Here is a 72,089-nt window from a genome sequence, read left to right as displayed (position 1 = left end):
CAATCGAGCCATGATGAATAATTTGCAATAGAAAAATATAACATATATACCTCTCCCTGCCATATATGAAAGGCGACATGGTCAACATACCATGTGAGCACGGATCAGTCAGTAGGTCCTCCTAGAAATGCCCCATCAGTGTGAGCTGATGGCTCTGTAGACGCACGTGTCGTGGCATCTGTATTAGTAGGCGGCACCACTTTAGCCTCCACAAGAACTTGCTCAACCACCACCTCCACAACCACCTCTACAACGGGTACCTGCTCCTCCACAGTGGGTACCTGATCCTCCACAACGGGTACAAGCACAAATGGCTCCTCAATAATAGGTACATGCATAAATGACACCTCCACATGTACCCGCTCAGCCACATGCACTGGTACATGTGCCTCCTCAGTAGTAGCAACTCTAGCAGTCTAACATCGGGGTGCGCTGAACTGCGCCTGCTTAACCAATCGTTTCTAGTGAGAACTGGTCGAAGGATGCATTCTAGCCCGTAATAGGGAAGCCTCTACCTCATCCCTCCGGGCCTGAGCTTCCTTTCAATCACTCCACCTTCCTGCAACGGTACTGTCTTTACCCCTGGTCCTTAATGAAACAAATAAAATAGGCAAAAAAAATAGTTAAAAAATGAACTACCAGAAATTCTAAAATTTCCTGAATTTTTCAAAAAAAAAAAATGAACTACAGAAAATTTTGAAATTTCCAGGATTTTTCAAAATAAAATTGAACTATTGAAAATTTCAAAATTTATGGTACAAATGCCTAAAAAAATCACCAAAAATTTTGAAATTTTCGGTAAGAAATTCCTGAAGTTTTCGTGAATTTCTACCAGAAATTTCTCAAAATCACCGAAAATTCTTACTATTTCGTGAAATTTCTGATAATCGCCTCCAAATTCTTGGTATTGCCCCTGGAATTTGAAAATTTTGGTATTCTCCTATAAATTTTGTGAAATGGTGAAATTTTTGGATTGAGCTATTTTGGTGTTTTCATACCCTTTGGGTGGGTGGATGCTAGGTTTAAGTGTGGGGGATGGCAGGTTAATTTCTCTCAATTTTATTACGGATTGAAAACACACCACTAAGCCACCTTCACGCTCGTGCCACTGTTTGTCGGACTTGTTTTTGGACATGGACCTTGACCATTTATTTTTTGGAACCCGAATTAGTGAAAAATTATTTAATATAAATTTAAGAGTTAAACATGTTTTTGGTCCCTATAAAAAAAGTGGCATGTTTTGATCCCTACAAAGTTATTATGGATGTACTTTTAGTTCGTGCCGTTAAATCAACTAGTATTTTTGAATGATTATTTTGTAGACATGTTTAGAAAGTTATAAGAAATTTCTTGAAAAAAAAAAACTCAAAATTTGATTTCTAACCCGAAATTTTTGTTACTTTTACCATTATCTTTTAAAATTTAAAAAATTCATATTTAATTCTTCTCATTTTAAAAAATTTTAAAATTTGGGAAATAAATATTTTACACATTCTAAACATGGATAATTTTTTTTTCAAAAATTTAAAAGTTTAAGGGTAATTAAATAATTTTCAAAATTTTAGAAAATAACAGGGACTAAAACTGCATGCATAAACATTTTGTAGGGAATAAAATATATCATTTTTTAATAGAAACGAAAAATAAAATTTAAGATATTTATAAAAACCAAAAATATATTTAACTCTAAATTTAATTAATTCAATAGAAATTAATTAATTAATTACAAAGCACAAAAAGGATTGGCTGCTATATTAGCTAAACTGCAAAATACATTAAGCAAAAACGTCAATGGATATGTTTGATGTCAAATAAGAAACCAATAAGACTTATTCCTTTTAACCAAATCTGATGCAGGTGAAGTTAAATAATTAGGGAAAGTGTTGTTATATAAATTTTCAAAAGCAATGGATATTCATGGTAGGCTAGTTAAATCATGTCAAGAAACATAAGAACAATTGAAAGTGAAACAAGGAAGAATAGTTGATGAACATATCGACTCGGGTAAGGTGGTGGAAGAGGAAGAAGATGTTTATGTTAAGTTCCACATTGTTTTGTTCATAAAAAAAATAGCGTTTATAAAGCAAACTCAAGCAAGTGCCATTGAATTTAAGGTTGCATTATAGTATGGACCTAAATGCAAAAATAAAATTAGAGATTAATTATTATGCAACTTCTCCCGATAGTCAGTTCAGTGCATCGTGTTTTGATTTATCTCCTTTAAAAAAAAAGTTTGTAATTTTTTTTTTTTATTTACCGTCCTGGTTTTTACACGCTTAGGGGGAACCCCAGAATTATAGGGATATTTAAATTTTTTTAAAAGGGGTAAATCGAAACACGTCTATATTGCAGGGAGGGAATCACTATTAACCCTAAAATTATTAATTGATTAATTAAAAAATTATTAATAAATAAATTATCTTAGTCAATATTTTCAACTCATTAAAAAAATATTTTTAACCTAAAAGTTTAACAAAATAGTAGGACCAAAAATACATTTAAGTAGTGTTTTAAAAATCGGACCAGACATCAAATCGGTGATGGTACTGGGTCACTGGTCGAACCGCATGACTAAACCGGATTAAACCAGATAACTCCGTTGAATAGACCGGTCGTTATAACAAAACTATATAGGTATAAAACATATCGAACATGATGATTCAGTCTCTACAATATATAACTGACACTTAAATTTTTTAAAAATATCATATCCTAAATAAATTCACAAGTTCATAATTTAAATTCAAAATTTAAACATAGGTATCACACATAATAAAATAGTACAAAATTAAAAAGTATATATTTGCAAACAAAATTTAATCGCAAAAAATAATCTAATTGAATAAATTATAATAAAGTAACTTCATTGTCTATTAAATTTAATTTCAAAGAAAAAATTATTTCAATGTTGATATCTCCTTATTCAATATCAAAATCATCTGCAACAAAATTAACCGCATCCGAAACATCTTTTTTTTATTTTTTTTTCATTAAAATAATTAAAATGATTTTGTTTTAAGTTTTTAAAATAAAAAAAATTTTAAAAATGCATTTAAACCACCGGTTCAGCTGGAAAATCACCGATTTTTCTGGTTTACACCGGTTTTGACCGGTTCATACCGGTTCAATGATATATCCGATCCAGCAATCGAATCAGACTGGTTATCTGACCAGTTCCCAGTTCAAACAGCCGGTCCGGTCCGTTTTTTAAAACACTGATTTAAGTCTTGAAAATAAAATTTAATATGAATATTTTTTTTTTCTAAAGTAAAATTAAAAGAAACAAAAATGAAATCATTGATCTTATTCTTTTGGGCTCTTTCCCCCATATCATTTTTATTTCTGATTAGTGTATTGTGTTGATTTGGGCGTTAATTAGAAGCGAGTTTTCGTCGCTTCTATTTATGCTAATACATCCTACATCTTTGTCGTAAGTTATGCTTTTGAGGACCTTGGCTATTTCAAGGTAATTTTAACGCAGTGTTAGGAGCTTATGAAAAGCGAGGCAGAAGACCTATGCAGGCTGTCTCATGTAATGAAATCTTTTCTTGGGTTAACACAAATATGCTAGCTCACTTGGATACATAAGGAGTTCAACCTACTTGGTATAATGGTAGAATGAGATCTGAAAATGTTTATCTTCGTCTTGATCGGGCTATTAGTAATGACTGTTAGTATAATTTTTGAAGGAATGTTTCGTGTTGTGCCCTCATTCGTCATTAGTCTGATCACCATCCCTTATTGGTGACTCTAGAATTTTCTTTAGTTTCGAGAGCATCCCCTTTCAAATTCTTCAAATCTTACACTTCTCATGAGGATTGTCGGCCTCTGGTTCTAGAATTTTGGACTAAGACCATTAGGGGCATCAATATGCAGAGATTACACAAAAACTCAAGCGTTTGAAACAAGATTTTATTGTTTGGAATAAATAAATTTTTTTGGTAATATTGATAGATATGTTTAGTTGGAAGTTGACGAGGTCAATAGAACTCAAAATATAATTGATGTGAGGGAATGAATTATGATTTACAGGCTATATATGGATTATCAATCCCAATTTTGTATACAGACAACATTCTCATTTTGTATATTGGTACTAAGAAGAATATTTGTTGTCTGGAGCAATTTTTTAATCTTTATTAAGGCTTTCGATCAGGTTATTAACTATGATAAGAGTAAGTTGTTTTATGGTTTCATCCCTCGCTATCGAGTTTAAGATATTGCTAACGTGTTAGGTTTTAGTGCAAGAGCCATTCCATTTAATTATTTAGGTTGTCCTATTTTCAAAGGGTAACCCAATTGCTCCCATTTTTGGGTACTTATAGATAGAAAGGTGAAGTTAGATTCTTGGAAGGGATGGTTGCTTATTATTATGGGTCATATTTAGATTATTAAATCCATTATTCATAATATGCTGGTGTATTCTTTCCATGTTTATAAATGACCTAATAAATTTTTGAAGACTCTAGATGGTTGGATAAAGATGCTTACAGATGAGAGTCTTCACATTTGAGGTTGTATTGTCGTATCCATTTGCGCTTTATGTATGGCTTCGTTTGAAACTTTGGTTCATATTTTTCTCGAGTGCCCATTTGGTGTGGATCTTTGGAAGTGGTTAGGCGATAGGCTTCATATTTCCATTGATTTGTCAATTTCTGCAACTACACTCTCTTGCATCCCTTAGAGGTGTAGCCTGCAGGTTAGAGACGTCATTGTTGCAGGTACCATTCATACTTTCCACACTATTTGGATGGATCACAATCTTATTTGCTTTCAAGATAAAAAAATTTCTATACACGTTCAGAACACTGTTTGATAGGGGTGTAATCAAATCAATTTGGACCGGTTTTTAATAAAAAAAGGTTAGAACCGATGATATTTCTATCGGTTTGGTTTGGTTCGGTTTTCGACATTTTTCAAAAATGGATTCGAACTAAACTAGCCGGTTTGGTTTAGTTTGGATGATCGGTTTACAATGTTTATTTTTTAAAAATTATATTCATTAGTATATTCTTCACTATCGCGTTTTTTGGTGTATTTTGTGCTATTATTTTTTAAAATAATACATTTCATGTCATTTATTTCATGGTCTATTTTTTCAAACAAATTAGAAACTGCTCTTAATCCATACGAAATAGTGACATGATTTTTATTGCATCATGAAATAAGTTCACTATCAAATATAAAAGTTAACACTTACATCAGAATGTTGGAAAGAGATTTCAAAGCTTAAAAAATAGAGCACAACAAAACACACATCAACTAACATATTTTACACCTCAAACACGCATAAAAACTATTTTGTAACAAGACTAGAAGGAATTTTATTAAAGAAGAAGGAATTTTATACTTTATATGTCTTAGAGTTTTGTTGGACCGATAAAAAAATTTGAGTTTAACGAATAAAATATTTAGAGCGTCATTATTTTCATTAGTTCGGTTCATCGATTTGGCAGTTCCTAAAAACAAAAATCGAAAACCCAACCAAACCATATCAATTTTCACTTCAATTTGGTTTGAATTGTCAATTTAATTGAATTTTTCTAATCCGCTTACACCCCTAACATTTGGTAGGAATCCTTTACCAGTTTCATTCGAGAAAATTTCTTTAGAGAACACTTCGATTTACCTAATTTTAATTCCCTTAATTTGTCTTTGTAATTTTGTTTTTCTTCTCTTTGAGAGTTTTGATTTGGTCACCCATCTTATACATATATTTTCCTTTTTTTCAATAATAATTTGAATGTTTTGATTATGATGGAGGTTTCCGAGAGGTACTGACCTAGTCTGAATATCTGCTTACCTTTTGATGTTTATATCACTCTTGCTTCACAAAATAAATATTATATAACCCACAATAAAGACTGCCATGATTAACCACAAAGAAAGTTGTAATTTACAACCTTATCATTGCAACCCATAAAAAAAAAAAATTTCTTTACCCACCTCCCTCTTTTCTTGGTCATCTCTGGTGAAAAATCCAAAATACCCTCACTTCGGAAATGCATTTCCGAAATGCTTATTTTTTTTTCAAAATTTGTCTTATTTCGGAAATGCACTTCCGAAAATACGAAAAAAAGGTGTTTTCGGAAATGCATTTCCGAAAACACCCCTTTTTTGGGTTTTCGGAAATACATTTCCGAAAACACCTTTTTTTTTGGAGGGGGTGTCTTCGGATATACACTTCCGAATTTTTTTTGGGAGAGGGGTGTCTTCGGATATACATTTCCGAAATATTCCAAGACCAAATTGGTCTTAGAATGTTTCGGATATACACTTCCGAAAGAATTCAATAATTATTAAAAAATTAAAATCAAGGTGAATCAATACAATTAATAGGTATAAAATCAAGGTGAATCAATACAATTAATATGTATAAAATTTCCTAAACAATTTTAAAGTTAAAAATTATTTTACTAACTTATATAAATCAAAAACATCTTAATTTCATAAGTAAATTTTGAATTATTTAAAATTAAATATAATATATAAATATAAATATAATATATATATTATAAATTAAAACACTCATTGTTTTATTTTTTATAATTATTATATAAATGTATAAATATATTTATAATTAATATATAATAATTATTATATAAATATATAATAATTTTTATAAATATATAATAATTATTATAATTATTATATAAATATATAAATATATAAATTAAAACACTCATTTTTTTTAATTATTTTTGTAAATATATAAATATATAATAATTATTATAAATATATAAATAAAAAATTATAACTCATTTTGTAAGTGAAATTATTTTAATTATTTTAATTAAAATTATTTTAAATTTTAAAATATGAATCAAAATAGAAATATATAATAATTATTATTCATAACTCATAAATTATATGAAAATATATAATTATTATTATTTATTACTCATAAATTATATCAAATTTATGATAATTGAATTAATTAATATCCTAAAATTAATTTTTGGGATTTTTTTAGATTTTTTTTTGTTGTTTCGGAGATGCATCTCCGAATTAGTCAAAATTCCAATTTTTGGTATTTTTTCGGAAATGCACTTCCGAAGTCTGGAAAAATTTAGAAAAAAAATATTTCGAAAATGCATTTTCGAAGCGGGGTAAAATGGGGTTTTCGCTGGGGGTGACCCCCATAGGGAGGTGGAAAAGAAAAAATCTAAAAAAACACTATTTAGCATACTATATTTTTTCAAGAGTGACAACATAAGGCAAAAAAGAAACCGCAAAATGAAATATAAAATACACACAATATCGATTATATTTTATTCTTCCACATAAACAAAGCGATATGAACCTAAAATGACAATAAACCAAATCCGATGAAAAGATATATCTTAATGATTTATAACGATTTATCATATGTACATAACGTATTATAACACATACTTTATTACGGAAATATGATCTTTAACAATAAGAAAATTTCTTTACCCACCTCCCTATGGGGGTCACCCCCAGCGAAAAACCCATTTTACCCCGCTTCGGAAATGCATTTCCGAAATATTTTTTTTTCAAAATTTTTCCAGACTTCGGAAGTGCATTTCCGAAAAAATCCCAAAAATTAGGATTTTGACTAATTCGGAGATGCATCTCCGAAACAACAAAAAAATCTTAAAAAAAATTAATTCTAGGATATTAATTAATTCACATATCATAAATTTGATATAATTTATGAGTAATAAATAATAATAATTAGGGTTAAATATATGAACCCCCTGTAATGTTAGCGAGTTTCTTGTTTGCCCCCTATAAAGATTTTTTTTGTAATCACACCCTTAACTTATGTAGATTCTCTCATTGCTGCCCCCTTCTGGCCATGTGGCATGGAATCTTTAGCATAATTTGCAAGCGTGGCATTTTGAATAAATGTTTATGTTCAATACTTTCCAGCATGGCATAATTAGGGCTATGTCTTCCCCACTTCATCTCCTTGCTCGTCACATTCACTCCAAATTAGGGCAAATTTCTTCCCCAATTCAAATTTCTTCCCCAATTTCTTTCATCTTCTACCTCCAATTCAAATTCCATTGATTGTTTCTGCTGCTACATCCACTCCAAATTAGGGCAATTTCTTCCCCAATATCGTCTCCTTCTTCGTTTGTTTATTGTTCAACCGAATGGGTGGGAGCAAGGGTTCCTCTTCCACGAATGATTATGGAGTGGGTTTACCCACGTGTGGGTGCAACATGCCAATGAAGATGTGGGTGTCCAAGTCACTTGATAATCCAGGGAGAAAATTTTGGAAATGCAAGAACATGATGGTTAGTTGATTTTAATTTGAATAATTTGATTATGTCATATGTTGTGTGGTATTTTAATGGATGATACGATTGGGATGCAGGATGGTTGTGGTCTGTTTTTGTGGGATGATTTGATTGAAGGAAAACACACCAATCCGTCCAGATGCTTACATTGTGATGGAGAGAAGAAATACTTGAGAGAATTGGCTAATGAGATTGTGGACGAGATGGAGTGCAGAGCTTGAATGCACAAGAAAATGGAAAAACACAAGAGAAAGATTGCAAATGAAAGGAGGAAAAATTTCTGGTTGATGATTATAATTGGGCTGACTTGGATTATGTTTTCAGCTTTACTTAAGTTAGTGTAGGTAGAGACTTAGTTTATCATTAGCACGTGTATGTTGTTAATTTATGTTCTTTGAATATTGTAAGGGCTTTGAAATTTGTAATGGCTTTGAATATTGTAATGGCTTTGAATTTAAGTTCTGTTATTTGATTTACAAGTTCTGTTATTTGTAATGGCTTTGAATATTGTAGTGGCTTTGAACATTATAACATTTAAATGAAGATGACAAGCATAATTTTGTGCATAACATTCAGATACATTAATAAGCACACTATGGCGCATAACATTCAGATACAACAAAAAGCACACTATGGTGCATAACATTCAGGTACATTAAAAAGCACACTATGGTGCATAACATTCAACATACAACAAAAAGCACACTATGGTGCATAACAGTCAGCCACAACAAAAAGCACACTATGGTGCATAACAGTCAGCCACAACAAAAAGCACACTATGGTGCATAGAATCAACAACAAACACAAAAAACACACTATTCTGGCAGCACTATTGGTTGGTTTTCTGAACCTCGACCTGTGATGGGTTTTTTGAACCAAAACAGTTTGATCCTCTCACTTTGCCTCCTTTTGTTGCTTCTTTGTACTGGATGTGAATCAATCACACTAGACCCAGATTGACTCATTTCAGTTGGGATATTTGATTCAACAGCTCTATCAGGTGGTTGAACAGCATTAGCAGGTGGGATATTTGATTCATCAGCATTAGCAGGTGGTTGAACAGCATTAGCAGGTGGGATATTTGATTCAAAAGCACTTGATTCAACAGCACTTGATTCAACAGCATTGGCAGATGATACTTTGGCTTTCCTCTGCACATTGTGTAAACAAATGTAAACATGAGATAACAAAACAAATGTAAACAAATGTAAATATGACATAACTTTTCCAATATGTTACCTTTCTTTTAAGAGCATTAGGATCATGTGTCTTTGCCTTACATGTCAAAGAATTGTGACCAAATTTATCACACTTTGTACACTTGTATGCTACCCCTTGTCTTCTCTTCCTTGCACCTTCTTCTCCACTCTCTCTGATCCTTATTTTCCTTGGTCTTCCAGGAGCAGTCTTGTATACAGGAGGCAGAGGTGGCTCAATGTCTACCTCAGGCCACATGTCCTGTCCATTGATTGGACTTACAGCATAGCCATAGCACTCTGCATACTTGTTTCTTGAATAACATTCATCTACAAATTCACAAGGGTTCTGACTCCTATAGCTCAAGGCTGCCACAACATGCCTACAAGGAATTCCCACTAATTCCCAAAAATCACAACTACAAGACCTTTTAGAGATGTCAACAATAAACTCATGGTTGTTGTAGGTATGTGTAACCTGGAAAGTTTCAGCCATAGACCATGTAGGCAACCAATTGCCACTGTGAAAAACTTCATTATCTAGCCTTTTTCTAGGGATAGGCATAACATTATGTGGCCATTTTTCTAACTTGCTTACAGAAGTTGCTACCCTATTCATGAGATACTTTCTTGTCCATTCACACATTGTTAGAATAGGCTTATCCCTAGCAACTAAAATGGTAGCATTAAACGACTCAGCTATGTTATTCATCAACACATCACATTTTGGATAAAAGGTAAAGGCATGCTTACACCAGCTCTTTGGTTGAACTGGACTGAGCCAACTCCAAGCATTAGGATCCACACATTTGAACTCATTCATTTTTGTGACCCAGGCCTGGTAGTATGTGGCTTTGGCTGCTCCCATCATCAAATCCCTAATTAGGGCTCCACCTCCAAATCTTTTCTTGAAATTTGCATACAAGTGTCTAAGACACAATCTATGCTCAATCCTATTTGATAACTCATCAAACACAGCCACAAGACCCTAACAATTGCAGCATACAATGTGAGATAAAGACATACAATAACTTTTGATGAAAATGTGGTAAAAATGAGATAAAGACATACCTTTTGCTGATCAGATATAAATACATATCTCCTTTCTTGTCCAATGTCTTCCAACAGCAGTTGAATGAACCATTTCCAGCTTTCCTTGGTTTCATTCTCAACAAGTCCAAATGCCAATGGAAAGTATTGATCATTTGCATCTCTTCCCACAGCAATAAGTAACTGACCCCCATATTTTGTTTTCAAATGACATCCATCCACCCCCACAAATGGTCTGCATCCATTTGTAAACCCTTTCTTACATCCATCAAAACAGAAATAGAATGACCCAAACCTAGGTTGAATGGTAGGACAAGGTCTGACAACATTGACTTTAGCTGTATTCCTTGGATTTACTCTAATTAATTCAGCTGCATACCTAAAGATAGAGGCATACTGATTATCAGCATCTCCTTCAATGATCCTCTTAGCAATTAACTTGGCCCTCCATGCTCTTGCTACAGTTATACCAACTGAAAAGTTCTGCCTAATATCTTGCATAATATCTCTAATTCTGATAGATTCACAGGTTTGCATCCTCTTTACCACATGCTTAGCCACCCACCTAGAACTTGCAGACTTGTTGTTCAAAACCCTAGCACATGTATGTTTGTCTACAAGTGTTTTAATAGCAAAAGTCTTTTGGTGGCCCACTTTGGAACATAAGACTAAAAAACCACACTTGGACTTACAAATTACCCTTACTCTGTGGGCCTCATTTTTTACAAAACTTATCTCTCTTCCATTAAGCACTGACCACTCCCTAATAGCCTCTCGAAAATCGTTGAGGGAATTAAATTCCATGCCCCACTTGAACTTAAAGTCTTTGTTTAAGTGCTCTTTCTTGTACTTGTCATACTTGGGCTTATCTTCATCACAAGAGTCATCTGGGTCATCACTATTCAATTCATCACTTTGATACTGGTCTTCATCATCCAAGCCCTTATTGGGCTCACCTAAAGGCCCTAAATGACTGTCATCTACATTTAGGGGCAAAGTATCATCTATTTCTTCATCAAAACCATCAGCAAGTCCGGTTGCTCTCTCATCTTCACTATCATCCAGTCCATCAACAATTTCTTCTTCCAACCCATCCAACTGCTTTTCCTCATTCACACAATTTGGTGCCCTATCACTACGCTCAAATTTCACACCCTTACTGTGTTCCACATACAAATCTCCTGTGATATTCATTACGCTAAAATACATGGCAAAATCTACGGCATCATCGTCACTTCTAATATAGAGAAACCCTTCTTGGATTTCTAATACCTTTGTCCAAACCCTAAAACTACCCTCCTCATAACCCAACCTACTAACTATTTTTACAATACTATCCAATCCCCAGCTACCTACGTGCATACCTGTAATGGTTGTATCAACGCCTCCTCTGTAGATGATTTCTTCGCCACCAACCCTCGCGAACTCACCACCATGGTGAAACGTCACATTGAAATGATCGGATTCCTGAGATTTCACTTGAGCTTCTTCCTGAACATTGCTCTCACTGGGATTTTTCTTCGTCTTCTTCGCCATTGTTTCCCAGGTGCTGAAACCCTAAACGTTGCAAGGGGGCATTTGAGAGGAACATTGTGTAATATACCCACTAATAAAAAATTAAATAAAAATTAAATCCACCTGTGTATTCAGAATGCCTTCGTGGCAGGTGTGGTAAAAGATTCCATGACATCTGGCCAACAGGGGGTCCAATGAGGGAATCCACAAAACCTAAGGGGGCGCTTAAAAAAAAAATATTACCAGGGTCTACTATGGAAACTCGCTAACATTACAGGGGGGTTTATATTTTTTACCCTAATAATTATATATTTTGATATAATTTATGAGTTATGAATAATATTTATTATATATTTCTATCCTAATTCAAATTTTAAAATTTAAAATAATTTTAATTAAAAAATTAAAATAATTTCACTTACAAAATAAGTTATAATTTTTTATTTATATATTTATAATAATTGTTAATCTTTATAAAAAAATAACATATTCTTATTTTAAAACAAAACTCACGTTTTTATTTTCTTTAAAAAAATCATATTCAATTAATTAAAGTAAATAATAAAATTGTTTCAATTTTAAATAGAATAAAAAATAATGCTCAAAATGTGCATAAATAATGAATAATAAGCACACAAATATGTAAAAATAAAAAATATATATAATATTTTTTAAAATGTTTAAAAATGATTACAAAATATTATCAATTTCATTGTTCACTTTATATAATATTTTTGGATTAATCATTAATCCTTGTTTGTTTTTATATTTACTGTTTATATAGTTTTATATTTTAACGCACTATTTAAAAATATAACAATTTTTATAGTGTATATAAAGTATATATAATATAAGTTTATTTAAATAAAAATAACAAAATTTGATTGAAGGTCAGTTTTTTTTTTTTATTTCAATATAACGTTTATTATTTATTAATATTAAAAAATTTATAATTTGAAAATTAAAAATTAAAATAAGTTTGTAGAATATAATTTTTCTTAATTATCAAAATTGTCATTTGTTTAAAATTGAGATAAATCATTATTTAATAAAAAATAACATTTCCTACAAATAAATATTAAAAATCACGTATTTTTAAGAAAAATTAATATAAATTACGTGATTATTATTATTATTATTAATTATAATACATTATTTTTATTATTTATTAAGAAAAAAATGTGATTTTTTAATTAGAAAAACGTGTATTCATTATTTGAAACAAATTTCACAATTATTTAGAATACAATTATATTTTTTTTCACAATAAAATTATTATGCTAATTATTATTTAGTTTTTGTATATTTTTTATAGACACTTTGTGAATTTTTATATATTATATTTAAAAATGAAACAACTTTATTATTTATATTAAGTGAATTCAATATAATTAAATTTAAATAAAATTCAAAAAAAAATTCAAAAATATTTAGCATTATGATTTTTTTATATGAAGTATAATTAGATAGTTATACAAAAATGTGAAAAATCTATTTTATGTATGAGAATAGGAAATTATGATTTATTAGAGAGGAAATTATTTATTACTAAAAATAGGAGAAAATTATTTTAAGTAAGAATCTTGAGAATTATTGATTCACCTTGATTTTAATTTTTTAATAATTATTGAATTATTTCGGAAGTGTATATTAGAAACATTCCAAGACTAATTTGGTGTTGGAATATTTCGGATATGCATCTCCGAAAACACCTCCCTCTCCCAAAAAGGAGTGTTTTCGAAAATGCATCTCCGAAAACTCAAAAAAGGGTGTTTTCGGAAATGCATTTCCGAAAACACCTTTTTTTCGTGTTTTCGGAAGTGCATTTCCGAAAACACCTTTTTTTTTCAATAAAAGTACGTTTTCGGAAATGTATTTCCGAAATAAAGGGTATTTTGGTAATTTCGCAAGAGGTGGGTAAGAAGGTTAGGAGGTGGGTAAAGAAATTTCCAAGAATAATTGGACAGATTGAGAAAAGTCTTTTGACAATAAACTTGAAATAGAGGTTTAAAGACGACCTTAAACACATATTGATTTGTGTAATTTTTCTTTAACCGATACTTTTAATGTCATATTAAATTCTATTCACAATGGGAGAAAATGTTACTCCCTCCGTTCCTTTTTAAGTGTCGTTTTAGCAAAAAGCTCTTCAACCAAGATAGTGGATTATTTGAGTTACTTTTTTTATTATACCCTTATTTATTTTTCTCTTTCCAAATAAATTCAATCATAAACTCTCTTTTTCCAATAACTAATTGAAAAATTTAAGGTGGAGTTATTGAGAAAATAAGGGTATAAATGACAAATTATAACATTAAATTATAAAATGACACTTAAATAGGAAAAAAAAAATTCTTCTAAAACGACACTTAAAAAGAAACGGAGGGAGTATTTGTTTATGTAAGATATATTAGGAATCATAGCTATATATATGGTGATCATCAGTTATAGGTGCTGATTATTTCGAAACGAGTCATTTTTAGATCCACTTCTATTTGTTTTCATGCACAACTAATTAAATAACTACTTTTTTTCAGTACTTAAAAAATTGCTCGGATATTAAATTAGTGAGGATACTGAATTCCTGGTTTATTGATCAAACTACTGGGTCACTTGTCGAACTGTATCATATCATCACAAAATATAACTAACACTTACATCTTTTAAAAATATCATATTATACATAAATTCACAAGTTCATAATTTAAATTTAAATTTTAAACATAGGGATCACACATAATAAAATCAGTGTTTTAAAAATCGGACCGGACATCAAACCGGTGAGGATATTAGGTCATTGGTTTATTGGTCGAATCACTGAGTCACTGGTCGAATTGCATAACTAAACCGGGTTAAACTGAATAATTCGATTGAATAAACCGGTTGTTATAACAAAATTATATAGATATAAAATCTGTTGAACCGGATGATTCAGTCTCTACAAAATATAATTAGCACTTAAAGTTTTTGAAAATATCATATCACAAGTTCATATTTTAAATTCAAATTTTAAACATAGGTATCACACATAATAAAACCGTACAAAATTACAATGTATACTTGCAAACAAAGTTTAATCGCAACATAATATAATTGAATAATTTATAACAAAATAATTTCATTGCCTACTAAATTTAATTTCAAGAATTTTTTTTTTCAATGTTGGGATCTCCTTCTTCAAAATCAAAATCATCGATAACAAAATCAACCGTATCTGCAATATTTTTTATTTCTATTTTATTTCTTTTAATCAAAATGACTTCGTTTAAATTTTTCAAAATAAAAATAAATGAAAAAGCAATTAAACCTTCGGTTTTTCTGATTTTTACAGGTTTTGATCGGTTCACACCAGTTCAATGACATTTTCGATCTAGCTATTGAATCAGACCGATTACCTGGCCGGTTCCCAATTCGACCGGTCCGACCGGCCGCTCCGGTTTTTAAAATACTGAATAAAATAGTACAAAATTACAAAATATAATTGCAAACAAAGTTTAATCGCAACATAATCTGATTGAATAATTTATAACAAAATACTTCTATTGTTTACTAAATTTAATTTCAAGAAAGGAAAAATTGTTTCAATGTTGGGATCTCTTTCTACAATATCAAAACCATTCGGTAACAAAACCAACAACAGCTGCAACATTTTTTATTTTATTTCTTTTATTTTTTTCATTAAAATAATTAAAATAACGTGGTTTTAATTTTTTAAAATTAAAAAAATTAAAAAATACATTTAAACCGCCGATTTTCCCAGTTTTAGCAGTTTACACCGATTTTGACTGATTCACACCGGTTCAATGACATATCTGATCCAGCAATTGAAACAGAATGATTATCTGGCCGGTCTCCGATTTGACCAGACCGGGTTTTAAAACATTGCTTTTTTTTACTATAAATTTAATTAATTTTTTAATTATATTTAATCATTTAATTAATTAAAACACTTAATTTAATAAATAACTAACATAATATTTATTTATATATATAAATATATATGAGGGGGGATATTCTTACTCCAAGAGTAAGTTATTAAAACTTAATCCTCATCATGACCATTGATTCTTTTCAATTTAATGGTTAAAATTAATAAGTAATTAAATGTGTAGAGAGAAAAATAATACCCAATAACTTTAACTATTAGATTGAGAAGAATCAATAGTTATGATGAGGAGTAAGTCTTGATAACTTACTCTTGGAGTAAGAAATATCTCACCTATATATATATATATATATATATATATATATATATATATATATATATATATATATATATATATATATATATATATATATATATATATATATATATATATATATATATAATCCACAAAATAATTATTAAAATATAATAATTAAATTATTTAATTTTAAAATATTTCAATAATAAAGAAAAAAACTGACATCAATCTAGGTCGGGATGATGATTGAAATTCTAATCATGATAAAAAGTAGATGAAGAAAGCCAGTCGATGTCATATCATGGGGGAGGCAAATCATGTATAACATGATTTTGTACTATAAAAATGACTCTATGAAGTATGATGGATTCATATGACACAAACCCACTAACTAATTGAGGGCTTATTGCATCAGGAAGACTAATTAGCAATCAACAATTACTATGTTGATAGAATTAATTTACTACTACTGATGCTAATTAATTATTAGAATTTGAAAACTAAGAACCCTTTTTGATAATCACTTATCTAGATTAGAAGACTAGAAAAAAATTTATTGAAGAAGGAACAAGAAAGGTAAAAAAAAAACAGAAAATTAAGGAAGAAAATTTGAACATGAAGAAGACGACCATAACATATCAAAATGATGATAGTGAGAGGAACAATGGTTACGGGCATCCAAAGTATCAGTTCAGTGAAAGCATGTTTTTACTTTTTATGTTTTAGAGTTTTGTTGGACTGATAAAAAATTTGAGGTTAACTATAGGTGGAATAAAATATTTAGAGCGTCATTATTTTCATTGGTTCGGTTTATCAGTTTGGCAGTTCTTAAAAATAAAAATAGAGAATCGAACAAAACAATATCGATTTTTATTTCAGTTTAGTTTAAGTTGTCAATTTAATTAGATTTTTTTTGATCCGCTTACACCCCTTCCATTTGGTAGGAATCTTTTCCCAGTTTCATTCGAGAGAATTTCTTTAGGGAGCACTTCGATTTACCTAATTTTAATTCCCTTAATTTGTTTTTCTTCTCTTTGAGAGTTTTGGTTTGATCACCCATCTTATACATATATTTTCCTTTTTTAATAATAATTTGAATGTTTGGATTATGATGGAGGTTTCTGAGAGGTGCTGACCTAGTCTGAATATCTGCTTACCTTTTGATGTTTATATCACTCTAATATCCATAAAAAACAATATTTAACATACTAAATTTTTTCAAGAGTGACAACATAAGGCGAAAAAGAAACCGCAAAATGAAATATAAAATACACAATCGAATATATTTTTTTCTTCCTGATAAAAAAATGATAGAAGAAGACAATCCTCATATAAACAAAACGATATCAACCTAAAATGACAATAAACCAAATCCGGTGAAAAGATATATCTTAATGATTTATAACTATCTATCGTATGTACATAACGTATTATAACACATACTTTATTACGGAAATATGATCTTTAAGAATAATTGGACAGATTGAAAAAAGTCTTTTAACAATAAACTTGAAACACAGATGTTTAAAGACGACCTTAAAAACATATTGATTTGTGTAATTTTTCTTTGGTAAATTCTTATCTACCCATCTCAAAAAGTTGGGTAAGATTACCTCCAATATAAAATGCTCTGAAAACAACCAACAATTGTAGTATTTAATAAATAATTAAATATGCTAAATTTAAATAGTATCATATGATTGGTTGAAGGTAGGGGTGGCAATAAAATCCATTAAAGGAAAATCCATCCAATCCATCCAATAATTTATCCATCCAATCCATCCATCAATCAAATAACTATTTAACAGATTGGATTCAATCCATCCATTTAACTATATGGATGGATTCAATCCATCCATGTCATTTAATAAATCCAATGGATTTTTTTTAGTTTCACTTAAAATTTTCATCTAACAATTGCATTTTTCATCAATAACTGCTGTTAATTTCTTCTCATTGTTCAAGTAAGTTACTAACTTTTAATGATAATAATAATAATTTTATTTTTTATTTCTACTATCGTGAAATTACTCTTTCTCTCTCACGTAAACAATCATGTTCATCACCAATTAAATATCACCATCAGTTTTTTCACTCACTTTTGTATATATTATGTATATACTTTTGTATATACTTTGAAAAGCACCAATTCATTTGAATTGGAAATCATATTTCAAAATAAAATTGAAAAAATCTATAATTCAACACAGTAATTAAGTATTGAAGGAGAAATAAGAATGCAAGGGTGTCATAATATAACAACAAAGAAATATATCATTCCAATTATTAAACGAAATTGTAAATTCATACAAAGATAAAAAAATTAGAAACAACATTAGAAAAAAAGAGAAAAATAAAACAGAATAACACTAACAAATAATTATCAAAATTTATCTATCAAATATTATAAATTATGAATAAATATAACATAAATATATTATATCTATATATTGTAAAAATATTATTATAGAGAAATTAAAAAAAAAAATTTTGTAAAGTTTTAAAATCTAAATTAGTAGAAAATTAATTAAAATATTTAAATAAATGTTTTGGATGGATGGATATCCATCCACTATAAAGATGTTAATGGATGGATTGGATTGGATTTTAACCTTAATGGATGGATTGGATTGGATTTTTTAGATGAAGATTTAATGGATTGTTAATGGACTAATGGATTGATTGGATCCATCCATTAGCAATCCAATCCATATCCATCCAATCCATCCATTTTGCCACCCCTATTTGAAGGTACATTACCCAACTTTTTATTATGGGTAGATAAGTTGTCTCCTTTTTCTTTAACCAATACTTTTAAATTTTAATGTCATATTAAATTCTATTCGCAATGGGAGAAAATGATATTTGTTTATGTAAGATATATTAGAAATCATAGCTATATATATGGTGATCATCAGTTATAGGTCCTGATTATTTTGAAACGAGTCATTTTTAGATCCACTTCTATTTGTTCTCATGCTCAACTAAATAAATAACTACTTCTTTTTTTAAGTACTTAAAAGCTTAAAAATCTATCCCGACATCAAACCGGCGAGAGTACTGACACTACAACATTTATTGCTTCTAGCAACACTTTTTTATGCAACATGTGCAAATTGTTGCCTAAAAAACGTTTTGGGGACAATTTTTGTATGTCGTCAAGACAATTCTCGCAACGCCTCATAAGTGTCCCCTAAATTATTTCTGGCAACGTTTTTAAAGCGTTCCAATAATTTATTTTTGACAATAACTAATAAATGTCCCCATAAATATTTGTGGGAACAATTTTAGATGGTTGCATTATTTCTAAGAAAAGATTACATTTTTCAAATGTTGCTTACAAATTTAATAAAAAAAAAAATATTGCAACTTTCCCTCAAAACATCATAAATCATAAATTTAATAATTTAATTTAATTTATTATAATAATATTTTTTTAAAATTAAAATTATTAAAACAAACTGTTTCTAAACAGTAAATTTATTATAATAATTAAAATATATTTTTTTCATGTGACGACTCACATATACAACTCATATACAATTTCTATTTCATTAAATTTATTATAATATTAACTAAAAAATATATTTCCAATGGGCCTAGTGAAAAACAGCGGTTCCTATTCGTATACCGAAAGCTGCGCACAAAGAGAAAGAGGGAAAAACTTGCGAACTAAAACCCTAATCAGAAACAACAAAATTATTGTCGACGGTGGTGTCGTAGAGTTGTGCATCGCCGGTCGTGTGCAGAGCTGCGCCGTGTGTTACTGTAGTTGTATTCTATATTTGCTTCAGTCGGTGGGTGTCGTATTGCAGTGCCGCGTTGGTGGTCGTGTTGCAGAGTCGGCACTCGGCCATCATTATGTAGAGTGTATTGTCGCTGTAAGTGTTGTTGAACCGTTATTGTCTTGCTGTAAGTGTTGTTGAATTGTGACCGTCTTGCTGTGAGTGTTGCTGATCTTCCTTCTTACTCCGTTGTCGTGTTGCTACCATTGCATTTCCGCCCTCGTATTGCTGTGTATTATTGTCTACTTTTTCTGTGAGTTTTCATTCAAATGTAGTAGGAATATTCACTAGTAATATGCAATGGAATTATACTTTATGAAATTGATTGACTCCTACATATCTCCTTTAATTGATTTTCTGGTTTTGAAATTGATTGACTCCTTGAATAATAGCATGCAATTGAATCATACTTTCTGAATTTTACATCTAGAGAGCCACTTATACTTAATATTCTGATTCATTTTAAACTAAACTTGTCAAATTGAGCAACAAACATTAAAGTTTTGAGTTCTTTTGCATTTTCCTGTTATTTTTTTCATTAAGCTATGTTATTTTTTTCATTAAGCTAGGTTTAATTTGAAAACGGGAGAATGTTTTTCATCCAAAGGCACTCTACTGTATTCCAATCCTAACATTTTCACAGCATGCTCTTTTGAAATTGCATAATATAAGAGATCTTTCTTCTTATGAATTTTCTCCTTATGCTCTTGTCATGTGTTTCCTTTCATTATAAAATTCTAATCATTTTTATGATTCTGATTCATTAAAACTAAGAAAATTTTGGTCTGTCTATATCAAAACATGGTGATTTACTCTTCTTTTTTTTTTTTGAAAATGATAACTTTGTTAATCATTTCAACTATCAATCCCACATGTTCTAATAGTCCCTTAACCATGCTCATTTTGCCTGTCTCTTCTTATAGAGACTTATTAGGTTCATTCATGGATGAGAAATCATGACTCATTGATTACAAAGACTTATTAAGTGCATTCAATATAGGGAACATTATGATAAGGTACTTAACACCATTTTGTGGTTGGTTTTCGTCCATTGGAAGTTATGCAAATCTTACACTTTCATTTAATGTGTTGTATTTTAATATACATTTGACAGTTGTTGTGTACTTGTACAGCACATCATAGTTCATTTTTCAAATGTTGATTATGAAAACAATGAACATCAGGTAAGAAGCATCTCTTTGATGGATGAGCTTAGTTATTGTTGAGGTTTGTGTATTTTGACAATTTATTGAGGAAAGATGTGTTGTTGCTCCGATTTGTTAGTCTACTTTATACATATATTTAATACTAGTTATTGATTTTCTTTTGTCACTATTATTTATGGCTAATTGAAATTATTTGGTTTGATGAAACATAGGTTCTTGAATTTGTTGCTTGCAGAATGGAGGATTGGGAGTGGGTTTGTTAAGCTATTGGTGTTAATGTTAGAATACCTCTTGGCTTGTAAGCTCAGGTATTCTGACTCTTAAAGTGTTATTTCTCTTTTTTTTTTCTTTTAAAAATATGTTTGATTTTGGGTTTTTAAGAGAGATTTGAGGGTATTGTAACTCTTATTGTATTGTGTTATTCATAACTAAGCAAATTAAAAACACAAGTAAAAGTAATACATTTTAGTTATTCAATAAAAGCTGAAAACATAATCCTTGCAGTTCTATGACAGCATCTTCAACTTCTTTTCGTCGTATCCGTTATTGCGGCGACGAAGGACAGAAAGTGATAACATAGAGTCCTGCATCTATTAATACTACTAGTATCATCATAAGCATAATTGTAATAGTATATATATATATATATATATATATATATATATATATATATATATATATATATATATATATATATATATATATATATATATATATATATATATATATATATATATATATATACATACATACATACACACACTATTACAGTATAGATGTATATGTAATGAACGTTACTTTGCTTTTAAATTGATTTAGTTTATTGAGAAATTATGTCCCACTATTACAGTAGAAATTATGTCCCATAATTTATAATCTTTTGTTAAAATAGAAGAACATTTCCCCAATTAATTAGGATTTTTGCTTTTAAATTGGTTTTGTTTATGGAGAACACCTTTCATTTTCTTATGCATTCAGGTATCAATGAAGATAAAAGAGGACGACAATGTTAAGTGACGAATTTTAAGAGGACGGCCGCGCAAGTAATGAACATCGAGAGAATGACGTAGGAGATGAACATCGAGAATGATCTAGGTGATGAACATCAAGAGGACGACACGTGTGTTGCAGAGGATGATGGAGATTACGATGAGTTCGACAAATTTATATGAATTGGATGATGTTGTTTTAGGATTGTGCTTACGCATTAAATTTAAAGAAACCATATATTTTGTCATTTTGCTAGACTTATAATCTCTAAGTATTTAACTTATATTATAAAGTAGTGTTAGACATTTTGTGTCTATTTGTGTGTATTCGAGCTAATGTTTGGGGATTTTATCAATACAACTTTTATGATACATGCAATTTATATTTGGTGCGATTCTCCTTTGAATTGTTTATTTTATGAAAAATATCGTAAAAAAATATTCCTTATATAAATGTTTTCAAGTGTTCTCACTATTTCACTTTTAGGGAACAATTTATAATTGTTGTCAGATATGACAACATTTGAAAACTGTCCCCACAAAGTTTTCTTGATCTATCAAATTTAGGGGACATTTTTTAGTCGTTGCAATTTTTAACAACACTTTAAAAGCGTCGCCTAAAATGCCATGGAAAAACGTCCCCTTTTCCCATTATTTAGGGGACGATTTACGAAAGTGTGCCCAAAGAGCGAAGAAAAACGTTCCCTTAAATAATAGGCAACGCTCGCACAGAGGACGCCTGAAAAACGTCCCCTATTATTTTAGGCAACATTTTTCTCATTTATAGCAACATTTTCCAGATGTTGTCAAAGAGGAAAAATGTTGTAGTGTGAATTACTGGTTTATTAATCAAATTATTGGGTCACCGGTCGAACCGTATGACTCAATCGAGTTAAACCAAATAATTCAGTCACAAAATATAACTAAAACTTAAATTTTTTGAAAATATCATATTATTCATAAATTGACAAGTTCATAATTTAAATTCAAATTTTAAACATAGGTATCACACATAATAAAATCAGTGTTTTAAAAATCGGACCGAACATCAAACCGGTGAGGATATTGGATCACTGATTTATTGGTCGAACCACTAGGTCACTGGTCGAATCGCATAACTAAACCGGGTTAAACCGAATAACTCGGTTGAATAAACCGTTCGTTACAACAAAATTATATACATATAAAACATGTCGAACCGGATGATTCATTCTTTACAAAATATAATTAGCACTTAAATTTTTTTGAAAATATCATATCACAAGTTCATATTTTAAATTTAAATTTTAAACATAGGTATCACACATAATAAAATAGTACAAAATTACAATGTATACTTGCAAGTTTAATCGCAATATAATATAATTGAATAATTTATAACAAAATAATTTCGTTGCCTACTAAATTTAATTTCAAAAGAAGAAAAAATTATTTCAATGTTGGGATCTCCTTCTTCAAAATCATAATCATCGGTAACAAAATCAACCGTGTGTATATATATATATATATATATATATATATATATATATATATATATATATATATATATATATATTTCTTTTATTTCTTTTATTTTTTATTTTAATTTTTCATTAGAATAATCAAAATGACGTCGTTTTAATTTTTTGAAAATAAAAATAAATGAAAAAGCATTTAAACCGTCAGTTTTTTTGGTTTTTACGGCTTACACCGGTTCACACTAGTTCAATGACATTTTCGATCCAACTATTGAAATAGACCGGTTACTTGGCCGATTTCTGATTAGACCGACGGGTCCGGTTTTTAAAACACTGAATAAAATAGTACAAAATTACAAAGTATAATTGCAAACAAAGTTTAATCGCAATATAATATAATTGAATAATTTATAACAAAATACTTCCATTGTTTACTAAATTTAATTTCAAGAAAGGAAAAATTGTTTCAATGTTGGGATCTCCTTTTACAATATCAAAATCATTCGGTAACAAAATCAACAACATCTGCAACATTTTTTTATTTTATATTTTATTTCTTTTATTTTTTCATTAAAATAATTAAAATAACGTTGTTTTAATTTTTTAAAATTAAAAAATACACTTAAACCGCTGATTTTTCCAATTTTAGAGGTTTACACCAATTTTGACCGGTTCACACCAGTTCAATGACATATCTGATCCAGCAATTCAAACAGACCGATTATCTGACCGGTCCCCGGTTTGACCGGTCCGACCGGCCGATCCGGTCCGAGTTTTAAAACAAATTTTTTTTAACTATAAATTTAATTAATTAAAACACTTAATTTAATAAATAACTAAGATAATATATATATATATATATATATATATATATATATATATATATATATATATATATATATATATATAAAATCCACATAATAATTATTAAAATATAATAATTAAATTATTTAATTATAAAATATTTCAATAATAAAGGAAAAAAATGATATCTATCTAGGTCGGGATGATGATTGAAATTATAATCATGGTAAACATTAGATGAAGAAAGCAAGTCTATGTCATATCTGGGATGGGGTAGGCAAATCATGTTTAGCATGATTTTATATTATAAAAATGAGTTAAGGATTCATATGACACAAACCCACCAACTAATCGAGGGCTTATTGCATCAAGAAGACTAATTAGCAATCAGCAATTACTATGTTGATAGAATTAATTTACTACTAATGGTGCTAATTAATTATTAGAATTTGAAAATTAAGAACCCTTTTTGGATAATCACTTATCTAGATAAGTGATTAAGTGACTACCACTTTAAGTTGCTGGCACTAAGCAATGTAGTGTACACAAGTGTTAGGCATTTTTCTATGGACTTTCTAAGGAAGGATGCAGTGATAGAGAGCTATGCTACGTTGCCACTTTATAGAAAATTTATTTTTGGAGAGTACAAAGAACAAACAGTGAAAGATCTTATGGAAGCTGGTGATATAGTGGGGCTATCTAGGTTTCTCTTATAGAAACATTGATAGTTGTAAGAGAAAAAATGAGCCAAAGTAATAACAATGAGGTGACATTTGATTAATAAAATTTTGGATTCAAGATGGCATTTACCACTCATATTTTGACAAGTTTTCTGTCTCATCACATGAGATTTTTCTTCATGTTAATTATCACGTGTAAGTTTAAAGTTCTAGTATGGTTGTTAGGTTATGATTTTTGAGTGATGAGTATGTGATTTTGATTTGAACGTGTCAACCAGTTGAATGGATTATGTTGTTCTCTATCATTTGTATAATAAAGTCAATTCAATTTTCAAATTTTGAGTACATAAATGGGAGTGGGTAACTCACATAGTGCATTCCAACAACTAATGAGAATTTTTTATTTTGATTTTAAGTATTGTTGATTGATTAATCACGTCTCATATATTGAAAGGATGAGTCATGAATCACATTTTTTAATGGGTCATGGTTAGGATCTATGTGGCCGAGAGTTTGTAGGCAAAAACATACATCCCTAAGATAGGAATTAAAGTTATAAATAATTAAATCAATAGTTAGATCAATGTATCACTTATTCATTTATCAAAATTTCAAAGGCCCTTTTCTAAATTAATCACAACAGAGTTTATATTGTACTTGCCACATAATTTCAAAATTCTTTCTTTAATAACATTCGGCGAGAAAAGTGAACTACATGAGCGTATTACATGCATTAACACATATATGAGACGAACTTTCCCTGGTACATGAACCTTCCCCAAGTTCTCCATGACCAGTTATCAAGACCTTTTAAGAAAATTGATTCACTAGTTCTCAGCGAGCAAACACCTCAAAGTGTCCACCACCAGTTTATTCAATGTACACTGCCATGATAGTCATTATGAGAATACTTGGCAAGGTTCAATAAGGCCACCATCAAGGTGATAAATTCCATCCAGGAAATGTTTCTAGGAGCTTTCCAAAATGGGCTTAAGGCAATACACTTCAAAGAGTCCCTTATCTAGAAACTCACATACTCAATGGAGGAAATCATGACGAGGGAGGAGTGTACGTAAAAGGCAAGGAAAGTAATACCTAGAAGAGGTCTAAATACGTAAAGGAGCATAACTCTAGGGGATCTAAATCCTTCAATCAATGCAGAAACCACTTCCCTAAACTAGTTCAGGATAAGGGGACCCTTAAACCTTATAGAAGGTCCGTAGAGAAATACACACCATCGAACACTAGGGGAAATAAGATATGGTAAGAAGTATATCTTACTAAGGTCTTCCCAGAACCTCTGAATCCTAAGTGGGTGGTGATGGGGGGGGGGAATGAACCCAATAAGTGGTGCAAATATCATATGGTTAAAGGTCATCACAAACATGATTGCCACCAACTAAATAATGAAATAGATTGCCTCATCCAAGAGGGGCACTTGAGAAGATTTGTCCAGGGTGCGTCGTATATCTATGGGGAAGGTCGTGGCCTGGTGTGGATTAAAACTATATAGCACACAAAGTATACATAGTCCACTATAGCAAGTGATAAAAAGTAAAGGTATTGTTTTCGCAAGGAGTGTCATTACTTAGATTAATTTGCAGAACTATCTTTTATGAATGAGCATGAACAAAAAAACAATATTTGATGGTTGTCACAAGTTCACTTTTTAAGCAAACAATGATAGAACCGAGTTTGGTTGAATAAGTGAAATTATTTATGGAGAATATGTTGGTCAATGAGTTATCTAATGTGTGTATATGATGTGATATGTCATGTGAGATGAGGTCAGAATGCTATCTTATAGTGTATTCCTACAACAACAAAATCATATGCAAGAAAGCAAGGGGACAAATTCTTAAGCCTCACGTTTAACTTTAATGCATGTCTGGTTTCATTCTAAATATCCTCTATAATTATATCCCTTTATGTCTAAAGTAGCTAATCTAGTTAATATTCCTATCATACTATTTTCAATCTTATTTATCATGAGTTCCACTTATTGTTGGATTTATCACAACAACAAGTTTTTATCTTTTCCTAAGATGATCAACCAATGAATCAGATTTATGAAAATATGATGCATGATAATCAAGTCACTAATATCACATCAAATAACACAAAATATTAGTTAATATTAACTTCACATTGCTCAATATAAAAGGTTTTAGCTAATGTAATGAATACATCAACACTAGTTCCCAAGCTAAACATTATTAAACACAGTAAAAAATGGAAATCTAAGAGTCACTTCTTCGTCTTATTGCAATCTTCAGTCAACTAGAGATGTTTTTTTTCATGCCATATACTTGTGCTTTATATTTGGGAAGAATAGAAGAGAAATTCTCCTACTTGATTTAGCTTACTTTCACACAAATTTCTATCAACTGTTTTTCTCTCTCCATCTGAACCTCGTCCAATTTTCTCAAGTGATCCTTTTATAGCCAAGCTCTTATAGGGTTTTGGGAAGTATTGGCTCATGCGCTTCTTGATTATCCATCACTTTTAGTCCATGAAAATCAGCATATTCCCTTCATTCCTTCTCTTTCGTACTAGTACCATGTGAGGTACACAACGCATGTAGGGGACAAAGCGTTTGATGGCATACCTACTGTGCAAAGGAGACAAGCCGCACACTATAGTGGTTGTACTATTTTGCAATCTTTTGCCTTTTAGCGGTTTGATCTTATCTTCTTTACTTTCTTGCTTAAATGCACTCCAATTTTCTTGTTGATGTTACATCACTACTACAAAAAACACATTCCACATCAGACGCAAAATACATTTAACCTCGTGTACAGAAGTGAGGTAACGAAGGGCGTCATGAAAATCTCCTATTTTACCCATTGGTTAATAAAAAACTGAGGGGTTAAGTTATCTGCACATGAGTTCGAATCCTAGCATCTATATTTTTATTATTTTAAAAACTTGTGAATTTCCGTAATCTTGGGTGAGTTAACAAAACACACTAATAACTCTGAGGTAGAAAAATCTCTATATTCCTCACTTAAGGAAAAATGACCAATTCTCAATCTTTTAGAATTGACTATCTCTAATCTATTATATCTCTAAAAAACTAAATATTTTTCACTAATAAATTACCAAATAGTTTCAATGAGATGAAATGAGTGATTGAAAAACTTGAAGAAGGATGAGAAAAATGTTTAACTTTAAAAAATGAGGGAAATGCAGTACTTATAGTGCAAGTGAAAATGACAAAAAAACATCAATCAAATGGATATTTAAAGCTTTTGATAGGATTCAAATTAATATTTTTAAGCTTTTGATGTGTCTTTATATCGATTAAAGAAAATCCTAAGGCAATTGTATCTTCGGGTTGATGAATTTATTCTAAAATATAGTTTGTGATAAATGGTTATGCTAGTTACGTATATATATTGAAGAGGAATATAAATTTATTCCTTACATCCTTATACTTGTTGATGATATCTTTATAGAAAGTTTTAGAATGAAGTGACCGGTAAGCTCAAGGATATTTTGAATGAATAATTTGAGATGAAAGATCTCAGTGAAGCTAAGAGATCATGATAAACTACAAAAAGGATAAATTATTCTTTTGTCAATCTAGTTACTTGAAAAACCTCATGGAGCAGTTTAGAATGTTAGATGTTAAAACCATCAACCTCATTTGGTTCATTACACAAAGATTTAGGTTATGCAATTTCCTCAAATTGAATAAGAGAAAAAAATGATAGAGAGTAATTTATATATAAGTACACTACAACAAATAATCCCATTTCACCTCAGACGCGAAATTGATATAATCTCGGTTACACAAGCGAGGTAACGAAGGGAGACGTGAAAATTCGCCATTTTACCCATTGGTTTTTGAATAACCGGTGGGAAAAGGGGCACTGGTCATTGGTTCGATCCGCTGCAACTGCATTTTTTTTATTTTCAAAACTGCAATACTCCTTACCTCGATTTTTAACAATAACCGAGGGGTAAAGTCTTGTTTACAAATTTTTTGTTTTAACCTATTTTTTTGTTTTAATATGCAAAGCATCAAATTTGTTGATAATTATAAATATTCCTCGTCATCATCAACAACACCAATAACAACAACAAAAATAAAATCAATAGAATCCTTAAACATTACATCTCAACAACAAAAACAACAACAACAACAACAACAACAATAATAACAACAACAACAATAACAACAACAACAAAATTCATGGAATGTTCAAACATTAAATCTCAACAACAACAACAAATAAACAAAATCAATAGAATCGTTAAATACTAAATTCCAACAACAACATTAAACATTTTACTACAACTAACATTAATAAGTTACTTTCATGTTTTTCTAACTAGAGAAAAAATTAAACATTAAGAAATTTGCCTTGAAATATTTTCCAGCTCTTGCTTTTATTATCATTGTTTTCAATATGCTAAGTTTAAATTTCATCACTTTGCATCCAAGATGGATAATTGTGGTATTCACGTTTTGATTGGCTAGTGAGAGTTTCACGTGAATCACTAATGTTTCATGTGAATTGATGAGTTGACGATGTCTTGACCATTGTACTTAATAAATGGACGACAAAGATTTGTTATTTAATTTTTTCATCAAATTGGTCATAATTAAAAAAATATAAAATATGCTACTTTACCCCTCGTTAAGTCATAAAAAAAATTTAAAGGTGATAAAATGTAGTTGTTGAGATTCGAAGATGTGTCATATAAATACTTTATCCCTCAATTTTGAATAAAACCGATGTAATAAGAAATAAAAAATTTTAAAAAATTAAAATGTGATAAAATATAGTTGCAGGAATTCAAAGATGTGTCCTCTAAATACTCTACCCCTCTGTTTTTAGTAAAATCGAGGTATTAGATCATAAAAAAAGTTTTAAAAATTAAAAGGTGATAAAATGTAGTTGCTGGGATTCGAAGACGTTTCCTCTAAATACTTTACCTTTGATTTCCAGCAAAATTGAGGGAACATATGCTATTTAAAAAAAACATATATTAAAATGTGACATGCCTATGATTTACACCTCATTTTTTTGTTGAATGAGGTGAAAGTTTCGTCATAAAATATATTATTTGTAGTGGTGGGATTGGAAGCATCATGTATGGTATGATATGGTTTTTAGTAGACCGAATTCAGATTATACATTTAACATTATAAGTAAGTTTATGAAAAATACAAGCCGAATTTATTGAAAAGCTCTGAAGTGGGTGTTGAAGTATTTAAATGGTTCATTAAAGAGTAGTTTAAATTATGCAAAGGAAACTCAATGGAAAAATATTTTGAAGCGTTTGATGAATGTGTATTATTTGAAGAAAATTTCTTTGGCTACCTCCCAACCTTCTAGTTCACCTCTGGTGAAAAACCCAAACTACCCCTGACTTCGGAAATGCATTTCCGAAATGCAAGAAAAAGGTGTTTTCGGAGATGCATCTCCGAAAGCGCCTTTTTTTTAAAAAAATTGTCTTATTTCGGAAGTTCATTTCCGAAAACAGCATTTCGGAAGTTCATTTCCGTAATACTGCGTGTTTTGCAGATTAAGCAAAACAGCCCCCTCCCTAATTCATTTACCCTAATCTTCTTCCAAACTCAACCCCAAAGAGATTTTTCTGTAAACCACTTCCAAGCTACATCTACTTGCTTTACTACATTCAAAAATCCTCCAATCTATTCAATCGGTAAGCATTTTGATTTTAAGATCTATGATTAAAATTTATATTAGGGTGTTTACAAATAGCAAAAAATGTATTAGGTTAGGTTTGTACTGATATTTAGGATGTTTACAATATGTAGACATAGGTTTGATTTATGATTTTGGGGTCTGCCATTGGAGGTTGCAGAGAACTTCTGCGCAGGGGTGTTTTGGAAGTTCATTTCCGAAAACACCTCCATTCCCAGTTTCGGAAATGAACTTCCGAATTGTATCAGAAGTGCAATTTTTTTTAGTTTTTTCTGTTGTCTCGCATATTAATCGATTTCAACTGTTTACAGAAACATGTCAGGCAACCAACCAGCACGCATCAGACAGGGTAGAGAGACCCAGACTACGTCGACTAGACGCGAGCGGGCGGCGGCGCAGCTGGCGTCGACACAGGGACGGGGCAGGGCCGGGGACGACGTGTGCGAGTTCTCGTGGAGATGGGCGAGGGTACCTCCTCATCTGGATCTAGGAGTAGGCTGGCTCGGGTATCTACTTCCCGCCAGCGAGAGGAGGAGGAGGAGGAGGAGGAGGACGTGGCAGTGCCATACCACGAGGCGGAGGGGGAACCGGATGTTGACCGTCCACCCGGAGAGGAGGATGAGCAGGAGGACAGCTACCCGGGAGGGCCCATTGACACTTCTGTGCTGATATTCTACCGCGAGCACGTCGCTCGGCGGATCTGGGAGGGAGAGGTATTTTTTTATAATTTGCCCGACTACATTATTTACCCGTTTATAATTTAGACGTTTATTCAATATTTTATTAACCGTCTGTTTAACATACTTTTTTATTTGTTTTTTTTAACAGGAGAGAGAGCCGTTGAAAATGGTGAACCATGCCCGAAAGATTTTCAGTCTATTTAAACCGACTGCCGAGTGGTTTAACGATGCTGTGAGAGGTTCAGGGCTCAGTGGGCTCTGCATGACGGGGTACACCACCATCAGCCACGGCATGCAGGGGGCTTTTGTGGAGCGGTGGCACAAGGAGACGTCTTCTTTCCACTTGCCAGTTGGGGAGATGACGATCACCTTGCATGATGTGCAGTGTCTTCTCCACCTGCCGATCAGGGGGCCACTGTTGACCCACTCCCGGGTCCAGAGGGTCGAAGCCACTGAGTGGATGGTGCTCTATTTTGGTATGGAGCCCGAAGTTGCTGACTTTGAGTGCGCCACGACATCTGAGCCTCATATCCGGTTCATCACACTGAGCCGCTACTTCGAGCACCACCTGGTGGCGGCGGCCGAGGCTGAGGCTGAGGGTGACGAGCTATTTACACATTATCACCGTGGATGTGCTCTCCGGTGCTGGTACATGCATGTGGTAGGCGCTGCGATCTTTGTCGACAAGAGTGCGAGGTACGTTGACATGACCTACCTCCGCTACTTCATGGACTTGACCACCGTTCACCAGTGGAACTGGAGGGCAGCTACTCTGGTATACCTATACCCGAAGCTGAATGAGGCCTCCAACTGGAGGACGAGGCAGTTGACCAGATCCTGCACACTACTCACGGTACGTTTCATTTTAATTGTTCCTTATTTATTTATGTTTCGTATTTACTTATGTTTCGTATTTATTTATGTTTCAGAGCTGGATCATCTCCTACTTCTCCCGCATCCACGACTTCCACATCGATCCTGCGTACGTTGACGCCATGCCCAGGGCCGCCAGATACGTTCTCTAGAGGGGGAACAATGCGGTGGGACCATACCGTGGGTACTTGGACGGTTGGACCGCACGATGCACGACGACGTCACCTGGAGGCCGTTCAGCGACTACACTCAGATTGTCCCCTTTGACGGCATATCTCTATATTCTGGTTGGTTGGCATGCGGGACTACCATCATGGTCCGGTATCTCCCTGAGCGGTGCATGCGGCAGTTCGGATTTGTGCAGATGATACCCAGGTCACCCTTTGAGGCTGCTCCCGACACAGTGACCAGAGTGCAGCTCACTGCCATGTTTGACGATTGAGAGCATCATGTGGTACCGGAGGAGTACCGTCGCATGCGGGTCACCCAGGACTGGCACAGTATGGAGGGGTACGTCACATGGTTCTATCGGGTGTCGCATCCTCTACTGACACCCGACGTTCCCGGCGCTCCTAGGCCAGCACACGAGGAGATCCTGGAGAACCAGCAGGCCGAGGATGACCACGCCATTGATCTCCTGCCGATCTGCCAGCGAATAGAGATGCTTTGGCGGGACGCGTTGGATCGAGGTGTCGTTCATCAGGGCGGTCCAGAGGCAGTCGCCGTGATGGAGATGATCGTCACTGATGCGGGCCGTGCGGCGGCATACAGGCGGCAGAGGAGGGCCCAGGGTGAGAGGGTTAGGCATACCCAGTAGTGGGCGGGTTTTTTTTTGTTTTCGGATTGTATCTTTCGTACACTATTATTATTTGGATTTGGATCGGATCGGTTTGTATATATCACTTTTCTTATCATATTAGTATATTAGTATTTTCTGTTTATATATCGATTATTTTATTTGCCGTCTATTTTAAATTCCAAAATCATAAAAAAAAAAAAACAGTTTCTGCATAATTCGGAAGTTCATTTCCGAAACCCCCCAAAATATGAAAAAAGGTGTTTTCGGAAGTTCATCTCCGAAAACACCCCCCATTTGGTGTTTTCGGAGATGAACTTCCGAAGTCTGAGAAAATTTTTAAAATAAAATTACTTCGGAAGTTCATTTCCGAAGCAGGGGTAAACTGAATTTTTCGCTGGGGGTGACCCCATAGGAAGGTGGGTAAAGAAAAAACCTTATTTGAATAATGTGGACACTTAAAAATCTTTATTGAGTTTTGTGCTTACATTGTTTGTAAAAACTATAGGTTAAAAAGAAAATTAAAAGTCGATATCGCTTTAACTACTATAGAGGTGAAATGTATTTTCCTAGAATAAAGAATTAAAATTGATAGTCGCTTTATCTACTATAGAGGTGAACGGTTTAACGATAATCCACCATTTTCATAAATTAACCCAAAAAAATCACTTATCTATACATCTACTTGCATCTCTAAAAACTTCTAAAATTTTTAAGGCCGAATGCATAATTTTGTACTTTATATTTTGTCTTAAAATAATGTTTTGGTCTTTCTGTTTTGAGTTTCAAACAAGTTCTTTAAGCCATCAAGTTGATCATTTATGTTTTCCCTAATAACACTTTTATTTATGTTTTTTTGTGTGTGTTAATGTTACAAACGTTTGGTGCAGGGGCGGAGTTACAGCCCAGCGAACCCGGACACGCGCCCGGGCTCAACCCCTCATTTCGTTGTATACTCTTCATCTAATAGTTGATTTTTAGACAACATCAGGTGCAAAATTAATAATTTTTAGACAAAATTAGTAAAAACAGGGTGTAAAATTTTTAAACAAAATTAAAGTCAAAATTTTTAAACAAAATTAAGGATAAAATTAGTAGAAATAGAGTATAAAATTAATAAAAATAAGGTGTAAAATTTTTGTCCGAACTCTCTAAAATTTACGTTATTTAAGAGTTTATAGTACATCCATCCATCTATCCATCCATAAAATATTTTAAGCTTATATTACAATAAGCTTCTCAGATTAATATCTTACAAAATATGTTTACAATTATTCCTTATGCATAAACACCTACATAATAGAAACTTGTACAAGTGCTTACTTACATTATTTTCCATTTCACAAAATGATGACTTAAACCTTCCACACACATACACACTATTCTATAGAACAAATCTAGAGAGGCCAACTTTATCACCTGTTTGATTGACATCTTTCAAAGTCTGTTGTCTATACTCTCTTAAAGTGAATTTCTTATAGAGAGCTGGCTTGTTTTCACTTTGTATAACTGCATCATTGAAGGGGCAATAGAAAAAGGCAGTAGAAAACCTCTCTTCCTCAGCAGCAACAACTCTGTGCTTAATGCTTTTGTAAACATTATTACTAAGTGCCTGCAAAATTTTTATAAACATTAACTTCTTCATATACTCGTGCTTATAGGAAAAAAAAAGACTTATGGATTTTATATATATATATATATATATATATATATATATATATATATATATATATATATATATATATATATATATATATATATATATATATATATATATATATATATATATATTTTAAAAAATATATTTATGATTTAACACAGAAATTGTTTGATCATTTTATATAATATACAAAATTAATTTACTTTGAAACACATTTATTATAAAAAATATAAGAATATTAATATTAAAATTAATTTACTTACAAGGGTATTTTTTCATTTAAAAATAATATATATTATATATTATATATTTGTTTAGTTTGTCAATCATATAAAATAGAATTATTTAGTAGCACATGATTTTTTAAATATAAATTTAATATGGTATGTAGAACATCCCCAAATGATAATAATTAAGCAAGATATTAATATTCAGAACAAATACAGTGTCATAAACAATTATAAAGAGGGGAGCCCCCCACCTCCCAACAAGCTCATGTTTGGTTTTCTATGAGTTTCTAAATTGGACTATTATGATAATAATTTGAAGGGCTCTGTAACCATTACCAACTGCAAACTGGTTGAAAATGGGAGCATACACATGTACATATATATGGAACATTATTATAAGACTTGCCACCTCATTAATCAATGCCATTCTTATTTTATTTATTTTAAGAGTCTAGTATAAAAATGCACACAGTAGTAAAAAAAAGTTTAGTAGCTTTTTACTACCTGAATTCTAGTTACAATATAATAAGTATAAATTTTACACCAATATACATTCAACCTATTTTAAAAAATCTCGGAACCGAATCGAATTGCCAAGCCGAAAAACTATTTTAAAAAAATCTCTGAACCAAACTGAATTTGTTGAGCTGAATTAAAGTTAAAATAATCAAATTATTATGTTCTGTTAAATTATTATGTTTTGTTAGTAAATCAAACTATGTTTCAAAACAATTTTAAAATTGAACCAAATAGTAAATGAAACCAAACCAAAACTAAAATATAATAGAATGAAATTCAAAATAAAAATACTAGAAACAAAGTATGAAATTTTTCATTATAAATTTTTTAAAAAAGTATAACAGTTTGATTCTTTTAACAAATAATTTAATTTGAAAATTGTCTTTTAACTATATGATACGATTTAAAATTTTTAAATATATATCAAATCAATAATTTTATTCTGTTCTGTTTAAGATAAATTCAAACAGTGTGATTTAATTAGACTAAATTATAGTTTTGGTCTTCCTATTTTGGCCAATTCACAAAATCAGTCCCCCTATTTATTTTTTTAAACAGTTTTGGTCCCTCATGTTCATTTTTCGTCCAAAAAATATTGATTTTTCAGTTTTTTTGTATTCGTATGATACTTTCTGAATGAGAGAGAACGTAGAGAGCATTTTCTGGAGAATGAAAGAGATGAACGAAAAAGCTGGGAGAAAAAGACGACGGTTAGAGAAGAGGATTAAAGGAAGAAAACCTCGTCAGTAATTAATATTTCTTATTCCAAGTTAATAAAAGTATGCTATGTATCTAAAAAATAGTACACAACAGTGTTTTTTAATGAAAAATGGACATGGGGACCAAAACTATTTAAAAAAATAAATAGAGGGATTGATTTCATGAGTCGGCCAAAATAGGGGGACCAAAACTATAATTTAGCCATTTAATTATGGTGACTTTTTATCATAGTTCATTGATTTTCTAATAAAATTGCATCATTGAATAACCCTAATCAAAACAAACATTTTTGTTTTAATTGGAAATAGTAAAATTTGCAAATTTAGAAGATGTAATGAGAGGAAGTATATAAAATCACCTGAAATAGATCACCAATATTAACAACTAGTGCACTTGGATTAGGCTTGACATCAACCCATTTTCCATCTTTCATCAATTGCAAGCCCCCAATTTGGTCTTGATAAAGGATGGTAAGGAAACTAGTGTCACTATGAGGCAAGATGCCATACACCTTTGAAGATATAGGGCATGGAGGATATCTATTGAGTCGAATGAAAGAACTTTTAGGCAAGTAATTCTCTTGGAAATGGTTGGAATTCATATTCACTTTGATGGCAAGAATTTCTACCAAGTTTTCACCAAGAGTGGCCATTCTTGTTGCAAAATCTTCAAGGCTTGATCTATACATACAAAAGATACTTGTATTAAGAAATAGTAAAATTAGATATATCATTTTTTTAAAAAACAAAGATATATTAATATAGAAAACTAAAGGTTCTCAAAACATGTTTACACATGAACGGAAAAGACCCTCCAACAAAAGAGAAATTACAAATTAGTTAGAATTACGAAAGGTATAATAAAGAATCTTTGTTAAATTTGTAAAAACTATTAACTTCTCAAAATAGAAGTCACATATACTAACTTCTCAAAATTTTGGTAAAAAAGACCATAACCATGCGACAGACCCACACGTTACCGAACATTGGTATAATATTTTCGAACGAATTAATCATATCCAAATCAACTTTTTTTGGTTTAAGTAAATACTAATAAAATATTACATCTCTTATCTTTTAAAACAACCTAAATCTAATATGTTTATGCAAATTTCTCATCTTATAAATCAAACTTTTGTAGGGTTGAGTTGCATTGAAATTTCAAAAGTATTAATTTGAAAAAACATTTCCTTACCTCAAACAAGTGTAAACTCAATTTCCTGTCTTTGAAAGTACACTTCAGAAATTTTGTGCATGTGGGTGCATAAAATATCTCTAATACTTTTTCCATTTAAGTACCTATTTTGAATAAATTATTTTTAAAAAAATGACCGAAAGATGTAAGCAAACAAAAAAATGATAACCTTCCATTATTGTCTTCCATAAGGGCCATACCTAATTTTGGCAATAGCAAGATTTGAATTTTGAAGCATAGCTTTTGTTTTGGCTCTAAATTCATGCATCTATATTATAGTACTTTCTTTGCAGTTTCTTTCTTCAAGACAACTCAACCAAAAGACTCCAAAAAAATCAAGCATTTTACAGTTTTATTTAAATTACAATTAAAAAATAAATTTATCTGAAAAATTATTATAATAAAAAATCATATCGCCAATATATTATATCGGTTAAATTATTAATCAAGTTTGAATTTTAATCTCAATTATTTATAAAATCAATTATATATATATATATATATATATATATATATATATATATATATATATATATATATATATATATATATATATATATATATATATATATATATATATATATATAATGAAAAGATACCTTAGAGTTATGTGAGGTTCCATATTTGGTATATCTGTGAGAGGAAAATGAAAGGCTTCTATCCAAGAAAGTTGTCTAAGCTTGGTGGCACATGGATTTCCCCATCTATAAGTATTTGGAGACAAATTAAAGACAGTTTCTGCAGACAACTTATTCACAAAAGGCTCACGGAACAATTTCATTTGCTCAGATATCATGTTCTCCATAACCTCATTTGAAATTCCATGATTAATAACCTGAAAGAAACCCCACTCACTTGCAGCTTCACTTATTTCTTTCATGCATTCTTCTCTTTCATCTTTGTTATTTAGCCTCTCAAGATCAATCAAAGGTAGTTGCTCCTCATATCTTCTATCTACCATGGAGTACAAATCATCATCATCATTTTTTGAATCCTCTTCTAGGCCTTTTTCCAAAAGGGTCTTGTAAGTATTGAGAAATGGAGGTTCATAATCCATTTGAGTGAAGAGGCTGTAGAATTTAAATTAATTAAGTTAATTAATGATCAATTAAATTTTGAAACAAAATTAGTGATCAAAAACCCTAATTTGAGATTAGAGAAAAAAAAACAACAAATATTAACTTCAAATTAATATGAAATTTCAAAGCTTAATTCAGTGATAGCTACCACTGTGTTGCCCTAATTTCTTTTATACTCACACAGACTTACATGTAAGGTTGAGAATTAAGAGGGAGTAATGAGATCGATAACCTGTAAATTGATGACTTTGAAATGAAAGATTATGGAGTTTAAAGCAATTTGATAGGTAAGTATTTGGTATACAGTTTGGGTATTGGTTAATGAAATTGTGATTTGAGTAGTGATATTTATATGCATCCATGAAGTGAGGAAATAATCGCACTCAAATTGAGTATATGGTTGAAGCATAGAACACGCGGCAAAACATAACATCAGAGAAAGAGTGGACACACAGACTCATGCAATTACAATATATTTATATGGATATGTAAGAAAATCATAAATATATAATATATGTATGAGTGATGATTTAATTACCTCAAATGATTGGAATTGAAATATATATATATATATATATATATATATATATATATATATATATATATATATATATATATATATATATATATATATATATATATATATATATATATATATATATATATATATATAGGGTTATATTGACTCCAAGAGTAAGTGTACAACACTTACTCCAAATCATAACCATTGATTATCATTAATCCAACAATTTTAATTAAAATTTTATATAGAAAAAAATTTCCAAAAATAACTAGATTAAATGAACAATTAAAACCGTTAGATTAATGAAAATCAATGGTTATGGTTTGGAGTAAGTGTTGAACACTTACTCTTGGAGTCAATATAACCCTCCTCTCTCTCTCTCTCTCTCTCTATATATATATATATATATATATATATATATATATATATATATATATATATATATATATATATATATATATATATATATATATATATATGACGTATGATACGGGAATGTCATTTTTACGTGAGAATATGAGAATGAATCTGAGTCGTTAAATTTTAAAATAAATGATAAAAATTATGTTTCATTTTTTTCTATCTCCTCCATTATTTATTTTAATAATAGAGGAGAGAAAAAAAAGGTCACATAATCTACACCATTTATTTTAAAATCTAATTGTTTAGATTCATTCGCATCACATAAAATGAAAAATGACATTCTCTTATGATATGTCATAAAAATAAAAATAACTCTAAGATTTTACACGGTTAATTTAGTGAATATGTGTCCCTATTTTTCTTAATTATATCATTTTCTTTGTCCACCTATTTTAAATTTGTTAGTTTTTATTTTTGAGTTTTTTTTTGGGCATATTTTATCTATTTTATTATGGTGATTTTTAATATATTATTTTATAATTAAAAACAATAAATTGCCATTAAAAATGTTTCTTTTCTGCTCCATAAAAAATATATTGTGTTTTTTTTGGACATTAATTTTTTTCCATTAAAAATTATTTATTATATGACACATAATTGTGAGTTTTTGTATTGGTAAAAATTTTCACATTGAAAATGCGAACAATAATGATTAACACTATTAATATTTGAAGGCTAATTTGCTTTTTACATAATAAGAAAAATGTTAACAGTGGCATTAGAACAATGATTAAGACTTTAAAAATAATAAATTTATCTCCATAATTTGTGTATTTAATACCTCAAACATTGAATATTAAATTTTTTATAAATTATTATTTTTTGGAATGATTAACCGATGCCCTAAAGACACTGGTTAGCAAGACTTTTTTTCAATTAATAGCATCAACTCCTTCATCTTTCAAATCAAACAAATAAAGTTGACAATATTAATCTATTGAGCATATAGAAATGATTCTCAATACTTTTAGAGTCTGTTTGGTAAAATAAGCGGTTGACTGATAAGCTAGCTGATAGCTTATAGCTTATGACTGATGGCTGGTGACTGATGACTTATAGCTTATAGAGGATGGTTGAGCTGATAGCTTATAAGCTCATTGAAGTGTTTGGTAAAATTAGCGGTTCAATTAACTTATAAATATAAAATGACATAAAAGATATATAATATATAATTATTTTATTTTAAATTAAAATAAATTATAAGGGTTAAAAATGAATTTTAATTAAAATAATAAGGATAAAAAAGGAAGAAAAAATAATAAGCTATAAGACATAAGCTAAAACGCTATTTGAAATAGCGTCTGGAAAATAAGCTATAAGCTAGTAAAATAAGTTATAAGCTCTTGATGAATTTGAAATAGCGTCTGGAAAATAAGCTATAAGCTAGTAAAATAAGTTATAAGCTCTTGATGAAAAGACCGTTATCAAACGAGTCTAAATTATCATATGAGCTTATAGACATAAGACATAAGCTATAAGCTCGAAAATTTATCTTACCAAACAGAGCCTTAATCAACTTTTCTAATTAAAAAATATATATTTATTTTACTAAGTATTAAAGTTCTTCTTTTAAATCATTTTTACAGATCAAAATTATATTTATTATTAGAAATAATTTTTAAAATACATGTATAAGGTTAAGATCAAAAGATCTCAAAATCTCAAATTTATTAACATAACATTTATGGTTACTCTTCATCCCATATTCGTATAATAAAATTTACTATTAAACTGAAAGCTATTATCATATTAATCACACTTATAAAATTGTATATCAATCAAAAATTATTTTTGATATTTTAAAAAAAATTATCAAAATTAACGGTTTTCATAAAATTTTATAAGTTATTAATTTCTATACATCTCGTTGACATGTGAGATGATTTTGAATTGATGTTAAATTTTATAAATATGGTGAATATGATAATAACTTTAAATCATATGGTAAATTTTATTATATAAATATGCGATAAAAAATCATCAAAAATACTTATATTACTATTAAATTTGACACTTTGATGTATATTATTTGTGTCACCTTCGAGTTTATTCTTAAATAGGTAGATTATTTGTGTCACCTTCGAGTTTATTCTTAAATAGGTAGAAACAACTGTACTTTTGACGGCAACTAATTTCATGTCTAACAGAAATCATCAGAACATTTTTTTTAATATCCATTCTAAAGCTCATAAAATTTGACATAATATTGTCTCCCGTCGTATTGTTTCCGCACTAAAGCTTTGATTTGGTTGTCATATCAATAGGTCCACAATTTTCTTTAGGTTGTTTATACATTTTCATATATTTTCTTGACGGCAATATACAGTTCACGCTTCCAGTTTTTTCGAAGAATATAATATGGGTCCGTTTGTTTTGGTTTTTTTAAAAAATGATTTTTATAGTGTTACATAATTTTATGAAAAAAAAAATTTACAAAAAATTTTTTTATAAAAGTTTCAAATGAAATTTTTTTTGAATAGTTATTCTTAAAATGTGATTTTAGATATTTCATCTATTTATGGGAAAAAATTGGATATCAAAATTTTAAAAAATCACTTAATTTTGAAGCTATTTCAAATAGATTTTCATAAACATTATTTTTGAAATACAACTTTTTGAAAAAATTGCAATTTTGACTAAATTTTGGTCTTCAATAATTTGTATTTATGTTATAGGATGTCAAAATTAGTGTTTTATTTTAGAAAAAACAAATATAAAAAAATTTGTAATATTTTGAAAAACGGTTTTGGAAAATCTATTTTCAAAAATACAAAGAGAAAATCCATTTTTTTAAAGCTGAAACAAACAAGCCCATAATTGAGAAAAGATATTTTTACACAGGTTTCTATAACTATACCTATTAGTATGGCAAAAATATACTATTTTTATTTTATTTATTTATTTATATTATCTTGAAATTTGTGCAACCAACATTTTACGGTGCGCATACAATTTTTTTTTAACTCAAAAAGGCACTCAGCCCAGAAATATATAAAAGAAAAAGTAGGTACAAAAATGAGGGGGACAAAGGCCAAAACCTCAAACCTAACAAATTCTAAAACTAGGAAGCCCTAGTTTGTTACCGTTAAAATCCATAACTACATTGGTATGTAAACCATCCCACCATGTATAGTTAGTACTAAGTAAACCTAAATTAGCTAATTTGTCTGCACAATGATTCCCTTCCCTGTAAATATGGGTGGCTATAAAACGAGCATGTTGCAACTGATGCCTACAGTTATCCCACCTATTCCTCAATCTCCATGGGACCATAGAAGGCTTACTGAAAGCGAGCACAACCAATTTGGAGTCTGTCTCTAACCAAAGATGATACCAATGATGAATAATGGCATGCTCCATGGCAAGGATAGCACCCATAAGCTCCGCAAAGAAAGCATTCTCCTGACCAAGGTTGCAAGAGAAACTCCCTAAATGGTCTCCATTATGATTCCTAAAGATGCCACCACAAGCCGCTGCCAAAGGGGTACCCCCGAAGCACCGTCAGTATTAACCTTGATCCAATCCCAAGAAGGAGGGCACCACAACACTTCTTTGATAACCTGAGGCTTCGGAGGGTGGACAGTAACAGAGAATCTCTTGAGAATCATGAAATCCTTAATAGAAGAGCTGGCTAGCTTAGAAGTGAGGTTCCCCGATAAAGAAGTATGCGCTAGGACTAAGGCACAGGAAGACTTCCAATGAGTGGCAGCATTCTGAAACCTCGCCTTGTTACGCGCACTCCAAATACAATGAAAAACATTGATCACAGAAGCGATGACAACAACCTGGCATTGAAAAGAATGGCAACCAGAAAAGATTTTCCAACAATCATCCAAACAACTAATCGGAGGACCACTGTCCAGCAACTGAGCCAACCAGTGCCAAATGTTTTTGGCAAAACTGCAAGAGAAAAATAGATGCTCCAAAGTTTCGCCACTATTATTGCACATTGTGCAACAAGAGGGAAGATTCTGACCTCTAATACACAGAAGATCGTCCGTTGGCAGCCGACGGTGAATCATACGCCATAAAAGAAGAGATTTGGACGGAGGGATCGCACGATTCCAAATGAACCGACCCCAAACAGTGGGCTGAGAATGGATGGAAAGAAAAGAAAAAGCAGTTTTAACAGAGAGTAGCCCATTATCAGTTAGCCTCCACATCCGCCTATCCTCCTGCCAATAGTTCACGGATACAGAGCCAGTAAGCTGAAGAATAGCCGGACAGTAGCGCAACAGATCCGGAGGGAAAGTAAGAGCGTTATTCTGGATGATATCCTGCAGCTTGGCTTTTAAGTTACCACGAAGGTTCAACGGAACATTCATAATATCCACCAAAGGCTGACCACACCAATTGTCCCGCCATAGATTTATATGCTCACCATTGCCAACCAGCCATATGGAGTTTTGAGAGACGAGGCTATTATGCTCTTTACAGCCGGTCCAAATAGAAGAGAACACATGATACTTGATCTCACAGCCATTCCTGAAAATCCTAGCCCTTAAAACCTTAGCCCATTCTTCCATAGAGTTAGAGATTTCCCAACATTGATACAAATTGGTAGCATCATTGAGAGTTCTAAGAGATCTTATGCCTAAGCCTCCGTTAACGAAATCCTTACAGCAGTGCTTCCAAGCCACTGTTACCATCTTCCTCTTATTAATGTCCGCACTCCAAATAAAATTCCTACACCATCTTTCCACCTCTTTAATTAAACTAACAGGCCAAGAGTAGATCATGAGTGTGTGCAACATCATACTATGAATCACGGATTTGACAAGTTGCAATCTGCCCGCAATAGTCAGGAGAGAAGTTTTCCAAGCTGCCAACTTATTTCTAACTCTATCTGCAATAGGCTGAAAGTAAGACTTCTTTGGTCTTCCTTTGAAAATGGGAACACCAAGATAATCGAAAGGAACCTGCCCCACCTTGAAACCAATTCTATCAGCAAGCATTTTATGCCTATCACCTGACATCGAACCGGCATACAAAATCGATTTGGAAGGATTGCAAATCTGACCTGAACAAGCCGCATATTTCCTAAAGAGATCCGCAATAGCATCCAAAGAGGAGATGTTACCCTTTGAGAACAGCATAATATCATCGGCATATAGCGTGTGAGAGGGGACCGTCGTATTTCTAGAGGCCTTAATCAATCTGAGCTTGTTGTTGCTAGCCAGAAGAGAAAGCCCTCTACTCAACACATCTTCAGCAATACAAAACAAAAGCGGGGACAATGGGTCTCCCTGCCTTACCCCCCTTTGACAGGTGAAAAAACCATGAAGACCACCATTGATTGAGATGGAGACATTAGCAGACGACAAGATACATTTAATCCAATTACAGAAAATGTCGTTGAACCCGAATTTCTTCAGCACTTTCAAAAGGAAGCTCCAATTCAAGGTGTCAAAAGCCTTGGCAATGTCCACCTTCATGGCTACATTACCCCCGAGAGACCTCTTATGAAGAATATTGACCACCTCGGATGTTAGGCAAATGCAATCTTTAATACTTCGACCATGAACAAAACCTTTTTGCTCCTTAGATATAATATGGGGCAGCACCGTAGCAAGCCTGTCAGCCAACAACTTAGAAATAATCTTGAGCTTGAAATTGGCCATAGCTATAGGGCGAAACTTCGTAACACAGTCAGCTTCTTTAGTCTTTGGAATAAGAATCACCGTGTTGGAATTATAATTGGGCAGAATCCAACTATCCTTGAAAAACTGCAAAGTGGCCTTTACGACATCGTCTTTAATAATCTTCCAGAAAGTTTGATAGAAAATTGGGCCAAAACCGTCGGGACCAGCCGCGCTCTCTTTCTTCAAATTGAACACAGCATTTCGAATTTCATCTTCTGAAGGAATCATAGTTAATAAATTATTGGCCTGCTCAGAAACCAAAGAAGGAATCACCTCTTCCACCAAGTTATTATCCTGCAAAATATCAACATTGTTAAAAAGCTTACAAAAATGTTCCACAATATGCTCAGCTATTAGATCCTGGTTTGTAACAACGGTGTCTCCAACATTTAAGGCGTGAATAAGGCTGGTGGCGTTCCTGATTTTAGTAAGCCTGTGGAAGTATTTCGTGTTTCTGTCCCCATCAGTATGCCACCTAACCCTAGCTTTTTCCTGCCAGAACACCTCCTCAATGTTAAGAGCTGACTCTAACTTTGCTTGAGCACGTCTCTCTTGATCAGCAATGTCGTCAGAATAACCGTCTTTAGCAATGCTGTCCTGAATAGCAGACAGCGCAGTCTCAGCTTCTCTAACCTGGTCCTGCACATTTCCAAACTTATCCTTGTTCCAAACCTTAAGGATTCCTTTAAGGATTTGAAGCTTTCTAGTCAACACAAACATAGGACAGCCTACAACATTCGTGTTCCATGCGGACTCCACCAGCTTTGCACAATCCTCGTGAAGAGTCCACATTTTGAGAAACTTGAACTGAGATCTAAAAGAATTTTCTTGACAACCAAAACTCAAAAGTAAGGGGAAATGATTCGATCGAGTCTTAATCAAAGTAGCGCAGCTAGTAGTAGCACAAGCATCAATCCACTTCTGGTTGCAGATAGCCCTATCTAACCTTCTTTGAGTATGCCTAGTACCTTTGCGCCCATTAGCCCAGGTGAAATTAGTACCAACAGTAGGCAAATGTAACAAATGATTAGCATCGGTCCAGGCAGCAAAATCCTCCATAGGAATCCTGCTAGGGCTGCAAGAACCCGAATGCTCATGAGCACCATGGATTGTATTGAAATCGCCTATAAAGCACCAAGGGATATGATAAGTATTAGAGATACTTTGAAGTTTAGACCACAGAAATCTTCTAGTTAGGTAGCAGGTAGAAGCATAAACCGCAGAAAGACCAAAGAGATTATCCCCCACCTTGAAGGTGAAAGAGACTTGTTGATCATCAGCGTCGACAATAACCGGATCCAAATTAGAGTCACACAAGCACCATAAATTAGAAACAAGGCTACCTCTATTATTGCACGAAAAAACCTTAAGGTTCAATCTCCTAAGCCAATTTTGAGGAAAACAATCAATGTCCATCCACGGCTCCGCAACAAAAACAAAATTAGGTTTATTACTAAGAATTAACCTTTTTAAAGCCAATTTTGAAGGAGAGTTGGCAATACCTCTCACATTCCAGAAAATGCAGTTCATGGTGAATTTTGCGCACTACCAGGTCTTGACCTAGTGCTGTAACCATTCTTTATAGAATTATTCCTCTGTGATTTCCTCCTAGACTTTGATTTTGATCTAACCTGTTGAAAACCATCATCTTCCACTGCTACTGTTGGTCTATTATCTCCAATGCCTTGTCTCTCAATCTCCGCATTAGCTAAGTTATGCCATGAAGTGTCCTGGAAAGCCGCGTCCTGCTGAACAGGACCCAACAGAGGGTTGCAGTCGGGGGCCTCTACCTCCCCGCTAGTGACAGTAGCTGCTACAAAGCTAGAGTCCATAGATTCTGAATCTATATCTTCCTCTTCAGCCAGAGTAACTGGTTGAGCCAAAACTTCCAAAATAGTATTCACAATATTAACTACTCTAGAGGTTTCCCCAAGCTCCATGTTTTGCTGAGCGATATGTGCAATATCATGCTCAATACATGTGTCCTTATCATTAGTAACATCTTCAACCACGCCCTTTCCTTTGCGATTGACCTCGGATGGGATCTCTGGGGCCCCCTGCAAAGTTTGTTGCGCACCATTCTCCTTGACCACCTGCGAATAAACCTTCTTAGTCATCTTTTTCCCTTGAGGTTTTTCCCCTTCCAAGGCACCACCACCTAATTTCCATTTGCAAGTGTCAGAACTGTGACCAATCTGACTGCAAGTATGACAGAACTCAGGAATGTTTTCGTATTCAAGTTCTACAAAAAAAAGAAAAACCTTTCCTTTCAACCAAAACCTTGTATCTAAGTTCTTGTGACAACTCTAGATCAACCAGAACCCTCACAAAATGGCCAAACGGTCTTTCAAAGCAATTTTTGTTAGATGCAGAATCAGTACATAGTGGAGTGCCCACACTGCTAGCAATGGCAAACACAATTTTCGGTCTCCAATATTCCTGCGGCAAACCATGTATTCTAATCCAGACCTGCGCTGAAGAGTGTTTGAGAAAACACGGATTGAAGTCTTTACTCCATGGGAACAGCTTGAGAAAGCCCGGGTTAAGATTCCAAGAAGTAAAGGACCTGACCCTCCTCACGTCTTCAATAGATGAGAACGAGAATTCAAAGTATCCCTTGCCAAGAGAAGTTATCCCCCATTTTCCAATAGATTTCCACAAACTAGAAAGCTTAGTTTTTAGATTCATAACCGTCATGTATTAAAAGAGAATAGCACAGCTCAATATAATTTTATAAAAAATATTTATTCAACTGTCGTGTTATAGCTAAACTAATAAATTTATGTAAAAAAACATTCCTATTAAAGAAACATAAGAAACTAAGCCTACTCTCATTTGAAATTATTTATGTTAAAAAAATCACATCTTAGTTGAAATTGACAAGAGAACAAGATAAACGATTAGTAGATAAACAAATTTCTTTAATAGTAAGTCAAATACTTATCAACACATTTGAATGAATATGAGTCAGTTGAATTTTTCTCCTTTCAAATTATTGGAAACTATCTGGATCGAAAACACTTTAGATTCAATCAAAATGAAAAAAACAAAATTAACAATTGGATTTTACGTTCATGTTGCATGTTATTAGTGGTGTCAACCTAAGAGAGCGGAAATTGCGTAACTACGATTTTAAAAAAACTACACATATATGAATAGAGTTAACAAAACATGTCTTGAATAGAGGTACGCCATAGAATGTGGTAGGTCTCTTAAGAACTTGCAATGGTAATGACAACCTTTTTTATTATAAAAAAATTGGACATAGGGGTACGCCATAGAATGTGGTAGGTCTCTTAAGAACTTGCTAACATTGTAATACATGTAGTTCATAACGAGATTCAATAAGTTAGGGAGTTTGGGACGAAGAAAACGAATTCGTAGTCAATTTTGTCACGTCTACATACAAAGAGTTCAAGGGATTCAAGGTCATATAATTGCTACCTAAATACAATCTATCAATGTAATACTAGGGTCTTCCCAAATCTAGGTGATTCACATACAACATGTACCTTTTACTCTTTGTAACTCTCGTCCTAGTATTTTTACTATGGCTAATCCTGGGAGGAACCCAATGGAAATTGATACATACAATCAGGCTAATATTCAATATGGATATGGGCATATGACGTGGAGCTAAGCTGAAATATCTAGGCAAGTTGGTACGTAGTAAGTATCTACTTATGGAAACACTGTGTATGAGAAAAACATGTCCTACACCGAAGGACAAGCCTTAAGTCTAGTAGCCAAAATACAAAGACTAGTTGTTGATTATTTAATTTATAATCAATGGTGAAGTTACCTACCTATATCGGCTAATCTCACAACATATCTTCCACGTTCTTATGTACCAGTTCCATCCTCATGGAGCTTAACGATATTTAGGCCATTTCTTGGTCAACAACAATGAATTGTAAATCATCTTAACCAATGTAACATACCAGTGGTATATGTAACTCCTCTAAGAAACAATTTTGTGACTAACCAAGAACCATAATTGGGGAATTCTCTGCCCCAAATTGAGATTCAACATAAATTCCACCCACACTCCCCAAATGTGCACCGTAATCGTGTTCCAATCGAGGCTAAACCTCTTGGGAAATTGAAGTTGGATCTCAACTCATAGCTGATACATTCAAGAGCTTCTTTAGGGTACAACTTAAGACTGTGGATATGCTTGTATATAGAAATCCTTGTTTTAAAAGGGTGGACAAGAATGTGATAACTCAGCGAATGGAAAAACCCTCGCCTAACATACTCGAAGGGAAGTTTATATTGAATGAGAAAACCAATTCTAACACACCTTACATAGCCACTCTCACCAAAACTTAGAAGATCAAAGAGAAAATAAAATGCTCTATAAACAAGATAAAGAAAATTCTACAGGTCATTGCCAAAGAGCCGAACCAAGATGAAAATGATACATAGTTTCCTGAAGTATTAAAATATCTAAGCAAAGTTTTTCCTAAAACCAAACGAGAGTTATAGAAAAATAACTCATATAATGTAAAGTTCTAAGTTTTTATGTGACAAAATTAGGATTTTATATTGATAGTTTCTTAGGTTTATACGGTATCTATGTATCAGTTTTTATATACGCCTTTTGGATTAAGTTAGAAGTGGATGGAGTTTCAAGAAAAAATCCTAGAATATCAATTTGAGGTGGAATATTTAGGGATAATTTAGGAACTTTCTTAGGAGTTTTCTCTGCTAAGATTGGAGTTTGCACCTCCTTTTAAGTTGAACTGCATGGAATCATAGTTGCTATCAAATATGCTAGCAAGAGTAATTAGAGAAATCTTTCGTGCTTTTTCTAGTGTTAAAATTTCTCATTGGCATCTTTTAGTTCAATAGAAGAATACTTAACACATTATATGTTCCTTTATATTTAAGATATCTCACATATTCGTAGAGGGAAATGCATGTGCGAATTGATTAGTTAATGTATGCTTTTTTTTATTATGACACGGTGGAATTCACTTTGTATTTGTGCTTTTGAATTTTTTTTGAATGATAGTTTGGGGTGTCCAACTATCATTTTTTATTGTTGTTTGATGGGTTTGGTTTCATGCCCCCCAATCCTTTTTGTTTTTTATTCAATAATTTGTGTTTATAAAAAAAAAAAACTAAATACACTCTTTGGAAGTCGTCTACAAAAAATATGGTAGTATGATATGTATTATCAAGGGTAGTTAGTATTGACTAGGGAGGTTATCTTTTGTACAACGAGGATTCCATACAGGATATCTTGTTTAACAAAGATAATGATTGAAATAAAAGTCATTAGTTTAATCCCTCTTTTGTTCTAAGGCACATAATCCCGTCTAAAAAATATATAAGGGGACTTTTTTTGAAAATAATAAATAGTTTACTATGATGACATGCATGTCAATGATCAATTAAAAGAGTTCTCATGAAAATGTCTTTCCACTTCTGCTGAAAACTTTGGAGGACATGTAAAAAGAACAACAGCTGGTCAGAATATGACTTGACAAGCAAGATGCTCAAAATGCAACTATTCAAGACATGTTGACTAAGCTTCTTCAGAAAAGCCTTCCTTCTGTCTACCCTTAGGCACCTTAGGATACCTTATTTTTTCTTTTTGTTTTAAAACTTTTCTGCTTTCATTTATCCTTAAAAAAAAGTCTTATGTGGTTCATCTATACTTGTTTCTTTTCATCTATGAAGTTCTATTTGTCCTATTACTTTTTTATCTCACTGTCTTTCATATATTCTTGCTTAATCATTAAAAATCAATTAATGATAAAGATGAGAAAACTTTTTATTGTCATAAATGTTTGATAAGATAAGATATGATAAATCATCCTATCATATTACATGATCTGATTCACTAAAGTTTTGAGAAATAACGAGCTCTGATATATGAAGCTCTGATTAGCAAACGTTTCTACTAAAATCAGACTCTGTTAAGTTCAACCAAGGCTCTGATATCCCTTATCTGACTCGGGGGGGGGGGGGGGGGGGGGGGGGGGGGGGGGGGGGGGGGCTTGTCAATCTCAGGGGGATTTTTCTCTATCTAACTATGATATATTTTTTTGATATTACATTGTAAAATTGTTCAATCTTCAGTTTTTATTATAACAATATTTTTTTTAAGTAACAATTTTATACTCTAATAGTTTTTTGAGTGTGCAGATACATTATTTTGATTGATTGTCGATTACTATCTAAAAGATCATCAAAATCAGTGTTGACACACCTCAAAAGAATTGTTCATCCTTTCTAAAGTAACATCAACAGTTCTGTAGAATGTTGAATGTTCACCAAAAAAGGATTTTCAAGTGTTTCTAAGATTAGCTACTCTTCTAGATCAGAAGTCAAGTTTTCAAAGTTCAGATAAGCTTTTTCTTCCAAATTAGAAATCAAGGTGTGTCACATCAGATAAGTTGTTGCGCTCAACTCTGAAGACTCATTTCTCTTGGGATGTTTATGTTACTTGATCTATTCCATGCTCTCTCTACTTCAGATCAAAAGTATATTTTAAACAAGAAAGATCATAAACTTGCGTTAGAATCTAAATGGTACAATAGTACATTACCTTCTCCACTACTGCAAGGACGTAGTAGGACCCGATTTTGGTGTGCTCTTTGTCCCCACGATCTTTTTTGAAAAGCTACATCAGCCGAAAAGGAAAGCGACGTCTTGTTCTTCTCAAAGGTCTTCTTATTGGGACTATATATAGAGAGACACTAACCATTAAAGAAAAGTTGTCAATTTATTGTTCTGTTGCTCAAGATGCTAAGGTTACTAAAGTTGTTCAACTATTATTCAACTACATCATAAATTCTACGTGAAAGAAAAGAGAAAGAAAGAAAACTTTAGAGATATTATTCTAAACACTCTATTATGATAAATATATTTCTAAGAAAATCTCTAGAACACAGGAGTTGTTGCTTGTTAGTTGTGTTAATGTTGGATCATAAGATTTTTTTTCATTTACTTATTTAGAAGCACTGTTTATAAACACTTTCTATTGTAGATCTATTGAGATTTGTTTCCCTCAAGTTACTAGGTTGTTAATCTGAATACTTGAGAGGACTAAGGTGTCTTTCTAGGCTCTTAGAGATTGTTTGTAATCTTTCAACATTAGTGGATTAAGTTATTTTCTAAGACAAAATCACCTTGGCGGGGTGGATAAGATTAACCCTTTCTAAGGTGAACTTGTTTAAACCAAACGTGTTCATCTTCCTTCATATCTTATCTATCTCATTGATTTTGGTGAATAGTTTTTCCACAAGATTTTTTTTTTTTGAAAAACCCAATTCAAACCCCCTCTTTCTTGTGCTTTTCTTAACCTTCAATCGATATCAAAGCTCTGACTTTTTTCTTCTGATTTTGTTACGGTAACTGAGATAAGAAAATAGCACTTGTTGGACGAGAGAAATTTGTTTACTATCATGTCCCCTATTTTATTATTTGGCATTGTTGGTTATTTATTTATTGTTTTTAATCCTTTAAAAATAATAATAATTAACAACAATTCTTGAGAAAATATAGGGGGAGCGGACTATATTTCTCTTCTCTTCTCCATTTTTTTAAATTTTTTTAATTAATTCATTCTTTGATAATAAATTAGGGTTTTAGAATTTAACTTGGTTTTTTTTTTTAGTTTATGGGCCTAACTTTTCTTTTCTAATTGCGCACTAATGTAAATTTAACCCACCTCCATTTCTATTTTATTTTATTTTTATTTTTTATCATCTTTATTAATTCATTAAATTTATTTTTAGTTAGTTAATTAGGTTGACCAATCTTAATTTAAGTCATTTAAAGATGTTAATATTATTCGAAAATTTACCATAAAGAGGTCTCGAAGAGGGCATTTATCTCCTAATTTTATTTAGCACAGTATTTGCACGTTAGATTTCATCTCTCTTATGTAGCACACTTTAGGACTATTTATATATTATCTCACACGTAACTTGCGGTTAAATTTTTTTGTCCAAACTGTCTAAAATTCCTAGCTCCGCCACTGACTCCATTTAAAAGGAAAAAAGTTTTTGTGAATGTTTGCATGGTATCAAAGTTCCCCAAGGTTACTCTTCAAACATCAAGAAACTTGTATCAATGAAAGATCTCAATTTAATTGATTTAATTTCTCATGATTGTCATGTATTAATGCAACAACTTCTACCAGTGACTATCTGTGGCATCCTTCCAAAAAATATAAGAGTAACTATAACCAGATTGTGCTTATTCTTCAATGCTATTTTTCTTAAAGTTTTTTATCTCAAAAAAATAGATTAATTAAGAGATGAGGCTGCAATAATATTGTGTCAATTGGAGATTTATTTGGACAGAGCCTATTGGAATTCCAAATTCTCTTCATGCTGGCAGGTTTGAAGGTAGAGGTATTCAAAGTTTAAATATTAAGTCAACGGATCATGATGTAGTACTTGAAGCACATTTCTTTATATTGAATAATATTAGTGTAGTTGATACTTACATAGATACTCACAAAATAATTATAAAGAAAAATATCTCCGAATGAATGACAACTGGTTGTTGACACATCATAACAGAAAATTCATGAGTTGGTTTAATAAAAGGATTTCTAATGATAATGGTGCATCCGAGAGAATTAAATGGTTGTCGTACATGCAAAAATTTACTGTGATAACTTGGATGTCATTCAACATTCCTCATGTGAGTCCTTTCCGTCTACTCCGTTAGTCAAAGTCTGTTAAATATGACAGTGACATCTGGATTTGACCAACTCTTGTGACTGAGTTAGCGTTGGAAAAATCGACGCTAAAAATTATTTCAAGATTTTAATTACTATTGTTCATCTTCTTTCCCAGATTTTTAAATGCACGCCCATTGAAACAATTCCCCCATTGAATGGTTTTATATTACGTTATGAAAAGAAGAAAAGGTGAGAGAAGAAAATATGAATGATTGGTAATTGTAACAACATCTTCTCCCATTTCCTTCGGATCTATTTTCACCTTTCAATATTCCCAATTCAATTCCAAAAAAAAAAAACTCTTTTATTTCCTTTTCTTTTCATGTTTCACTAATTTAATTTAAATATCAACATAATAACACAACAACATCGTACCCAAAAACAAATTTCCAACATCATCATCGTACCCAGAAACAATGTTCTGTTTCATGTTGAAATAATAAAAAAAATAAACTTTTTTTCCATTTCCGAACCAGTTTTTTTCTTCTGTCAATGGGCAATGTCACAAGATTGGTGGCTGCCAAATTCGCGTTTTGTTTTGTTTTAAGTTTTTCTTCACTTTCCTTTTCTTGTTTTGATTCTGCTTTCTTTTCAGGTTTTGATTATTGTGGTTTATGATTATTATTATTATTATTATTATTACTATTATTATTATTATTATTATTATTATTATTATTATTATTATTATTATTATTATTATTATTATGTTATGGGTTAATGAGTACAAGTGTTTTTTTCTCTTTAATGACCTAGTTTTATTTTGTTTTGAATCATTTTTTATCATGTTTAATTCTAAGTTTTATTGAATGAGTATGCATTTAAAAATATGGGGAAGAAGATGAACAATAGTAATTAAAATTCAGAAATAATTTTTAGCGTCGGTTTTTCCAACGCTAACTCTGTCACAAAGAGTTGGTCAAATCCAACTGTCACTGCCACGTAGATATTTAACTGACTTTGACTAACGGAGTAGACGGAAAGGATTCATATGCATCTATTAAAAAGTTAAAGGACCAATTTGACACGAAAAAAAGTTAAGGATCAAACTGAACCTAGGGATATAATTAAGGGACCAAAAATGGTATTTTTCCTCTTTGAAATTATAGATGTTTAAAGTCAAGACACCAAGATAGTATTATTTCATAAAATGATGTGTACATTGTAGGGTGTTTTGTGCCATTTTGGTTTTAATGTAATATATAATTTTTGGTTCCTAATGAAAGTGTGTCATTCATGTAATACAATTTTTGGTCTAAAATTCACAAATGGGTGTATTGTTGTTTCTGTTCTGATATTCAAGTTTAAATTTTGGGAATTCTGTAAACCAAAAAAATATATATTAGAAAACAAATAATATCACAACAGGTTTTAATTCAACTATTGTTATAAGTAGAGGCTATCCAGAATAACAAAATTTAAGAATGACGTTGTTAGGATTCAAACCCATGACCTATGAATTATTTCACAACAGTTGTTTCCTTCACGTGTAGTTATAAGTAGCGCGTTATCTAACATATAACCACGGCCACACCCAGGACCTATGAATTATTTCGCAATCATCGTTATATGTGTTTTCCGTAATAGTGAGACACCTCATCCCTCCTTCGCTTCGACAACATTCTTGAGTAAACATATATGTGAAAAGCCCGAGAACTCCCTCCTTAAAATATGGTTTAAGCCCACGTCTTCCGGGAAACATTCCATCATACATTCAACTACGATAGAATTGATAACATTTCATACTGTACATGTACAACATTATTCATGTTTAAATTTATAAAATAAAAGGGGGATTGATTTTTAAAAAAAATTTAAAAATTTTATCGAAAACATCTAATAATTAACATATATTTTTAAAAAAATACTTTTTTCTAAAAATATAATCTTTATTATAATATTCACTTATTCTAATATTTATTTATTCCTACATAAATATAGGTTTTTAATATTTAATATATATATATATATATATATTATTTTTAGAAAAAACGTATATTCTAATTTATTTTTTACAAATAAATATATGTTTTTATAAATTTTATAATTAAAAAAACAATTTCTGAAAAACTTTTATTTAAAATATATTATTTTTAGAATATATCATTTAATAGAATATATAGTATATATTCACTTATTCTAATATTATTTTTATGCTAAAATTATATACTAACAATTATTTTTTTATATTAGCTGTATGTTTTATTGGTCAAGTGCTGTAAAAATGGTGCCTTCACAGCACAAATGCATTAAAATGAGTCTTTTACATCTTTCTGTGTTTTTAGAGCAACTTAGTTTTGTTCTTTTGTTTTCACAATGTTACTTAACTTTATTATTTACCATATATTTTATAGATGTCAAGGCCTCCAATCTTTGTGAATGACTTGGAGATAGGAAACCAGGTATGGAAAATGGGAATCCAGATTAATCTACTTTTTGTTCTATTTTTGTTTTAATCTAACTTTTCTTTTTCTACTATATATGAAATTCTGGTAGGTCAGACTTCAGATGTCATATGACATGTTAAGACATCTAATCCAACATTTAGCGCAGCAATGTATAAACATATCAGATTGAAAAACAATAAACAACACAGGTAATTGTTGACCCAGTTCGTTGAAAAACACACATACTTTGGGGGCACAAAGCTAGGAAGAAGATTCACTATCAGTAGTACTATTTTATGTAAACAACCTCCGGTTTACAGATAAACAACCTCTAATTTACCCAGTCCCTACCCAATGCAATCTTTATCTTAGAACCCTATCTAAGATAAGAGAACCTCTGCTCACTCCCAACCACCGCAATGATGTTGAACAGTTTCCAATCCTAGTAATTGTATCAACGACTTGGCACTTTCCTAATATCGATTACATTCTTCAGACTACTATCTTGAAGTTATTTAAAAGCTTCCTTCAAGAACACTACACCTCTTACCTACAGGCTTCAAGGTTTACATGGTAACCTTCCCACAACCCGGGAGGTTTACCTTGACAAACCCTAATGATTACATCTTGAAAACACTTGGTTGTCGTTTTTTTAAAACCTAGGTTACATTGCTTCTATTTATAACCTATTCCCAATTGGATTTGGGCTTCTAATCGCAACTTATTTTTTGTTACAATTCAGTAGAATCTTCTGCTAGAAATTAGGACTTCAATTAAATCTTCCTAAATTGTCTCCAATTATAGAAAGTCTTTTATTCTTCAATATTCTTTTTGATTCTCTCGACTTTTAATTTTGCGCCTTTATAAGATTGCATAATATTCTCTGAATATTCTGCATAATTTAAAACAGGCTGAATCTTCCAACTAAGCAGGCGTGATGTCTTGTGCTTCCTTATATGACATGTTGTTCTAGATGTTGAAAGACTCCAACCTAACATGTTACAACATCTTATAGGACATATTTTGTACCTGTTCAATAGCATATATGTCTTATCTTTCCTTTCATAATTGCTGCTATTATTTGTTTTACAAAAATTCTGTCAATCCTAAAAATACATAACTAACAATCTCCCCCTTTGGCATATTTTTGGCTAAAACAAATAACTACACCCCAGAAAATGTCATCAGTAGCAGCTTCTGTATGCAGCAACACATCTTTAGTCTTCAAGTGATGTCACAACATCATGTTTCTTTGTAGCGCATCTGAAGTCAACTAAGTCCTTTGTTTCTTCAGCATCTTCTTTAGATACAGCCCATCTTCTACATCATCATGGGAAGGAAGGTCTAGTTTGGAAAGCTTGCAGTTGACACGTGGAGCACATGAGGAAGAAGATAACCAGAAGCATCTTCAACTCTACCTTTGAAGTTCAAAGTTTTATGTTGTCGAAACATCTTTTTCGACATCTTGAACGACATTATGAAATAGCTCCATTTGCTCCAGAAAGTCCCGAAGACATTCGGTGTACATGAGGAAGAAGATGTACTACTCTTCCCCTTAATCAAAGAACTACCTGCATGATATGTCATACTGGGTATACAATTGGTGTAACTCAGATCACACGTCACAACAATTCTTCATAACTCAGTGCACAAGTCACAACCATATATCAGACCGCCTTTTCTTCCCCTTTTTGGCCAAAAATTGACAAATCAGGCCATCACAAAACCAAACCCAAGAACATCTTACCCAGACCCGCATGAACCTCATAGAGATTAGCACTGTCTCACACTGTGAACCGATGAATAGCAGAAGGCTCTATAAATAGGCTGATAGCAGACTTATGGAATAACAATCCTTGAAAATGTGACAAATTGATTGGTCACGGAAAGCGTTATTTGAGGAGTAAAACACTACAACCCAATGTGTACCGTCCAAAACCTTTGAATGCTTTTAAAACTGTTGAACTGTTTCTTTTGAGCAAAATCTTGATTGCCTTTTGACTACCTTTTCTAGCTGTGGATCAATGCTTCTGGAAGAACCAAGTTCCTAAGATAGTGCATGCATCGTCATGGACACGACCCCCTGACTAAGCTTTGATGTTATCTTCCAAAATGTTCCTTTGCTAGCTTTTAAAAGGAATATATTCTCAAAACATGTACTGACACCTGGTCAGACATTGCCTTTCATGCCTTAACAGCACACACAGAGCACGGTAGAGAAATGAGTCCCTGTATGCATTCGATTAGGCTAGCTTCTCAAACAAACTCATCAATTGCTTACATAGACACCAACTCCTTTTCTTCAGCTTTCAGGATTACTAATTTTCTTTAATCAGCTCCAGCTGATATGTTAAAACATTATGGATGATATTTAGAAGAGATACAACCATCAGTAACTGCACATGTAGAGACAACACAACAATCAGTAGTTGTGGTTTAGAAAAGAATAATTGTCAGTAGTTATCAGGTATCATTAGAATTACAACCACCAGTTGTTGTAGTCATTAACATAAACACCAGAAGTTGTTATTTAGGTGAAAATAGAACATATGTAGTAGTAAACTTTGATAAGCATCAGTAGTTATCTTTAAATCTCATAGGTACCAAAAAAACAATGCTAATAGGAGACTCTTGTAGCAACCAACCACAATCCTTAGACAGCACAAACTCGGCATGGACAGAATGTTATAACATTCTTTAGAACATCCTTGCAAAACAACTGCATAGACAGACTCAAGACTCTGGGCTCACATGATGCTTTACTCAAACAGTGTTGCAAAATGTTAACACAATACAGGACACAAACGTCATTCTTTTCTCCCCTTTTAGTCTACCTTGACAAAAAGTAATAAGAAGAAAAATAACAAAACAGAAAAAACTCAAAAGAAAAGACTCAAAACAATAATAAGCAAACCCTAAGAAACAAAGAGTAAGTAGAAGTTTCTTACCAAAAGGAAAAATAACCGAGGAAACTAAGAGTAAGTCTAAGTTTCCAGAAACAAAAGGACAAAAAAACATATACATACATACCTCCATACCAGTTACACTTGATTAGGAATTTCTCAATTATTCCAAAACAAATGTTCCTAGCTTGACTTGTTACACAAGGTCCAGACTACCACTGTCTGTAACTTAGATTAGAAGTACCCCTTCTACATCAGTCATTCTGCTCTTGCTTTTAATATGATAGTAATCATGTTTTTCCAGAAGAAGCTACTATTACCGAGACCAAATACTACTCCATACTATCAGAACTGCCACTTCTGGCACTATTACTGAGTGCCGAGATCTTCTTTTTACTCCCAGACAACTGATAAGAACTCACAACCACATACCTGATGCTATAACAAGGTTTGAGACATCACCCTTAGAAGTTCACGCATTCTGTAGTTCAGTCAGATTTCCACACATCTCAACTCCATAGAGAAAAGTAAACTCTCAGAAATCAGCACACCCATAACAACTTCTGAATCATGATATTCAGACCATAATAGACAAATACAAGGTCTCCCTTCAATGTATTTACCATTCAGAGATAGGGTAACCTTCTGACACAAGGTTTGACAATTCTCCTTTCACTTGTTGAACCTTCTTGGTTTCAAAACTTCTCTATGAGTTACACACACTTCCTTGGATGAAAATACACATTTGAGATGATGCTTCAACATCAAATCTGACATTAATCTCGAACACCTATGTATGACATATACTTTGGCTTTGGAGCAACATCCATAGTAGTTCATGCACAACTCCTTGCAGGGGACACAAGGCTCACCAATAGCTGATCACCTATACTACCATTATGTCATGTCAGCTGACACAATGTCCTTGACAGATGATCTTGACCTTCATACTCAAGAAATCAGTCCTAACTTGAATCAGAAATAAACTGAACCAAGAAGTAAACAACTGATTAGCCACCAAATAACATACCAACCTAAGACGTGTTTTGAAAAAAAAACATCTTAGATACACACCACAAATTCCTCCTCTTCCAAGTCAGGAGTAGGTTCCAAACAAGTGTACTCACACCACATTTGTTTAGCACCTAGAACATCTGCTATGCAGTAGGAATCTGCATACTTGCATACATGATGTCCATGACATCTAGAAGGACATTTATTCCCTTCACAAACTAAGCTACGTTCTGAGAATAATGCTTCCCTTAAAGCCTATATCCAAGCTTCAGCAACGGCAAGACTTATAGTCACTTTCCTTGATAGGTCAAGTATTAAGAAGACTTATTTAGAGACCAAGATAAATGGCTCTAATTTTTCTTCAACAACCTCATCAGAAACACCTTTATGAGTGGACTTGAGAGATGATCCTCAAGTATCTTTGGCAACTTCACTAGGTTAGTTGAAATTGTCTTGCACAACCATCATCATCACGTACTGAGGAGACAAAACAAACCTTACTGCCCTACCAAAATAAATGGAACACAGAGCACCCAGGCTTACATCAGATACCATGCAGCGGAAAGAAACATCCCAACATCTCCTCAACATCCTTCAGACCTTGCACAAACACAACACTCCAGGAATACCAAGTTAGGTTTGAAAATAAATCAAACACTAACAGAACCATACAAGGCTACAACCCACCTGACACAACATAATCCATCCTCCTCTTCAAGGGACCATGTACATAATACCTTAATCAAAACCAGAAAGTATCACCCTTGGATCTCATCCAAAAGCAGACAGGATGCCTGCTCTGATACCAATTGAAATTCTGGTAGGTCAGACTTCAGATGTCATACGACATGTTAAGACATCGGATCCAACATTTAGCACAGCAGGGTATAAACATAGCAGACTGAAAAACAATAAACAACACAGGTAATTGTTAACCCAGTTTGGTGAAAAACATACCTACTATGGGGGCACCAAGCCAGGAAGAAAACCCACTATCAGTAGTACTATTTTATGTAAACAACCTCTAAGAGAACCTCTGCTCACTCCCAACCACCACAATGATGTTGAACAGTTTCCAATCCCAGGAATTGTATCAATGAAGTTACTTAAAAGCTTCCTTCAAGAACACTACACCTCTTACCTACAAGCTTTGAGGTTTACATGGTAACCTTTTTCCAATTTTTTTCAAATCCTAATTTTTTAAATCCAAATAACATACCTTTGAGGTTTACATGATTATAATCCTAGTTTTTTTCAAATCCTAATTTTTCTAAAATACACAATTCTAACTCTTATTTAAGGACTAATAGTCACATGAGGAAGATGACTTTTGACAAGAGAACTTTTCTAAACAAACCACCACTTTCTAGTAATAGTAGACTTGAGATATGACAAGCTAGATTTAGAGTTTTTCTTCAAAGTATAAATCATGAATTATGGGGAAATATAATCAATGGTCCTCTTATTCCTACTTACATAGCATATGTAATAGTAGTAGATAAACTTGATATGTTTGGACCGAAGAAGAAAAGAGAAGAAATGAAATAGATTTTAAAACTAAGAGTTTTATAACTACTTCTTTAGATAATAGTAAAAAAAAATTATGTTTATCATTACAAAAACTCAAAGGAATTATGGGATACTCTTGAAATGATATATGGAGTTTCTCCAAGTATGAAGCAAGAGGAAATTAACACACGAGGCGAATAAGATTAATAAGTAACTTGGTGAATTCTCAACAAGTGTACAGATAGTGTCGAAGTAATAATAAAAGATACCGTCAACGCGAGGAATGAAATTTTTAAAAGTAAGAATTATGCGAAATATAGTAACAATGGGGGTTTTTATGATTGGTTTTTGCAATATTGTGAAAACAATGCCAAAAATAGAGTATAATAGGGAACACAAGAGGAAGCAAGAAGAACAAAAAGGAATTGGTTATAACTACTATTTTTTACTTTCTCTTAGAATCAAGATTACAAGTGTTATAAGTATAAGAATAACAAATAATTTTCTCACCCTAAATTAGGATTTGCGGTATGCAATGATGAGAGACTGGTATGATATTTATAAGAAACCTAACATACTAAACTAATGGGATTTTTCACAAATATCCATTACAAGTTAACTTAGGGGACAAACTAACTTAAATAATTGGACATAACAAATAGGCCCAATTCGAAATACTAATAAACCTTGCATTTCGACATCCACATACTAGAACACACTTCGACTACAGTATGTAGGTATTCGGCAGCAGCGTGCGAACAAGCTTCTACCTCATGCATATTCCCTGTCAAACTAGAAGCTACCCTTCGACATAGTATAGTTTGATCCAATTCTCACAAATCTCCACCTTGGAACAAACTCTATAGTATCAAGACTAAACTAGCTTTCTTCATGCATCTTTATCAAGTGCATACAGTGGAAAAACTTGCAACTTGGCAATTTCTTGGTAATCATATCAACAACATTATGATCTGTCGAAAACTTCAACACGTGGACTTCTCCACGCTCGATTACTCCTCTGACAAAATGTTACCTCACATCGATGTGTTTGGTTCGCTCATGATATGATGAGTTCTCCTACATGTGTATAGCACTTTGACCATCACATTCAACAGTGATACCCCGACCTTAAACTTTCAGCTCCTTCGTAAAGCCTTTAACCCACAATGCTTCTTTCACAGCTTCAGTGAGGGCAATATATTCCACTTCAGTGGTTGAGAAAGAAACAACCTTATGAAGTGTTTATTTCCAACTAATAGTTGTGCCAAACATAGTGAAAACATATCCAGAAATAAATTTTTTGGAATCTATAAAACCTGCATAATCAGAGTCGACATATCTTTTGATTACTGCTTTACTATCTTCACCCAAGGCTCCACCATAAATTAGGACTTTGTTCAGAGACCCATTAATGTACCTTATAATCCACTTTAATGCTTTCCAATGAGCCTTTCCAAGATTCGCCATGTACTTGCTTACAAGACTTACTGCATATGCTATGTCGGGTCTAGTACAGACCATGGCATACATCAAAGAACCTACTATATTATCATATGGAATGCTATTCATATAAGCTACTTCGACATCAGTACTGGGACATTGATCTATTGACATGCGAAACTTTTCGAGAGTCTTCCATAGGTATGCCTCTTGATATAAGTATAATTTCGAATATTTTCTATCTCTTCGAATGTCAATCCCAAGAATCCTGGATGTAGCTCCCAGATCCTTCATATCGAACTCCTTATTGAGTTCAGCATTCACCCTCATTACATCTTCGACATTGTTTCTTGTTATGAGAATATCATCCATATACAACAATAAAATAACAAATGAATTACCTAAGAGAAATTTAAAGTAAACATAGTGGTCGAACTGGCTTCTAACAAAACTTATGTGTACCATGAACTTATCGAATCTCTTATTTTGCTGTCGATGAGATTTTTTTAGTCCATATAAAGATTTGTTTAGCTTGCACACATAATCTTCTTTCCCCTTTCGACATACCCTTCAGGTTTCCTCATCAGGATCGTTTCATCTAGATCACCATACAAGAATATAGTCTTCACATCCATCTGTTCCACTTTAAGATCGAACTATGCCTCCATGGAAAGCAACATTCGAATGGACCTATGCTTCACAATAGGAGAAAACACATAATTGAATTTGACACCTTCTTTTCTGAGTGAAACCCCTTACGACCAACCTTTCCTTGTATCTCTTCGACGCCACTCCTTTTGAAAATCCATTTAAAGGTGACTAACCTTGCTCCAGTAGGTTTCTAAATTAGTTCCCAAGTGTGATTATCATGAAGAAATCTCATCTCATCAATCATGGCCTTCAGCCATTTAGTCTTATTTTGACTCCTCATAACTTCCTTGTAGTCTTTAGGTTCTTTGTCTAGCACATCACATGCAGAGATTAAGGCATAAGCTATAAGATCTGCATACCCAAGTCTCTAAGGTGGCTTGATGACTCTTCTCGACCTATATCTTGACAATAGGTAGTCAATTTCCTCAACTTCCTTAGCATCTCTTTCTTCTTCTTCTTCGACATCATATAGGATATGTAATTCAGCATCAACATGCTCCACCTAAATAGGAATCTCTACCTGTTCCAGCTCTTTGTCAGATATTTATGCACTTCGACCAACATCACCAGTTTTCTTAAAAGTCATTTCAACCTCATTGAAAACTACATCTTGACTGGTGATACCCTTTTTGTGACATACCTCTAGGCACCATAGCCTATAAGCTTTGATTCCTTCAGGGTATCCCATGAACATACATTTTAGAGCTCTAGGTTTAACCTTGTCTTGAATAATGTGAGCATAGACTACGCAACCAAATACTCTCAGTTTTTCAAGATCTGATGGATGTCCCGACAAAATTTCTTTACGTGTCTTCATGTCTAACACAGTCGAAGGACATATATTTATCAGATATGTTGCAGTCGAAACACACTCAACCCAAATCACCTTCTTTAACCCAGCATTAGTCAACATGCATCTAACTCTCTCCAAAATAATATGATTAAACCTTTCATCCAAACCATTTTGCTGTGGAGTACCTGCAGTAGTTTTATCCCTTGCAATACCAGAGGTGAAGGATAGAAAAACACTTAGAAAGGGGGGGGATTGAATAAGTGTGACTTTAAATCTTTGACGATAAAAATAAATTGCACAATTATTTTTATCCTGGTTCGCTGTTAACGAAGCTACTCCAGTCCACCCCCGCAGAGATGATTTACCTCAACCTGAGGATTTAATCCACTAATCGCACGGATTACAATGGTTTTCCACTTAGTCCGCAACTAAGTCTTCCAGAGTCTTCTGATCACACACTGATCACTCCAGGAACAACTGCTTAGATACCCTCTAAGACTTTTCTAGAGTCTACTGATCAACACGATCACTCTAGGCTTAGTTCACTCCTAAGACTTCCCTAGAGTATTCTGATCAACACGATCACTCTAGTTACAAACTGCTCAGCCAACTGCTAAGACTTCCTAGAGTATACTGATCACACGATCACTCTAGTTCCTTACAACTTAATGTAATCTATTCAAGAGTTTACAAATGCTTCTTAAAAGCGATAATCACAACTGTGATATTTCTCTTAACGTTTAAGCTTAATCTCACTAAGATATTACAACAGCAATGTAGTGAGTTGATGAAGATTCTGAGCTTTGATTGAACAGCGTTTCAGCAAGTTTGATATTCACAGAATAGATGTAGAAATTGGTAACCTTGCTTCTCATCAGAACTTCATATTTATAGGCGTTGAGAAGATGACCGTTGAATGCATTTAATGCTTTGCGTGTTCCGTACAGCATCGCATTTAATGTTATACGCTTTTGTCAACTACCTCGAGCCTTGTTCACGCTGTGTCTACTGACGTAGCCTTTAGTAGCTTTTAACGTTCCTTTTGTCAGTCAGCGTAGTCTGCCACCTGTACTTCCTTCTGATCTGATGTTTGTGAATACGACGTTTGAATATCATCAGAGTCAAAACAGCTTGGTGCATAGCATCTTCTGATCTTCTGACCTTGAAGTGCTTCTGAGCGTGATACCATCTTCTGATCTTCAGTGCTTCTGATCTCATGTTCTTCTGATGCTTCCATAGACCCATGTTCTGATTCTGCTTCGACCATCTTCTGATGTCTTGCCAGACCATGTTCTGATGTTGCATGCTGAACCATTTGAGATACAACTTCTGAGCGCTGAATTATGCGTACTCTTTATATATTTCCTGAAAGGGAAATTGCATTGGATTAGAGTACCATATTATCTTAAGCAAAATTCATATTATTGTTATCATCAAAACTAAGATAATTGATAAGAACAAATCTTGTTCTAACAATCTCCCCCTTTTTGATGATGACAAAAACATATATAAATGATATGAATTTGCGATCAGAAAGAGTAGACGGCAAAAGACAAATTACACAGCTATAGCATAAGCATATGAATATGTCTCCCCCTGAGATTAACAATCTCCCCCTGAGATAAATAATCTCCCCCTGAAATAAATACTCGAAGAACTTTGATAAAAGACTTCCCTGATTATTTCGGTAGAGACGATCATATAAGCTTCTGCCTTCAGAGAATTCATAGCTTCTGACTTCTGCTTCCATTGGACAGCTTCAGAACTTGAATTTCTTTAGATCCTTAGAACACTCACAGCTTCTGATTCCTGCTTCCATCGTGGACAGCTTCAGAACTTGAATTTCTTTGATCTTCAGAACATTCACAGCTTCTGACTTCTGCTTCCATTCAGGACAGCTTCAGAACTTGAATTTTCTGGATCTTTTAGAACATTCACATCTTCTGATTTCTGCTTCCCTCGGATAGCTTCAGAACTTTGAATGTCTACCAACATCACTTCATGCTAGATTTGTATCAGAACATTGTTGAATGTACCAGAGCATCATCGGAGCATCTCTACATCCTGAAATGTTACAGAACAAAAACTAAACGACAAAAGTCAGCATGAACGAGTTAGAACATAAAATGTATGTTTGAACACATTATATGTATCAGAGCCATATAGGCTGAAATAATGTATCAGAGCAAATAATGTATCAGAGCCATAACATTATATGTATCAGAGCAAATAGAATTTTGTCAGAACAGGATAGACAATGATATTCAAATTCTGTTATCAGTGCTTCTGATTCATTCTTCTTTCTTGCTTCTGATCTCTGAAGCTTGACAGCACTCAGCTTGCTTCAGTTTCCATGGTTTTGCTTCTTGTGTTTGCTTCTGAAGATTCACTTCACTTCTCTGTACCTGCAAAAACACTCAAACCATATAGAACTTGCAGTTCTTGTTAGTGAATGCAACTGATTAAATCAAATCATTTATCACAGTATTTCTCCCCCTTTTTTGTCATATCATCAAAAAATAGAAAAGATTCAGATGAATAAAACAGAACACATGGAGGAAGAAGATGATTTCATTAAGGTTCAACCATTGGGTACAGAAGTACAAAATGATAAGATCAGATGCACAGAACCAAAACAGATGCAACGAAAAGAAAGAAACAACACAGACTCAATCTAAGATGGCCCTAGTCTTGACAAGATCTTGGCCAGCATCTCTTTAACATCGTTGTTGTGTCCTTCTTGCCTTTCAATGAAAGCATCATACTTGTCATTGAGTGAGCTTTGCTCATCCTGTCTCCTCTGAATCGCTTCTAGAGTCCTTGCAAGACGAGAAGGTTCATCAGAAGAAGCTTCACCGCTTTCAACTACAGGAATGGCATGTTGATCTGCAGCTTCCATAGAAGTATCATTTGCTGGGATTTCCTCAACAGGGTCTGATTCAGCAACATGATCTTCAGCATCTGCTTCTTGCATAGAAGCATCTCCATACTCTGCAGCAGGAATTTCAGAGTCTCCATTCTCTAGTGCCTGAAGGATGGCAACTAAATTCCTGGGAGCAGAGGGACCTTCAACTTCTGGTGGGTCAACAACTTCTGGAATGACCAAGTTTGGATCTTTCTCAGACGGGTTTTCCCTCAGATAGTCAAAGAGAGTCTTGAAATCTCCTAGCAGAACAGGATACTCAGGAATCCAGATAACCATGTCCCTGCATGGGTTTGCTTCCATTTCAGCAGCCAGTCTCAATACTTCCAATTCATCCACAAAGGGCTTCTCCTCAGCAGCAACACAATTTCTGAGAGGATGGTAGTATATACCATTATCTCCCTCCAGAAGGTAACCAGGGTAACCAGGGGCAGCAGCCACTAGTCTTTTCTGTACTGCTATTGCTTCTACTTGAAAATCCTTGCGAAATCTTCTCCAGAGATTTCTTGTAGAAACATCATCCAGACCATTTAGGAATGCATCCTTCAGAAGGTCTAGACTGCTAATCACCTCAAGTCTGAAAAGTTCCAGGTAGGTATAGGGTTCAGGTTCAGGCGGATTGAAGGTGAATTTGTAGTCAGGATAGAGAAGACAGTAAGGTTCGGAATTTTCGATAGGAAAGGGATGAGATATAGAAGTTGGAGGAACGGTGGATGAGGAAGAGGGGATATCTGAGAGAATGATTGATGAGGATGGAATATCAGAAATGATGGATTGAGACGAGGATGGAGTGTTTGTAAAGGGAATTGGTGAGAGAGATTTATCAGAAGGAGTTGGGGGAAGAATACTTAAAGGTGTGGGGTTTAGTATGGGAGAGGAGAAAGATGATGGAGAAGGATTTGGTAGGGTGAAGTTTACTTTTGGTTCAGATGGAGGTGATTGGAAAGATGGTTTAGGGACAGAAGGAGGTGGAGTAAAGACCTTTCTGGAGATTTGTACAGAAGAAGAAGACGATCTGGTTCTGCGAAAGGAATCTCTGATCCTTTTATCTCTTCGTTCTTTAGAGTCCACCTTGTCAGGATCATAGGTGACCCTCAACTTCTTGGCTCTCTCAGCCTCATCTTCTTGTGCCTTTCTTTTTAGCCTTGCCTGACGTTCCTTTTTATCCTTCTTCAGAATATCATCTTTGGATGGAAGTACTCTGCCACGGATCCAAGCAGGATCAACGTCTGATTGCTTCCTCACACAATCTTCCAAGTAAAACTTGACAACTTGATCAAGTTCTTTATGATACAAAGATATGAATCCTTCAACAGCAATTCTTCTTGACAGAATGTCAGGAAAGCTTGTGCACATAACAGGTACATTCTTAATGACTTCCAGTCCGAACAGATCAACACCATTGAAGATGGGACCTTGAGTTACTCCAAGAAAATGCGAGGCATTACGATTTCTGATGGAGTCCACCACTTTGCTTTCAATCAGAATGTCTGAAATCATCCTTCCGAAAGGAATGGTTGTTCTTGGAATATGAGGGTACTTCGCCCTTTCATCTTCTCTTGACTCAAAGATAGAGGTTTTCAGATTCTCAAATAGAATATGAGAGATGTTGATCTCTATCTTTTTGCCAATGCAGAAAAGAGTATACTTGTGAGTCGGACTGATGTAGGAGGAGCAGCGCATCTTTTTTCTATGGTGAAGAGAACCCAGAATAATCTCAGCCCATACTTTATAAAAAGGCTTTAAGTTGCCCGTAAAATGAGAATCAGTTCCAACAACCGTAGAGATTTGTTTTTCAACTAAAGTCCAGTCAACTGTATGGGGTTGAAACTCAGACCAACCTTCTTCATCATCAAGATTGTACAGCTTTCTGATGAGTTTCTCAGTGATAGTCACTTCATGCCCTAGCACGAATGAAATGATGGCAGTTGGGGTAACTGTTGCATGTACCCAAAACTCCTTTACAAGTTCAGGATAAATTGGACCAACCAATCTATCAAGATATTTAGACCATCCTTGCTCAAAGATTCTTGCATCACACTGAAAGCCATTTGCTTTAAGGTTGTTGACGTCCACAGCCGATTCACATAGAACTTCCAGTTCTTTCGTGGGTATTAAGCATGTTTTCAATGGAGCATCATTTTTGCTTAAACGGTTCTGTGTGGAAGTGATTCTATCTTTAGAGATTGATGAACGAGAAGATGGATTCATTATGATAATGCTTTGAGATCAAATCAAGAACTAGGGTTTGAAGAGAAATGCAACGAAGTGAATGCACAAAAGAGAGAGAAAGAGAGAAAAAGAGGGAATGAAGATGAAGCGGGTTATTTAAAAGATTTAAAAAGAAATCATTATGCATTTAATGAGAAATGACATTAGGAGAGAGAACACAGTAAATGAAATGATTTAATACAGTTACCTAGGTCGGCGTCTTTTCAACTGCACGCTTTGTACAAACCGTACAGACACGTGTTCATCATCAGATAATAGATGACAGCTGTAAATATCAGAGAGATTTTACGCCTTCAGATTTAGATCACTGCTTCTGAGTTGATCAAGTTTCTCTTCTGGAAATACTCCTTCTGAAGTGTGCTGATATAAGTCTGAATGATCTTCTGATCCATTACTTCTGATATACACAGCTTCTGGAGGTTCACTTCTTTGTTCTGCAGCTTCTGATAAGACAAAACTGTATCTGCAGAAATTCTTAAGCTCTTTGTTTCATCAGAAACAAGTTTATCATCAAAACAGATGTTTCTTGATTTGTCCACAATCAATGTTTCAATGTTGTATATTCTGTAGCATTTAGAGCATTCAGAATAATCAAGAAAGAAACATCAAAGCCTTAGAGGCAAACATCAGAGATGGTTCCAAGACTAATAAGCTTCTTTTCTGAAATCCTACAAACATAGTTTCTTCAACAGATTTAAGAACCAGAACTTGGAAGACAATCTTTCTTCCCTTCAAGTGTTGAGACCAACTTGAGTCCAGGTGTCATGTCATGTTGAATGTTGTCTTCTTTGTTATCAAGAGAATCTGCAAAAGAAATAATCTTTTTCTTTGGTACCCACATCTTCTTGGGTCCTTTCTTGTTAGATTTTCTCAAGTTCTGATTGAACTTGGGTTTGACATTATAAGCAATAGAAGGAACAGCATGATAATTTTTAATATGAGTTTCATGATATTTCCTAGGTTGTGTCACATGCTTCTTGGTGTGTGTTATGTGAAAACTTTGTGCATGTGAAGTGTGCCTAATATCATGAGAGTGGCCATACTTGAACTGATCATATAATGGCTTGTATGTAATTTTCATTTCATCAACAGGTTCAAGTTTGTATGGGGTTTCACCCTCAAAACCAATGCCAACTCTTTTGTTTCCAGATACGGCATATATCATAGAAGCTAGCTGACTTCTTCCAATACTTCTAGATAAGAACTTCCTGAAACTTAAATCATATTCTTTCAGAATATGGTTTAGACTAGGAGTGGATTTCTCTGAATCAGAAGGAGATCCAACATTATTGGATAATTTTAAAAGTTTTTCTTTTAATTCAGAATTCTCCAACTCAAGCTTCTTTGTTTCAAATTCAAATTGCTTTTTCAGCTTTTTGTATTTGAGACTAATCTGAGACTTGAGTTCCAGAAGTTCAGTTAGACCGGAAACTAACTCATCTCTAGTAAGTTCAGAAAATACCTCTTCAGAATCTGATTCTGATGTAGATTCTGATCCGTCATCTTCTGTCGCCATCAGCGCACAGTTAGCCTGCTCATCTTCTGAATCATCTTCTGACTCATCCCAGGTTGCCATAAGACCTTTCTTCTTATGAAACTTTTTCTTGGGACTTTCCTTCTGAAGATTTGGACATTCATTCTTGTAGTGTCCAGGCTCATTGCATTCATAGCACATGACCTTCTTCTTGTCAAATCTTCTTTCATCAGAAGATTCTCCACGTTCAAATTTCCTTGAACTTCTGAAGCCTCTGAACTTCCTTTGCTTGGTCTTCCAGAGTTGATTTAGCCTTCTGGAGATCAGGGACAGTTCATCTTCTTCTTCAGATTCTGATTCTTCAGGATCTTCTTCTTTGGCCTGAAAAGCGTTAGTGCATTTCTTGATATTAGATTTTAATGCAATAGACTTACCTTTCTTTTGAGGCTCATTTGCATCCAGCTCAATTTCATGGCTTCTCAAGGCACTGATCAGCTCTTCCAGAGAAACTTCATTCAGATTCTTTGCAATCTTGAATGCAGTCACCATAGGACCCCATCTTCTGGGTAAGCTTCTGATGATCTTCTTCACATGATCAGCCTTGGTGTATCCTTTGTCAAGAACTCTCAATCCAGCAGTCAGAGTTTGAAATCTCGAAAACATCTTTTCAATGTCTTCATCATCCTCCATCTTGAAGGCTTCATACTTCTGGATTAAGGCTAGAGCTTTAGTCTCCTTGACTTGAGCATTTCCTTCATGAGTCATTTTCAAGGACTCATATATGTCATAGGCCGTTTCCCTGTTAGATATCTTCTCATACTCAGCATGAGAGATAGCATTCAGCAAAACAGTTCTACATTTATGATGATTCCTGAAAAGCTTCTTTTGATCATCATTCATTTCTTGCCTTGACAGCTTCACGCCACTGGCATTTACT

General features: G+C 32.8%; 3 protein-coding genes and 1 long non-coding RNA gene across 11 annotated transcripts; 1 reads left to right on the top strand and 3 right to left on the bottom strand.

Moving 5' to 3' along the window:
* Positions 1-19,815: 19,815 nt before the first annotated feature.
* Positions 19,816-22,571, top strand: LOC131629749 (uncharacterized). 7 transcript variants are annotated; one of them, XR_009292105.1, is made up of 5 exons: positions 19,816-20,259; positions 20,930-21,022; positions 21,140-21,190; positions 21,408-21,480; positions 22,151-22,571. It is a non-coding gene; the product is annotated as an uncharacterized LOC131629749 (long non-coding RNA). The 7 variants fall into 7 exon arrangements; XR_009292099.1 differs by having other exon boundaries at positions 21,385-21,480; XR_009292101.1 differs by having other exon boundaries at positions 21,140-21,233; positions 21,385-21,480.
* Positions 22,572-34,278: 11,707 nt separating this feature from the next.
* Positions 34,279-38,897, bottom strand: LOC131629748 (gibberellin 2-beta-dioxygenase 8-like). Of its 2 annotated transcripts, none has more exons than XM_058900525.1 (4): positions 38,767-38,897; positions 38,055-38,525; positions 36,620-36,941; positions 34,279-34,744 (listed from the first exon to the last, which is right to left on the bottom strand). In XM_058900525.1, exons 2-4 carry the CDS (start codon positions 38,510-38,512, stop codon positions 34,517-34,519), a joined length of 1,008 nt encoding a protein of 335 aa, XP_058756508.1. In that variant the 5' UTR covers positions 38,513-38,525; positions 38,767-38,897; the 3' UTR covers positions 34,279-34,516. The 2 variants fall into 2 exon arrangements, with proteins under 2 accessions (XP_058756508.1, XP_058756509.1); XM_058900526.1 differs by having other exon boundaries at positions 38,725-38,863.
* A 4,011-nt stretch (positions 38,898-42,908) lies between these two features.
* Positions 42,909-46,652, bottom strand: LOC131629736 (uncharacterized). Its single transcript, XM_058900511.1, has one exon. The coding sequence runs from the start codon at positions 46,650-46,652 to the stop codon at positions 42,909-42,911; it is 3,744 nt and encodes a 1,247-aa protein (XP_058756494.1).
* LOC131629735 (uncharacterized) lies at positions 46,649-47,819 on the bottom strand. Its single transcript, XM_058900510.1, has 2 exons — positions 47,384-47,819; positions 46,649-47,280 (listed from the first exon to the last, which is right to left on the bottom strand). The coding sequence occupies exons 1-2, from the start codon at positions 47,817-47,819 to the stop codon at positions 46,649-46,651; spliced, it is 1,068 nt and encodes a 355-aa protein (XP_058756493.1).
* Positions 47,820-72,089: the final 24,270 nt, after the last annotated feature.

This window comes from Vicia villosa, unplaced genomic scaffold (genome assembly GCF_029867415.1).
Source record: "Vicia villosa cultivar HV-30 ecotype Madison, WI unplaced genomic scaffold, Vvil1.0 ctg.000602F_1_1_3, whole genome shotgun sequence".
Lineage (NCBI taxonomy): Eukaryota > Viridiplantae > Streptophyta > Magnoliopsida > Fabales > Fabaceae > Vicia > Vicia villosa.
Note: the sequence above shows the minus strand (reverse complement) of the source record. Positions and strands in the feature narration are given on the sequence as shown.

Bases quoted from the DNA above. Each gene is read 5' to 3' on its own strand.
- LOC131629735 (XM_058900510.1), bottom strand. From the start codon at position 47,819: ATGACGGTTATGAATCTAAAAACTAAGCTTTCTAGTTTGTGGAAATCT. The intron at 47,281-47,383 runs GTTTTTCTTTTT...AATGGAAATTAG, and splicing joins GGTTTTGGTTGAAAGGAAAG to GTGGTGGTGCCTTGGAAGGG.
- LOC131629748 (XM_058900525.1), bottom strand. From the start codon at position 38,512: ATGGATTATGAACCTCCATTTCTCAATACTTACAAGACCCTTTTGGAA. The intron at 36,942-38,054 runs GTATCTTTTCAT...TTGTATGTATAG, and splicing joins GAACCTCACATAACTCTAAG to ATCAAGCCTTGAAGATTTTG. The intron at 34,745-36,619 runs GTGATTTTATAT...AAAATTTTGCAG, and splicing joins ATATTGGTGATCTATTTCAG to GCACTTAGTAATAATGTTTA.
- LOC131629736 (XM_058900511.1), bottom strand. From the start codon at position 46,652: ATGAACTGCATTTTCTGGAATGTGAGAGGTATTGCCAACTCTCCTTCA.